The sequence below is a fragment of the Lygodium microphyllum genome, chromosome 22 (assembly GCF_053477565.2).
Source record: "Lygodium microphyllum isolate KBCC chromosome 22, Lygodium_microphyllum_v1.1.10, whole genome shotgun sequence".
NCBI classification, from domain to species: domain Eukaryota; kingdom Viridiplantae; phylum Streptophyta; class Polypodiopsida; order Schizaeales; family Lygodiaceae; genus Lygodium; species Lygodium microphyllum.
The window spans coordinates 45,630,224-45,702,312 of NC_141156.1; positions in this window are offsets into that span (position 1 = coordinate 45,630,224).

Genomic DNA, 72,089 nt, shown 5'->3' on the forward strand with positions numbered 1-72,089 from the left:
AAACATCATTAAATAAAAGTAGCCGAGACTCTATGCCATTAATACAAAAGATGTCATAATCACTAATATAAGAGACTAAAAATAGATAATAAAAATACAAATTTGTAATATTATTATATTTATATGCTTTTGTAAAATGATTTTTTAATTTTTTTAAAATAGAAGTTCCGTTACGGAGGTTTTGCTCTTATTGGTCTAGAGCACTCTCTCTCCACATCCTAAAAGGCATTTTCGAGACCTCAAAACTCCCTTGATGTTGTTGTGGTTTTGGATGCTAATCCAAGTTGTTTGTGATTGATAATTTCATGCTGTAAGGATAAATTGCCATGGGAACAAAAGGGATGTTTTCCCTAGTAAATGTTATTGGGCTGGTTACTTCAGCTGTGGATGATTTCCTAAAGGGATAATTAAGGAAGGATGGCTCTAGCTACCCGTGTGAATCGTCAAACCCCAACCAAAGGGGTTATGAATCCACACCGGGAATGTGGACCGAACCCACCATGAGAGGTCTCTCCGTGGAAATTACTTGGCGTAGGAGGACGCATGGGTGCCAAGGGGGGCTTTGGCCGTAAATCCCAATGCCTCTGGACCTTACACAAGTGTTCTATGTGACTCGAGATGGGATCTCGAGGCCTTGATACTAGTTACAAGGAAGAATCTTGGTAGGATAAACCTTCGGGTTTTTATTGCCGGGAGACGGAAGGATTTTTCTGCGGAGGCAGAAAGGGACACTTAATTATCTTGTATAGGTGGGAGACAAACATTAATATGAAGATAAGTTAAGGAAGTGTTTGATCTTGTTATCTTGTCTTCGTGCCTATGCCCTAAATCATGTAAAGGAACATGTGATTAACGGGTTAATTAAGGAAGCTTCTTTTATGTGTCAAACATAATGTGGTAGGTAATTAGATAACTAAACAATCCCCGAGGGAAGTGTGGTGGATGTGACCAATGGGTCTATCCTACGGAAGGGTGGTCTCGTTAGCTGAGAGCTTTCCTTAAAGGAAATGTTAACGAGAAATGTTAGGAAAAGTCAGATGATGACCTTAGACAATGTTGGTTAGAACCCTAAGTCATACCATTTTAGGGGACCGGAATGGGACTATGCCCTACGGGCAGAGAGGTCAAGTGATGCATCCCTCTCATTTCCCATTCTCTTTGAACTAAGTGCGGTATGAGACTGCTTTGGTCCAGTTGTATCCACGTAAAGTGGAGTGGCTGTCAAGATGCTAGGAGGCTGTTAGGTGAACCCAACTGCTGGGAACCCGAACTTCAGGTCGATCCTAGTGGGAACGGCCGGACACTTCCACTCGGGGCAGACACGGGAAGACCTAAATCACAAACCCTGTGACATTCCTTATGAGTGCCATGCGAAGCTTTCTAGACCCTCTTCCCGATGGGTTGCTAAGATGTGTCCTGCCATTTGAGGGGCGGGCACATTACACATATGATTTTGTATTTTTTAATTACGGTTTTGTGTTTGTTTGTTACTGTAGGAGGGCTACTTTCTAATGGTGACCCTCATATGCACTAATCATTGCATGGGTCACCACCAAGCAAGGGGCCCCCTCCCTCTAGCAGAGGGCACCCCCATCACTTGGTGGTTACCCTCCTTTTGCAAACTTTTTTGGAGGATCCCCCATTGCTTGGAGGAGGAACCCCCATTGCTTGGTACCTTTAAGGTATTTTTGGTGATTTTTGGTACCTTTTATATTTTAATATAAAATATTATTTGGCACTCCCCATCATTTGGCGGACCCCCCATCCCTAGGCGGAGGGCCCCCCATTACTTGATGGTGACCCTCATGAGAACTTTTTTACTCCCATCACTTAGTACCTTTACGATTTTTTTGGTGATGTTTGGTACTTTTTATTTTTGAATGTAAAATATTGTTTTGCTACTCCCCATTACTTGGTAGACCCTCAACCCCTTGCTGCCAGAGGGCCCCCCATCACTTCGTGGTGACCATCATGTAAACTTTACTGGAGGGCCCCCATTGCTTGGTAGTTTCTGATAATTTTGGTACTATTTGGTCCAATTTATTTTTTAATATCAAATATTATTTAGTGCTCCGTGGTACTATTTGGTACTATTTGTATACTTTTATTGCATAGATTATAGTGCATTTTGCACTCAAGTATTTGTGCATTTTGATACCTTTTGATATATATTTTGTGTATTTTGCTACATTGTGATTTACTTTTGGTGCTTTTTGATAATATTGGTATTGATCTATTGATGACATTTTCATGTTTTTCTTGCAAATGGAATGTGATTTGCACATGGCCAATGTCAAGAGGCTTGAACCTAGAGGGATTTTCTTAAAACACTAATTGCAGAGCTCAAGAAAGGTAGAAGGTTCACATTGTTTCCCAAACCCCAAGTTGTGCATGCAGGCAATACAATTCATGTTTTGGGGACTTGCACTGCTTATGGGGAGTCTTTAGATTCCACCTATGTGGTGGTACTTTTACTTTCATGTTGGCCTATAGGCACAAGTACCACCCCTATGTCTTGTTGCCACTCTCATGAGACAAATGTCACTTGTGTGAAAGTTGGATGCAATCATCAAATCCCAAAAGTGATCAAGAGTTGGGCTCACAAGGGATATATTCAGGAGAGTAAGTATCTATTTACTTCTTTCTCATATTCTATGTCTTATTCTTCTTTTTCTTTTTTTTTAATGGGTCATCTTGCTGAACTGTGTAGATTGCAGGGCTAATATGGCGTACATAGACAAACATGTTGCAGAGAAGGATCCAAAGGGTCTTGGATATGACTTTGGAAATTTCAAGGAGGAGGTCTAGGGCGATATGGAAATGCATGTAGAAATACCCATTAAGCTTGCTGTCCTATGAAGAGTAGAAGGGGAAGCTTGAATGAGAGGAGAAGTCCGGTACAGTTCCTATCTATGGTGGTGAGCATGCACAAATACCCATTGAGCTTGCTATTTGTTTGTGAAGAGTATAAGGGAGAGCTGGAAGGAGAGAAAGAGCTTGCTATGGTTCCTATCTCTCGGGACTTATCCACTTTTGAGTTTAGCTATTTTTTTAGTCTCCTACACATACCTAATTTGTCAACTTATTTTGTAGCCCTAAGAGCCTCATGGCTCAAAGAGGAGTCTGTCATGGAAAGTAAACTTCCAGATGATATTCCTACAACCAAGGGTAGATTGATAATCATTGATTTCAATGCGATGCTCTTGAAGGAATCAAAATAACCTTTTAAACATGACTAGCTATTGGAGGGGTCCAAACAAGTCTGGGTTCGTGAGGATTGTTATTGTATGGTGAGGCCTAGAGCCAAACAATTCCTACTATCATTGGGGGCCAAAGAAAGTATCATGGTTTGGAGGAGTTATAGCAAGCCAAAGATGATGTGGATTTTGTCTACATGCTTTTCCTACACATTGGTAAATGATAAAATTCTTATAGGTAAAGCTACTTGGAGGTCATCGATATTTTTGTGTCATTCTATAGTCTTCCTATTGATTAATTCTTATGTCTTATTTCCATATGAGCATATGTATTTTCTTAGGAAGATTGTGAAGTGTGGCAAAAGAGTTTTTACTAGATCCCTCATGTTGATGAGCAACATTGGAAGAAGACCGTGTTATTAAAGAGCTTGTAGAAAGTGTATAAAAACACCCTCGATTCAATGCCAGTAATAGCATACTCTTGGAGGACTATCACTACAAGTATCTAAAGAATGAATATGAAAATTGTATAGTTGTATGTTCCTACGTCTCTCATATTATCTGATGGATATTATTGAGCCTTGGCTTCAAGGGTGGATCAAAGATCCCTATCCATTGGCCTACAGTAGGAAATGTCCCATGTATGACATCGAAGATGACTTGTCTTTGGCAGCGACAAAATACTTCATTCAAAAGGAGGGCTATTCGTATAGGCCTAAAAGGCCAAATGTATGAGTTGTTCTAGTTGGTTTGAGGTCATTAGTGTGAGATATCTTCCTTGGTAAAAATTGGCCAAGGTGTTAGTTGCCAATGCCAACCAGGTCTTTAGTTTTTATACATCCTCTATGTTTCTAGAAGGTACACTATAGATAGCATGCTGATAGAACTCTTGTTGTAGCAAAATTGCTCGGTTGCATGCTATTGCATGGAGTTTCAGCAAGCTTTCCCCTATGAAGAGAGTGTGCTAAGCATGCAGTCAATCATTATAATACTTCCTCATAGATTCTATTGTCTTCTTTCCTCCATTCGATGAACTATAATATTCAAACTCGTCCCAATTGTATTGTAATTCCATGAAGGCTACTTCACCTATGCATCTGATGAGTTGATACCCTTACCTTTTCCTTATCTAGCTAAACCATAAGATCTATGATCTGAGCAAGGTTAATTTCATTTCTTTTTCTCGTGACCTCAACTTCTTGTTACTTATGTGGTGATGATTATGTGTGGTGATGCGATGTTGTGGTGCCATGGCAATATGTGGTGGTCTCTGGGATTTTATAAATGTCAATGTTGATTATGGCATTGTAATATGCACTACAATAACTATCAGAAAGCACAAGATAATCAAAGAACCAAAAAGCCTCATTCTCCGCATTGGCATTAGATTGTATAATTACATTGTGATTATATGGTGATATAACATTGTGGGTGTGCTAATAGGTGGCAATCTCTAGGCTTTTAAAAATATAAATGTTAACTATGGTATCTTGGGGTGTTATGTTGAGGAGGTGACCATTGTGTTGATATGGCCCATTATCGATGCTTCATGGTGACCTACGTGTGTTATAAACCCCACATGGATCAAAACCAAGTAAGAGGGCTCCATCACAGCATTGTAGTTTCCTTCTACCACTTGTTGTTGGTGACCCTCATGGGTGGCGAGGGTGAGAGCCACAAATGCCAAGTGTGATAAGATGTTGTGGGTGGCTATATGTGGTGATCTTCAAGATTTTAAAAATGTCAATGTTGACTATGGTATCTTAGGGAAGTATATTGAGAGGGTGACCATCATGTTGATATGGCCTATTATTGCTTAGTGGTGACCTTCATGTACTATTTAACCTTGCATGGGTCACACCAAGCAAGAGAGATCCATCATAGTAGTGGAGTTCCTTCCTACTGCTTGGTGGTGACCCTCATGGGTGGCAAGGGTGAGAACCACAAGTGTCAAGTGTGATACAATGTTGGGGGTGGTGACAGATGGTGATCTCTAGGCTTTTTCAAATGTCATTGTTGACTATGGTATCTTAGGAAATTATGTTGAGCAAGTCACCAGCATGTGTGGAAGGGTTTGAATGGGCCACCACCATATGAAGGAGGCACCTCCCAAGGGAGTTGTGGCTCGTTACGCTTGGTGGTGTGCGACATAGGGTGTGAACCCCACATGGGTTACCACCAAGTGAGAGAGCCCCATCCTAGTGGTGGAGTTCCTTCCTATCACTTGGTTGTGATCCTCGTGGGTGGCTAGTGTGAGAACCATGTAATGTCTGTGTGGTTATAACAATACTCCATCTTGGTATTAGTAGATAGTAGACCTATGTTATAGAACCCATCATAACTTTGGTTCTATATTTTGAAATCAAATGTCTATTCCAAGATTAAGCAGAGTGCTCAAGGAAAATAGAATGCAAGGTCCAAGTTTTAAAATAGAAGGTGATGGAAGGAGACAAAAAAACCCTATGTGTATTATATCAATGACATTGTTGCTACATGAGTTACAGTTTGCAAGTGCAGGGCTTGTTACAGTGACCATGAGAGCCCTTCCTCCCTACCTCAGAAAATAGCTCTAACAAGGTGGAATCACTTGAAGATTTTGTTGTTGCAGCAACCATCTCCAGATCAACATCTGCATGGCAACTCCTATAGTATCACTATCTAGGCTATCAACTACACCCTTGGCTATCCCTATGTCTATACTTTCTCCCTTAGCAATCTCTTCATAGAACTTTGTCCCCACAACCTCTTTCACCATCTTTCTTTGACTATCAAGAACTATGCCCTCCATGGCATCTTTTGCCTTCTTGTCAACTCCCCTCTTGCTCCTCTTTGGCCCATCAGTAGCCTCCTCCCTACTTTTGGTATCAATAGCATCCAGATTTCCCTTGATCCTAATATCATGTGGAATCACCTCATCAATTGAAGAGTCTTTCTCAGCCATACTATGCTCCACATTTGGCACATCATCCTTGATGTTCTTAGGTTCAGTAGTACCAACTCTCGGGTTTAGGTCCTGTGGGACATCTCTCACCTTCTTCGTACTATACAGTTTCTCAAACATGGGGTTTAGGTCCTGTGGCCCATCATATTTCCCATAATCTATAGGCTTTCCATCTTTGAAGACCTTAGCTATATGTTCCTCAGCCATAATCTATAGGCTTTCCATCTTCGACGATGATGTCAGTCATTTGTTCCTTGCAATCCCAAATGATGAGCACACCAAATTAACATTGTAATCCACATGTAAACTAACTATTATGGTAGTTGTGCCAACTCTCACTCTTCACACTGCACTACAGTGATTCATGCCTTTGTCACCACATGTACTTCAATGTTGCACTCTTCTTTCACACAAAACCCATTGCTATGCAGAACTACGCTGAGCCAAAGTGAATGGTATTGATATCAGCACTTGAGCATGAAGCTGCCCATGAAATGTGCCACTCCTAGTAACTCCCCGCACGTAGCACAAATGTCAAACACATGGATGGTCTTATGTTTGTCTATAGTATGTGGCTTGGGGAAGAGGCTGAATCTCTTTTCCTCCTTCACATCAGTGATCATTTGGTTGAAAATTTCCATATGGACTTGCCCTTCCTTCCAAGAGGCCTCTAGCTTGTTATACTATGACTGTCAAGCAAAAGAAATAAAGAGGATCAAACTTGTAAAAACAAAACATCACAAGAACCAAGCAGCAAGTACCAAAAATTTCAACCACTATACCATTACCAACCATTCTTGTAATGATATAGCCAATTTATCAAATGTACTAAAGAGCACCAAATATCCCCCAAAAGATACCAATAATAGCTATAAGAAACACAAAAGGAAACCTTTGTACAAAAAATAGCATGAGAAAGTACCAATAAACACCAAAGATATCAAAGAGTACAAGAAAATATTTAGTACCAAAGGAAACAACTGTACCAAATTCAATAGCTTGCTTCATCTACCATAGAGCTTAAGTACACCGAGTATAAAAATCACCAAAATATATCCAAAAAAGACCAAGATAGTACCAATTAGCTTTTTAATAAATAAAATATCTAGAGAATACTTATCAGCTCTAGAAACAGGTTCAAAAGTAACAAATATATCCAAAAATACAAAATTCTACAAAAAGATTAAGAGAAAATACCAAAAAGCACCAATTGCCCCAAAGGTTCAAACACTACCCAAAGGTTCCAAAAACCACTAAAAAGCATCAATTTCACCAAAGGTTCAAAAAGAATGTACCAAGTGCTTCAAGTACCAAAGAGCTTAAAATATACCAAAGAGTACAAGAACCACCAAAATATCCCAAAAAGAGCATGAGATAGTTCAAATAAGCGTTTTAATAATGAGAACAACCAAAGAGAGTACTAAGAAGCACCAAATAGTACTAAAAGGGTTTCAAGAGTACTAAGTGTATCCAAAACAACCAAGTGCTCCAAAACAGTTAAGAAGCAATAAATCACCAATTCCACCAAAGGTTCAATGATCCTAGAGTACTAAAAACCACCAAATGCACCCTACATTTTTATGTGTATCGAATAAAACCCCTAAACCTAATGCATCAACAAAGAGAATCAAATGTATCAAATAGGACCAAATGTACCAAAGAGTATAAAAAATACCAAAATAATCCAAAAAGAGCCAAAGTTTGTACCAATAAGATTTTTACTAATAAGGAGATCAACTAGAGAGAGTTTCAAGGAGTACCTGATGGTACTTAAAGGGTTTAAATAGTAGAAAATATATCCAAAATCACCAAGTGCTTCCAAAATATCAAGAGGAAATACTAAGGACAAACCAAGTCAAAGTACATTGAGTATACCTGCTCAAGCTTAACCTCTTGTCCCAACCATTTTATGTTCTCACTAACCTTGAGACATTGCAACATCCATTGGGTTGCTCCTAGGTCATCTTCCACCTCTTTTACCTCTACATCATTACACAAAATTTGCTATTACAATTCTTGGAGGCATGTTTCATATATTTAATGTTGTTATTTATGCACTTAACCACTACATTCGACCCCTTGTACCTGAGCAACACCTCCTTCTTTTTCTGGATCAAAGCCTTCAAATCCAATAACCTATTTAGTGTACTCTTGGTCTTGCCAGACATCCTCTCCAACAATGACTCCAAGTTAGGAATGTAATCACAGACCATTGGCCTTGCATACCCACACCCTAGCTCTATATGAATCTCACTCACAGGCTTTGCAAAGCGAGGCTTCTTTCTAGGAGAGACACTAGCTTGAGAGGTACCATTCACCCTTCTCCATGTCTTAATCTTCTTTTCCAACCCCCCTGCCCTACTCCTACACATCTGAATTACACTTTTCCCAAACCTGGCCCATGCATGTTTATGACATGCGAAGTCTTCCCTCCCATCATGGTATTACTCAAATGCATAGCATTGTGCAAACTTAGCTATGATCTCACCACAAGATGGAGGTGCTTGATATACCTTGTGGAAAAGCAACCTCCAATCTTCTACCAAGTGAGGGTGCACGTGGCTCATGTAGATCTTTGTACCTGTTTGGTGCTTGTGCTTGAAGATAGTCAACCATTGGTCTTCAGGGAGGGCGCCTTCACCTAAGTCATTTGGAAGCACCCCTTTCAAACTCATGCCATACTCCTCATGCAGCTCCTCTACTGTAAAGAAAAATTGGCACAGCTCTGGGTACTCTTCCATTTTATTTTCCCCTAAGAGATGTCAATCGATACGCAAAGTTAAAAATCCCATGGCCCTCTTTTGAAAGTAAGCTCGTATTTGTGATTTCAAGTCTTGTGACTCGTTAGACTCTAAAGGGAACTTTTTAAAGTTGCCCTTCCTAAGGTAGGGCTAGGAAAAAATTAATCCTTCCATGATGAAGGGCTTCATGGTGGCCAACTTGGCCTGCATTGCAAAGAGCCACAATTTGATTGCCATGCATATGTAGGGAAGAGTAGGAAAGGTTACAATTTTCAACATTGGTTGACTCTCCAATCTGCAACCTTTTCTCACCTATTGAATACAATTCTCACCCCCACCACATACAATGGTTGTGACCATGTGATATAAGGTCCCTTTACCATTGAGATGGGGATCTCTTGCTTGGTGCTGACCCATACAGCGTTCACTGCACAAAAGGGTCACCATGAAGTGATATGGTACTCTCTACCCTTGGGAGGGGCCTTTTTCGCTTTGTCATGACCCATTGTGGGTTAAAACCATGTGAGAGTCATGATTGAGAAACAAGCTCTTAGGAATCAAAATAGTGGGATCGAGCAACAATGTTGCTTTGATGCCACCATTTACCATATGTGCCAGTATGCTAGACTACATGAAGGCCTAGCGAAATGTGGAAAAACATAGATTAAATAAAGTGAATCCCAAACAAAGTAATACCATGGAAGCTCATCTCTAAGTTTCATCGAGGATTTGTCTTCGGCATTAAATTGAATTGACGTTTTCTCAAACAACTCCATGGAGTAGTTATCCTTGCTTACACCCATGGGGTTGGGGTTTGCATCTCCTTCTGCACACGTTGTGGTGTCTTGTTGATGCGATGAGAGGATTTTGTCTCCTCCTTGTGCTTCATCATTGGGGTGGTTTTAATGCCCCCCTTCCTTGATGGAGTCCTCATGGAAATAGGTAAATAGGAAAACTGAGTGCAAAGCACCAAGAAGAGAGTTTCAGTGGCATAATAAAGAGTCATGGGGGTTGCATTGAGAACTTAATGGCTAGAGGGGGCTCATGCTATATCTGGGGTAGTGAGCTTTAGCACATCTTCTATGCCTTGTCGAATGGATGATGTTGATATTCATTTTGGAATAGGACATTTCTTAGTAGTTCAAGCTTGATTCTACTAGACTAAACTCCATCCACATGCAATCATAGTGACATCATACATGTACATTGCAACTTAACATCATTTGGGCCGACGTTGTGCTCAAATTTCTATACAATTAAGAATTAATGGAAGCACCAACCAGGCACACACCAAATCATGCTTTCACCCACCAAAATGGCTAGTTTTTCCTTGGATTGCTTTTTTTTTTGCTAATGGTGTATTTTATAAATTGCACGAAACTTTCTCTCTCCTCAATTTCTTACAAGGCTAAAAATTGACCCCAAATCTCCCCTAATGGGAGATTTAGATTTAGACAATGCCTCCAACTTTGCAATTTCTTCTTGCATTGTTTCTACATGGTTGCATTTTAAATATGGAATCAAATGGCCAATGAGAGCTTGCTCTTGAGTTACTTGAGTGTTTATGAGTTCTTCGGTGATAAAGGCATGCTTGTTGAAGATAAATTCAAATTCCTCCTAAAAGAATAAGGAAGGCTTCTAATAGCCATTGTTGTAGCTTTGTCTAATAGACCTAAGCCAAGGTGTTCATAACTACTGGTGAATAAGATGAATTTTTTGTCAAGGTTGTATTATGCTATTGACCAAGATATCACCTATATCTATAGCCACGTCCACTGCAAGCTTAATGGGTGATAGTAGTGTGGTCTACCTGGCATATATCATTACTTGACCTTTGAAGAGAATTTGGTTTGCTTTTGGTTGATGTAGGGATTGGCTTTGGAGATGATGTGCTAGAGGTACTGGGTGGTGAGCAGTCTTGACAATTGGCTCCCATTAGAATGCCCTTGTTGGGGTTCATGGGGTAGAGGGTGTCAACACTTTCTACTTAGGCTTCAACTCCTTAGCATCTGACATAGACTCTTGAGTCGAGGGCACCTTCATGTCTTTGTTGGCGTTAATGGGGTAGAGGATGTCAACACTTTCAGCTTAGGCTTCCATTCCTTTGCATCTGACATAGATTGTTGAGTTGAGGGGCACCTTCATATTTGAAGTATTGCTTGGTATTGGGGTATTTTTCCTTAATTTTTCTTTAACACTTGACTGGTTTTTTATTGCTAAAAAGAGGGACATGTTTGAGTTAAAAAAAGGATTGGTTATGAAGGTTATGTAGATTTTGTATGCTTCTCACTTTCTTGGGTTATGTCAATTTGGTGGATCGCCTTCTAGTCTTTCGTTGGAAGAGTGGTTGAATGATTTGGTTAGTGAGTGTTTTAGGAGTTTTGGGGAGTCAAATCCAATTATTTCCCTCATAGTATCATTATGCTCGTAGTAAGGCTTTGGGGAACCATTGTGAATTTGCATGTATTTTCTTATCGCAATGCCAACTCTTTCATTTAGGCTTATGGTAAGGGGTGCAAGGCCTATTTGTCTTTGTGGTGGATGGAACTTTGTTAGGGTAAGATTTGGTTTTAGGAATCCATTTGTTTGAATTAGTAGATACTAGTTTTCTCACTGGTTTATTTTGATTCTTGTGAGCTATTTTTGGGTCATGAAGCCATTTTTCACTCTCGAGGGGTTCACTATATATGTATCCTCTATATAACGTGCGTTCATGGCCTATTTATAAATATCCTAATCTGTGAATTTTTCTTGAATAAAATATTACCATTTTCTATTCAATCTGTAAGCAACCCCTTTATATGACACCCTTCTGTATGTAAAAAATCTATAAAAATGGTGTTTTAAAAACCCCTTATTTTGAACTCACGTTATATATACATATATTTATGAGTGACCCCCCCAAGTTTTCACTCCCCTCACTAGAGTTATTGCAAAGTTTAGACATCAATGGTTCAATAAGCATTGTAGGAGCCTAAATGCCCTTGCTAAAAGATGTAATGATCTTGACATTTCCTAGGGCTAGGTGAATGCATTAGGTAGGTCATGTAGTCAAAATTGCAAAGAGTCTACTTTTGAAGGCTCATCCCAACAACATTTATTTAACCACTCCTTCAATGTTCGACAGAGCATAGAAGATGATTAGGAGGCTTTTAGTCTTGATGGAGACCACAACTTTGCACTTTCCTAGTAAGTGAGTAGGGTCTTCCCCCATATAGATTGATTTTAGCAATGGTTGGGATAAATTGGGGCTATCCTAATTTGGTCCCATCCTCCTAAGTGGGTATATTGTTATCAACACATTCATTTATGAGTGTGTTGAGAACATGGCTTTTCTTAGTGGTAATCCTCAACCTTAAAGAGGCTAGTGCTATGGGTTCCTCATCCTTAGTGTCAATCTCAATGATAGAGATGGCCCCAATATTTATAAGTGGTAATAACATAGGAGGCTTGTGTAGTCGATGTGGTGGTGAGTAGTATTTATTAATGTAGCTCCCGTTGAAGAAGCCTATGCCCTTTCCCTCCAAGGTTTCAAGCTCCACATTACTGGCTCTATTGATTTGACAGTTCCAAGTTGTCGGAACTTCATTTTCTACTTATGGCCCTTGATGGAATACAACAATACTAGGTGACCCTTTTTAAAGCTTCTATTCCTTGTCAAGGAACTCCTTATTCTCCTTATGGTTTGATGATGAACAAATGTTTGCCACATTAATCAGCTCATCAGGGAGTGTGGAAGTCACTAAGAGAGATATAGGGGAAACAGAGAGTAGACAACTCTTAGTGAGATTCATCATTGTTATTCATCATACAAAAAAACCAAATTACATCTAACTTAGGTCTAAGTGACTAGTAACTAACCACTAATTAACTCTAATTAAGTCAAATATTGACTTATTAAAGATACACACACGACAGACAGCTACACACACATGTTAGAATATCAAGCTCATAGTATGTATGACCGACATTAGCTGTGTCCAGCTGTATCAGCAAGTGTGGGTCATTAAATAAGTCGGTGGTCTTAGACCCAATGTGAATCGTCCTACGGACCATAGTACTATTGTACACACTTATGTTATGTTTGTAGTCTATGAAAAAATGAAATATGATGAACAACCTGAAGGTTAGGCAGCAGCTCCATTACGTTGTCTCTCCTCCTCTCTCTTCCAACATGGTATCAGAGCCATCATGGATGGGCTCTTGAAGGCATGAAGCTGTGAGAAAGACCTGCAACCTGAAAACTCAGGGTAGAGGTTGAAGAGAAGCAAGCTATCATTGTGCAGGCTGTCATTGTTTCTGCAGAGAGGTATGTAATGAATGTATCTTCAGTATACTTGAAGGAGAGTGTGTCAGGACCCGTCTGGAGCTTTGTAAAGGCTTGGTTGGTCATCGTTGAGTGGATCTACATTAAAGGCGTCATCAGTGTGAAGCAGGAGAAGCTCAGAACAGTCCACGCAAACTGCGCCAGTTTGTTGATCTGCATATGCTGGCTGAATAAGCACATTTGAATGAAATGGAGCACTTAAATGCTTGTTGAATCATCCTTGGAAGATGGTTTATTGTCCTGGAATGCTAACCCATGATGTAGAGCTCATTTATGAGCTGTGACAGTTGATTACAGATCTGAAAACAGTGAAGACTTGCTGTAAATGAAGGCTGTCCTGTTGCTACTGAAGACATAAATCACTACTTGAGTGATCCAGAGCTTGTATGCTTGCTTGGGAAGACATATTGATGATCTGACATGTCAATGCTTGGTCTAGAGCTGATGTATGAGATGGAATACTGAAGTACAGATCTGAATTTGAAGACAGGCTGCTGTAAACTGAAACAGGGCAGCAAACACTGATCACTCTCTGAAGATTTGAAGCCATTTGATGAGCATTTTGAGCTCTACTGAAGTGAGGGCTCATTCAGAAGCATATGTATTGAGTTTGATGCATTTGGATTGCATTTCACTGATAAAATATTCAGATCTAAAATTTTATGACAGGCTGAAAACTATCATCATCATGTACTCATTGCCTTGAAGAAATACATGCCTTTTGTTACCTACAGGGAGTTGTATGGTACGAGATACAATTGTTGAATGCTATGAGCATTGAAGGCTCTTAAAAACTAAAATTTGAATCAGAGAACAAATGCTTTGATTGTGTATTGGCTGCTCATAAATAGTCCATGTACTTTTTGACATTACTTCTTGAAGACAGAGAGTCTGCGAATGCTCGTATGGTCATGTATTGACCTGTACACACAGTAGCATATGTATGAAGTGGCTTGAGGATATCTTGGGCTAAAATACATCTTGGTTTGATAGTTTATTGGTTGTATACAATCTGTGAGCAGATTTATGTCACTTGTACAGAATATGCACTAGTTTGTGCCTGTATGACTATGTCTAGTTGCCTACATATACTAGCAGATGTCTGGGAAAGTTTGGAGCATGTATGACATGTTTTAAAGTGGTTTTTGATAGTGAATTCATTGCTGCTTACTAAAAAATTGCAGGTTTCAGGCTGTGTATTCTCTTTACTGCAATAAACTTGCATGACACAGAGATACAATACCTGCAAAGTCTATGTACTGACTGATGTACCTACGGGTTATACCACATGTTTGTGGATGTTTTTGAGGTTGTAAAGGGCTGAAATACCCTAGTTTTTTGTAGAGAATAGTTGCAGAAAACTGTCATAAACAGTCAGGACTGAGGTTGGTTAGAGTGACTTGTTGGCTTGCAAGAAGTCAGGCAGTGACTAAATAGTGTCCAGTACAACATGGCAAATGCAGAAACCACTAACAACATAACCCAGATAGTGGGGGAAAAGCTTGACAGTAACAATTATGCCATATGGAAGTTCCACATGGAGAACTTCTTAATAGGGAAAGGCTATTGGGAGTTGGTGACTGGAGCGGAAGCTGAACCTGAGCTCCCAGATTGACCTACGGCTGATCAAAGACGATTACATCGAGCATGGATAGAAAGAGCTCATAGAGTCTTGCACAGGCTCTCTTTATGTATCTCAGATGCCATGGTAATGCAGATAATGAACTGCAGCTCTCCTAAGGATGCATGGGACATTTTGGTCAAGTATTATGGCACAATCACAAGTGCCAGGAAGATCCAGATGAAGTAAAAGTTCAACAACATGGAGAGGAAGAGCAGATCTATATAGGATTATGTCACAGAGGTTAAGACCATTGCGAATCAGTTGGCATCTGTTGGTTCATAAGTTGAAGATGAAGACATGGTTGCTATGACCTTGAATGGCTTGGGGCCTGAGTATAAGTCTTTTGACACTTCTCTGTCTGTGCGGGCTGAAATGCCTGATTTGAATGAGCTGGTTGCATTGCTTATCCATGAAGAGGTTAAGCTTGGTTTGGTTGTAGGATCTAACAGTTCTAAAAACAAGGGAGCAGTTTTCTATTCCAATGAAGGCGGCCATGGAAACCGTGGTAGAGGCTATGGATTTGGCAAAGGAGGCTAGCAAAATGCATCCTATGGCAATAACAATCAGCAGATATCGAATGCAAGAGGTGGTGGAAACTCTAGAGGCAGGGGGAGATCTAGCCCTAGAGGTAGAGGCTCCTGGCAACAATAGCGTCTATCTGACAATCTGAACAAGGATAAGGATTGTCATTACTGCGGTAAGTATGGGCATATTGCCAAGGACTGCTGGAAGAAGCAGGGCAATCAGAAAGGCAAACAGCATGGACATTTTGCTACATCTAGTCAGGCAGATGATACTTCAGGAGATAGATTGTTTGGCATGCAGTATATAAAAGATAGAGTTGCTGAAAAATCCATTGATGATGCAGTTTGGTATATTGATTCAGGGGCATAAAACCACATGACTCCTAAGGGTGACTCGTTTACAGATATGGTGCCTGAAAGGCATGGCTATGTATGCACAGAGGATGACACCCAGCATAGCATTGAGCATAAAGGCAAAGTTCCTTTGGTAATTCATGATGGCAGGAAGAAGCACTTACATGATGTACTGCATGTCCCGTCAATTACTAAAAATCTATTGTCTGTGGGCCAGATGACCGAGAAACACTTGTAGGTTAGGTTTAATAAGCATGGGTGCTTTATTGAGGAGTTTGGTAATGGCCGCAAATTGATTGCTCGCGGTCACAGGAATGGCAGAATGTTTACTCTTGATGCTACCTTGCCAAAGCTGAATTCAGCCATGTTTGCCCATGGTTCTGGCACTATCAGAGACTTGGAAATTTGGCACAAGAGAGTGGGGCATGTAAATTTGCAAAGGCTGCAAATTATGTAGAAAAAACAGCTTGTTACAGGTTTACCCAAGTTCCAATATTCAGATATTGGTCATGTATGTGATGCTTGCTAGTTTGGTAAGCAGTCAAGGTTGCCATTTGTCAGGCATGTAAGGCATAGTACACGTCCATTGCAGTTAGTGCACTCTGATGTTTGGGGACCAGCCCATAATGCATCCATGGGAGGCTCGAAGTATTATGTTACATTCATTGATGATTACAGTCGCTATACTTGGGTTTACATTCTGAAGACAAAGGATGAGGTGTTTGTTGTTTTTGAGCAATTGAAAAAGCAGGTTGAAAAGGAATTTGATTGTTATATCTCTTGCTTAAGATGAGATAGCGGTGGGGAGTATGTGTCAAATGAGTTTGACAACTTTCTGGTTGAAAATGGCATACGTAGGCAGCTTACCTGCAGCTACACTCCTCAGCAAAATGGGGTAAGCTGAAAGGAAGAATAGGGTCTTGATGGAAGTTGCTCGTGCCATGATGAATGAGAAGAAGATGCCACTCTATTGTTGGGCTGAGGCTATTATGACAGCCATGTATATCTTGAATCGGACTCCCACTACAGGTATTCATGAGATGACACCATTTGAGAAGCTGTATGGCTATAAGCCGGATGTAAGTCACATGAAAGTTTTTGGCTGTCTTCTTATGTGCATATTCCAGATGAAAAAAGGAAGAAGCTGGATCCAAAATTGCATAAGTGTGTCTTCATTGGATATTCGCAGGAGAAGAAGGCATACAAATGTTATGATCCCTCTGCCAGGGAGACCTTAGTGAGCAGGGATGTTATTTTTTATGAGATGGGTTCTTGGTATGTATCACCAGCAATAGTGCCATCGAATATGCCTTCCACTCATGTATCTATAGTTGATATGCAGCAGGGCACTGCTATGACAGGACCTAGTAGTCAGACAGTATCTCCATGGACAGGGAGATTGAGGAGTTCACCGTCCACTGACACCAGTATGTCAGTGAGGGAGAGATATGATGTCACGGACAAAGGAAAAGAGAAAGTTACTGAGGATGTATCTTGTATGATGACACCTGGTAGGATGACTTTTGGATATGAGTCTACTGACACTTTAGAGAGTGAACTTGGTATTCCGATTGTCTATACGCCTGGTGCAAGGTAGAGCAGATACATTCCGCCTCATGAGAGAGGGGAATCGAGTAGTGCACCACAACTTAGAAGCTCACAGAGGGTTAGATACCCTATTGACAGGTTGACATATAGTGGCTACACTGTAAAGCATTATGCTTACATGACAAAAGTGATGGAGATCAAAGAACCAGGTACATATGCTGAAGTAGTGGAAAATGAGAACTGGTGTGCAGCTATGGATGAAGAAATGAATGCCTTGGCTGAAAATAAGACATGGGATCTTGTGCCGCTACCTGAAGGAAAAAAGACCATTGGCTACAAATGGGTCTACAAAATCAAATGCAAGCTAGATGGCAGTGTGGAAAGGTAGAAAGCCAGGGTGGTTGCTAAGGGGTATGCTCAATAGTATGGACTTGATTATGAGGAAACATTCAGCCCTGTTGCCAAGATGGAAACCATACACACTGTGATTGCCTTGGCTGCTGCTAGAGGCTGGAAATTACAGCAGATGGACGTTAAGAATGCATTTTTTAACGGTGACTTAGCAGAGGATGTCTATATGGTTCAGCCAAAAGGGTATGTTCACCTTGATTTTCAGCATTATGCATGCAAGCTGAAAAAGGCACTGTATGGGCTGAAGCAGGCTCCGAGAGCTTGGCATGCTAGGATCAGTAACTACTTGCAAAGGTTGGGTTTTACTGTTGGTAGGGCTGATCATAGTCTGTTTACAAAAAAGATAGACAAAGGCTTGGTAGTACTGGTCATATATATTGATGATTTGATAATCACTGGTAATGATGACTTGGGCATACAACATGTAATGAAGATGCTAAAATTTGAATTTGACATGAAAGATATAGGTGAATTGAAATACTTTTTGGGTATTGAGGTAATCAAGGCTGAAAATGGTTTATGGCTGATGTAGAAACATTATGCCATGGAAATGCTGAAGAAATATGGCATGGCTAAATGCAAACCATTGGATATACCCCTTGATCAGAATGTCAAGCTGGACATTAGCACTAGAGCTAAAATTCAGGATGTGACTATGTATAGGCAGATGGTTGGAAGTTTGATCTACTTGACCATCACTAGGCCGGATTTGAGTTATGCAGTTGGGCTCATAAGTCAGTTTATGCAGAAGCCTAGGAAGCCACATTTGGATGCTGTTAGGCGGATTATGAGATATGTTAAGTCCACTGTAGATTATGGGCTGTTCTATATGAGATATAAGCCTTTGAAACTAGTTGGATGCACAGATGTGGATTGGGCAGCATGCTCATATGATCGCAGATCTACGAGTGGTTATGCTTTTGGCCTTGGAAGTGGCATGATCAGCTGGAGCAGCAAGAAACAACCAACGATTGCATTGTCTAGCACTGAGGCAGAGTACGGGGGTGCTGCATTGGCAGCATGTGAGATTTCATGTGCTGCTCAAGCTTATGGCTGATTTGGATATTCAGGTGGATGCTCCAGTGATCTTATTATGTGACAATCTCAGTAGTGTACTCTTGGCAACGAATCCAGTTTACCATGCCAGGACAAAACACATAGAGGTACACTACCATTTTATCAGAGAGACGGTTCTTGCAGGGAGAGTAGATCTTATGCATGTGAAGACTGATGAACAGGTTGCAAATATCTTTACCAAGTCTTTGGGTAAAGATAAGTTCAGTAGTTTTAGACAGCTACTTGGAGTTCATAAGATGATTTGAGCTTGAGGGGGAGTGTTAGAATATCAAGCTCATAGTATGTATGACCGACATTAGCTGTGCCAAGCTATATCGGCAAGTGTGGGACATTAAATAAGTGGGTGGTCTTAGACCCAGTGTGAATGGTCCTACAGACCTTAGTACTATTGTACACACTTATGTTATGTTTGTAGTCTATGAAAAAATGAAATATGATGAACAACCTGAAGGTTTGGCAGCAGGTCCATTACGTTGTCTCTCCCCCTCTCTCTTCCAACAACACATAGTTGTCATGTCAGTAGATAGTAGGTAGACTGAGCTTGCATATCTCAAAACTCCCCCTGAAGCTCAAGTTACTTCTTGTATCCTAAGAAATGATCTAAAATGAGTGAACTTATCTTTACCAAGAGATTTGGTAAAGATGTCTGCTACTTAGTCTTTAGTCGTCACATGTATGAGGTCTATCCTGCCTCCAAGCACCATTTCCTTGATGAAATGGTAATGGACCTCTATGTGCTTTGACTTGGCATGATAGACTTGATTTCTTACTAGGAGCACACTGCTCATGTTATCACAATATAACTTGACTAGTTTATGCACACAAATCCCCAAGTCATCCATCAACTTAACTAACCAAAAGCAGCCTCACATGTAGCCAAAGTTACACCCCTATAATCTACTTCTATACTTGAGAGAGCCACCAAATGCAAATCCACTGGTTGATCTTCTATCATACATATAGCCGACCCAATTTGCATCATTATAACCTATAAGATCAATAGGCTTACCATGCTCGTAGAACAACCCATAAGACAATGTACCCTTCACATATCTCAAGATCTACCTCCTAGCATCTAGGTGAGGTTTCCTTGGCTACTACATAAATTGGCTGATCAGACCAACTACGTAACTTAAGTCCGCAACTCAAGTCCAATCTAGTGATAGTTAGATAGATTAGATTGCAAACCATCTATCTATACACAGTCACATTCTCTATCACATTTCCTATATCCATAGTCAGCTTTACATCTGCTCCAATGGTGAGTCCGTGGGTTTATAGTCCAACATGTGATACTTCTCTAACATATTGTGTGCATACTGTTTTTGAAGCATCTCAAATATCCGTAAGAAAAATTCCAGCTCACCCAAGTGGTAATATGAAATTCTTTCTATAACATGGCTTTTATGTCATCAATGCCATGTACATCATCACCTATGATCACCAAATCATCTACATAGAGCACCAAAATCACATATCTTGTCTCTATTTTCCTAGTAAATAGGTTGTGACCAACTTTGCTTAGTTGAAATCCAAGTGTCTATAAGTAGAAGTAATCCTAGCATTCCATACTTGTGGGGCTTGCTATAAATTTCCATCGAATTCTTTCTTCAATCTGCATATATATGATAGATAGTTAGGATGCACATAGCCCTATGGCTGATCCAAATAAACCTCTTCTACCAAACTGTCATTTAGGAAAGCATTTTTAACATCCATCTAATAAATATTCTAGCCTTTGGATGCAGCCAATGTAATAACACTTCGTGTAGTTGCTATCTTAGTAATTGAACTAAATATTTCCTTATAATCAAGCCCATATTTTTGGGCATATCCTTTTGCGACCAATCTGGCTTCATACCTCTCTAGTGAGCCATCAGACTTACATTTTACCCGATAGGCCCACTTGCATCTACTAATAGGCATTTTTCACTCAAGAAAGTCATCCAAATTTCATGTCCTATTTTTTAGCAAAGCCTCATATTTAGCATCCATATCCTTGCACCAGTTTTCATCCTTAACTACTTCTACAAAAGATGTAGGCTCTTTGTATTTCTGCACTTCTTTCATGTATGCATAATGATTCACTAAGTAACCATTATAGGTAAGCCTATCCATAGGCTTCTTTTCTCTTTGAAATCTCCTTAATGGAGATGAGCTAGATTCTGCTCTCTCATGATGCAGCATGTATCTCTGCTTAACTCTAGGTGTAACCATTATAGGTATGCCAAACTCGCTATCCAAACTCATAGAAGAGTCATATCTTGAAGTTAATGGACCTATTACATCATCAAAAAACTTGTCTTTTCCTTGATCACTCACCCTCACTGATATATCCATGTTTGTAGATGGAGACCCATGGCTCCATAACGTGCCTATCCAAGGATTTACATAGCCAGATGCATCTTGAGTAGGTCCATTAGTAGACATATTGTCTTGTTGTCCATTTTTAGCATACCTACCCTACAAAGTGTCATAATATATTGTAGCCTACTTAGCACCATACCAAGATATTAACTTATCAAACACAACATTACGGTTGAATAATATCTTTTGAGTAGTTGAAACAATGCAATTTTATGCCTTTCTTTCCTATGAGTATCCAAGGAAAACACACTTCATTGCTTTAGAGTCATGTTTCTTCCATTTTTCATCTAGAACATGAACATAGTCAATACTAATAAATACTTTCAGATGTCAGATGTCAAGCTTGTAGTAGCCATACGTTGTCATAAGGTGTCTTTTCATGTATTCTTGTTTTAGGTGTTCTATTCATAACATAGACAACCATAAGTGCTGCTTCAACCCAATAAGACAAAGGCATGCCCATCTCATTCAACATGGTCCTGGCTACCTCCATAATCACCATGTTCTTCCTTTCAGCCACTCCATTCTATTGAGGAGTGTAGTTACAAGTTAACTGCCTCTTGATCCCATGCTTTGATAAGTATCTGTCAAACTCCTTTGACACATACTCGTCACCACCATTTGACCATAAGCATGAGATATAACAGTTAAGCTATTTTTCAACATGAGATTTAAAACCCATAAAGATTTTCAAAACCTCATCCTTATGATTTAGGATGTGTATCCATGTGTATTTGATATAGTAACCCACAAGGTCACATAGTATCTAGATCCACCAAATGATGCATTATGCACAAGTCCCCAGACATCTAAGTGCAGAAGCTATAAAGGCCTACTGTTATTCCATGTATTATTGGCTAATGGAAACTTGGCTTGTTTCCCAAACTGACATGCTAAGCAAACATTTCCAAAATGAGCATACTTAAACTTTGGTGCCTATGTAATAAGATCCTTATGCTACATATTTTTTAGCTTTTGGAAATCTATGTGTCCAATCCACTTATGTCATACATCAATGTCTTGAATATGTGTCCCATCATGAGCAAACATAGGAGCATTCAATTCAGGGATATTTGTATCTAGTTAAACATCCTACCATGTCTTTGGCCTTTAGCAATCAATCTACATCTTCTACCATACTCATCTATGAGGCAACCATCTCTATTAAATCGTACATCAAGTTCTACTCAACCATCTGACCAACAAATAACATATTCTTGGTGATCAATGGAACATGCGCAATACATCATGCAACTGTTTTTTCGTGCCATCACACATAACCAGAGGAATAATCACTATGTGTACTATGTCATACTGAGAATCATCTCCAGTACATACATAGACATTGGCACTTGTTTTCAACTCATCAAACCACTCACCATGTGGTGTCATATGGTTTGAGGCACCAGAATTTATATACCAAACATCATCAGACTTTTCTTGTGGTTTACCCTTGTTGTGTACATAAGTCATAACAAATAGTCTCTCACCAGTCTCATGCTTTGTATGACTAGAAGATGCATAGTGACCATGTTGTCTACCCTTCTGATCAGCTTTCTTTTTCCAGTACTCTTTTGCAATGTGGCCATGCTTGCCACATTAATGCCAATCTTTATCCTTGTTTGCATTTTCACAAGTAGATTGAGTGTGCTAGGATCCTTTGCCCCTAGACTAAGATCTCCCCCTTGTACGGGAGTATCCACCATCTCTACTAGCAAATCCATGCTAACTCTACCCATGCTGAGATGCATGTACTAGGTTCCCCTACCATATCTAGAACCTTTACCTCATGATCACAGCCTCACTAATTAAAGTAAAAAGATACATCTCTCTTTTTAAAGCTACTCAAGCTTGTAGTCAAAACCAATTTCACTTCTTTAGATGGATAAGCAAGGATACCAATTCATTGAAGTTAGGTATTTCAGCCTTGATTGAAATTGACATATCAAAGGACTTGTATTCGGGCCCTAGACCATTTATAGTCATAGCCACCAAATTCTCATAATCTATCTCAGTCCCAATGGATGCTAGCTGACTTGCAATAGTCTTTATCTCAATCACATAGTCTTGAATGGACCATCCTTTCTTGTCCATCATGTTAAACTTATGCTTTAATTGTATTTTTTTGGCACTAGTGATAGTACCATAGTATCTCATCAGAATATCCCATGCATCCTTTGGTGAATTGCAATTCATTACTTGCATAACCATATTATTGGCAATACATAGGGATAGCCAATGTAGTACCCCTCGAGCTCTCTCAGTCTATGCTCAATGTTCCCCAAGATGATCAAGAGTTGCATTCTTGTTGGGGAGTTTGGCTCAGCCTTGGCTCAGTCTCTGCACCTATCGCACTTGCCAATGGGAAAGTTCTCCATCCCGAACTTCCAGATAGCATAGTTGTCAAAAAGAATCTTGACTTGTTAGCAATGATGTTTCCCACACAAGTACAACCTCACAATGATCTACTCTAGATTTAATGCTACCGGTTACCTATATAATTGAGCACAATCAGTGTTGAATACACTCTTGCAATGGTCAAAACGCTTTCCAAATGCCAAGCCTCAGTAGGGCTACTCAACCAAGGTTGTAATGCTACAAATCTAATGTTTGTGATGAAGAAATCAAGGCTATTGCTGATCCTAAAAAACCATATAGTTTTCTCTTACAAGAAGTGCCCTTACAAAATGATGTGTATTCTTGTGGATGGAGAGTAATTTCAAATGTTTGTAGGACAATAGATTCAAAGATTCTCAAGATAGATGGGGTTAATGTAAGTATCTTTCGCATTCTATTTTGAGCAACATTATTAGATTTTGAGCAACAACATTATTATCAAATTTTATAATCATTCCATTTCTTTGTTTTTACTCCCTACAAGTATGAACTATCACTCACCTTACAACTTATTACAATTTTCCTTGCAGTGCAAAGATTACCCCGATTCATACACATCGTGGATAAGAGAGAGATGTATCGAGTTAATTTTGGAAAGGGCAATCACGCCAGTCGACCCCGACTCTCCTCCACATAAATCCTTAACTAAGAGTAAGGCAAAAGGCAAGTCATCTGGAAAGACAAGTAAGGCAAGCTCCACAAAGACAGAAATGCCAACACTTTCTCATCCATCTTCTCATCTACCCCCTCAAGAGAAGAGGGCCCCTGTCCAAGTTAAATTCTTCAACCAACAAAAAAAAAAAAGCCACTGCAACTGCAAGATCTATCTTTTCAAAAAGTGATGAAGAAGTTACAATGATGAAAGAAGACAAATAGATACAAATAGCAAGATCTTTGTATATCTACACTTCAATTTTCTAACTCTTCATTCAATGAAAAGATTTTTGTCCAACGTAATGTTTTCAATTTTATGGCTCAAAGCTTACAATTGAAGGAGGCAAGCAACTCATACAAGAGAAAAAGTGTTCAGCTCTTTTTCCTACTACTTTACCGTTTACTTTGAACTTATATTCTTGGGATGTACAGTCTAGCATCTCCAAGGTATCCCTTACATCTTTAAGATTCCAATTGGAAGTGATATTTACCTCATTTTCTATAACTTGCACCTTAAGATTGAAGGGCATGCAATCTGTATCTGAATCCAAGGGAATCCACATGCCTAGTTTAAGTTTGTATCTCCTATAATCAAAACCCAAAGCAAGAGTTTGTCATGCTATATTATAACATAGAGACAAGGATTGGGGGTATACAATACACCTCGTGGTGTCGCCCTTATGGTCAACATCTCTAGATTTCCAAAGCTTCCCTATAATGTTATCTAGTTCTGCGCTTGCAAAATTTCTACTTAGCCAAGATACTTTTGTTCTCTGTAAGTTTGCTATTTTGAAGCAACCAACAAAGATATGTAAGGGGATAAACCATGACAGGCGTATTCTTCTTGAGATCCTGTCATGGACTTTTGAATATCTTAACGTATTTTGAATTTAAAATTATTCATGGTTGCCTTATCAGGAATCTCCCAAATAAGAGAGGAGAGACTTGGCAATGGCAAATCCTCGATATGTCCATATGTACCCTCTTTAGATGGAACCACATATTGTGCATAATATATAAAAATTCTTCTCTCACTGAAAGAACCGACGGTCTCATCAGCATATATTTTGTTTGCAAACGCCTTATGAATTGCATTCAAAGTTCCATTCGAACTCTCCACAGGTTGTCATTCAATACTTGTTGATGGAAATATATCTACAACAAAGAATTCAATATTAATACTTGCTTAATTTTTTAAAAAAATAAAATATGTTATCAACTTAAGACTTACAATGTGTTTGCTGGTAAACACGTTCATTAGGAGATAAGTGCATATCCTTGGCCATGTAAACATGTTGCATTTTAACTAACCACCCTTCATGCGTAATTTTGAAAGAAATGATATGCCCTTTCCAGTGATGTTTTATATCCTCTGTTTTTCTTCTTTTGACCTTGTGAGAGCCTTTGCAAGAGGGCAACATGGTCACCCAATCGTTTATGCAAAAGGTTTTGGGATCCCATTTTCTGTCTACTCCTTGGCCATAGATAGTGCAAGAGTTTACTAAATGAGACGGGCGCCTTTTGGATGCCATACTTAGATTGAAATTGCAGAGAAAAGCACTCACTCAGAAAGGCAAATGAGCAAAGAAAGAAGCTCACCGAGAAAGACGAATGAACAAAGAAGAAATAGTGAAAAGACTAATGAAAATATAGTCGGGGCGCCAAAAGCTCCTGACTTTTAAAAAAGTTAGTATTAACTTCACAACATCGTTATCATAATCGGTTTTGTCAGATTTTATCATTAAATAAGGACTTTGGGACCATCAAAACATGTCAGAGTTTGGAGATTTTGGCTAAAAGAGAGAAGAGAACCACGGAGTCGACTCTATTATCTCCAAAAAGGAGGAGACAAGAATACCATATTCTTGCACACGTGGCAAACTCTCTTTGGCCCTTTCCTTAATCCAGTGATTAACAAAATTGCATTTTTTGAAGTATTTTTGGCCCTAATGAATATCAAATTACGATTCTCGATTTATTTTAAAATATATATTTAATTAAATAAAAATTATTAGTTATTAATGTTAGTTAGTTTTTACCTTAGTTAGTCTTTAGTTTTTACCTTAGTTAGCAATCTTACTACCTTATTAATTGACTAACTAAATTTCGCACTAACCAACTAACTTTTATTGCTTGGAAATATTACATCCTCCTCCATTTGGAGAAATCGAGATGTCCTCATCTCGAGAGAAACCGAGGAAGACAAGCATTAATGGGGCTTAGGGCTTGTGGGTTAGGACCCACCATGCATCTGCTTTGCTACTCTTAATGTTTCACATAGTGTAAATTATATTATTCCAATTAACCATAGGTACAAGAGTAGGATTTATTCTCAATTGTGTTACATGTCAATTAAGCTCCTAGGACTTTTTTAGTCATCTTGATAAAGTGTAGTGGGTTCTAGGTCTTCTTCATCTGATTCCTCTATATATCCAGAGACTGCACCTGTGTAGCTTCGTTTTCTTGGAGGCTCAATGTCTTCTAGACTTAGATCAAGGTAGTCTACTTGGATGTGTCCTAGCTCATTACAATGGAAGCATTGACAGTAGGGACATCTCCTATGGATGTGCCCTATCTCTTTGCACGTATGGCATCTGTTACCCTGATCTCGAGAGTCATCTTTGCTACAATTGCCCGATTTAAGTTCTTGGACGATTGGACTTGCTCAGAGTAATGCATCTTGCAAATCTGTTGGACGCATTCAAGACACTGGTTCAGAGGAGTGTTCAGGCCATGGTAAAACTTGGATACGTTGTGCAATATCCATAGGTGGCGCATATTTTAGTAGGGTTACAAACTTTGAGTAGTAAACTTCGAGGGTTAATTCCAGCTACTTGAGCTTGAAGAATTCATTCATCTTCAAAGCGTGGTAGGTTGGCGGAAGGTATTGTCCGCGTACAGCATCTTCCAACTGAGCCCAAGTGACAACGGCTTTAGAAATACCTTAATCTTTGCACCATTGCTTCCACCATAACCGAGCCTGGCCTACTAACTTAAGTTTGGATATCATTGCTTGATTGGTAATAACAATTCTTGAAGCAGATAAATAATCATCCATTGACTCAATCCATATCTCCACCTCTGTTGCGACGTTTGTTGGGGGTAAAGGCGCCTCTATGCTTAGCTGCCCGTGTATTACTACACTAATAGTCACCGCCACTGCACACTGCAGGTGGCGGATGCCCGTCACTGTCACTTTATTCTTTATTCTTTTAGTGACAGTTTGAATAAAGGAAGGCCCGGTCATACATTGTGACTGTTGGAGTTCCCATTTCTAGTCTCTCCCTTTCTTGCTCTTGCTCTCCCGCCATAGCTCTCGAGTCCAACCTTCGATCCGTCTCTCCCTTTCAACTAGTATCAGAGCTTTGCTTTCAACTCTTGAGCTTGGTTCGTGGCATTCTCAGCATCCCATCGACTCCCTACTTGCATTGGGTCTCCTTTTCGGCAGCCATATCCGACTCCTTTGAGCTCCCGTTACTCCCTGGCTTCCCGAGCACCTTCCTGGCATTGTTGGGCACCTTCAGGACATTACATCAGAGGTATTTGATCATTTTCTTCAAGGTTTACTTCAGTTCTCAGGTCTCACAGGCTGTAAACAAGTTGTGGGCAGCCATAGCTCACGCCTCTTGGAGCTTCCTTCACTTGGATCTTACTTCTAGCCTATCAAGGCTTGCTGAGGCTTGGTGTAGGCCTTCTTTGGCCCTCATTTGTGCCCCCTTTGGGCCCCATTGTTGACACGTGGGACAGTAGACCCCCCCAGCCAGCTCACGTTTTTTTTGCACCTGTTTCAAAATCTGGCCCAAAAATCACTCTTTTTGTCATATCTCGAGCATTCAGAACCCAATTCAGGCAAGATTTCAGGTCTGAGACAGCATGTATTTGCATGGCTATGCTTGTTTGGGCATGACTACATAACCGGTTTGATGCCTATTGCATCCCGATTGATTGGGGGATTGAAGCTACATGTAATGCTATGATTTTGGCTTGATTTTGGGGCTAGAAATACACAGTTTATAACAGTAAATGCATGCTAAATACTCTTGGGCTGAAGCTATCTTTCATGCTTTGACATATGCCTATTGGTTCTGGATGTATGTCTTGGATTATGTTATGATGTATTGATCATTGAGGGACGACTTTGAGCTTGTCATTGAATCCGGATGCTTTTGGAAGCTTGAGCTTATTTCAGCCCACACTTATTGACAATGGTATATGCTTTGACAGTGATGCTTCTTGGGCTTATGCATACCATTGCTTACGGCTTGATGCTCATGTCACGGTTGATTACCCTATGTATACATTGAGCTTGAGTGCTCATTGAAGCTCCACCTTGGATGCATTTTGGATTATCTAGAGTAGTCTTGGATGTTACTTGGCTTGTTAGAGTTTGGATTGGAATGTACTTGATGCCTTACATGCTTATGGATGCTACATACGGATGCCCTACCGCCTACATGTTCAGGATGTACTATTGATGTATTGTCTTGGACTTATGCCATTGGCATTGTATCTTGCCTTGGATTGAGCTCTTGAGCTCGTACATATGGCTTTTGTGCCAGTGGGAGCATTCTTGAATGCTTATCAAACATTGAGCAGGTGGTACTTTTATGCATTGAGCCGTTACATGCTATTGAGCAATTACAGACACTTGAGACTTTGGGACTTCTTACCTTTTGGGATGATACATCATATGTCTTGGTTCACTGTATGCTTATGAGCTAAGTCTCAGTTTTGGATCAGTCTCTTTGTGAACTGACGCCTACTTGTGTCAAGTTTTGGTAGTGGCAGGAACACTTTGGGCCGTTGACTGGGGGTGTGCCTACTCACTGGCATATGTTTGTATGACATACTTGGGTGTTGGATTTGTTAGAATATCAAGCTCCCATTACTCTCCTATCCGTATGTATGACCGACATTAGCTGTGTCCAGCTGTATCAGCAAGTGTGGGACATTAAATAAGTCGGTGGTCTTAGACCCAGTGTGAATGGTCCTATGGACCTTAATACTATTGTACACACTTATGTTATGTTTGAAGTCTATGAAAAAATGAAATATGATGAACGACTTGAAGGTCAGGCAGTAGCTCCATTACGTTTTCTCTCCCCCTCTCTCTTATGACATGGTACCAGAGCCATCATGGATGGGCTCTTGAAGGCATGAAGCTGCGAGAAAGACCTGCAACCTGAAGACTCAGGGCAAAGGTTGAAGAGAAGCAAGCTATCGTTGTGCAGACTGTCATTGTTTCTGCAGAGAGGTATGTGTTGAATGCATCTTCAGTATATTTGAAGGAGAGTGTGTTAGGACCTGTCTGGAGCCTTGTAAAGGCTTGGTTGGTCATTGTTGAGTGGATCTACAGTAAAGATGTCATCAATGTGAAGCAGGAGAAGCTTAGAACAGTCCACGCAAACTGTGCCAATTTGCTAATCTGCATATGCTGGCTGAATAAGCACATTTGAATGAAATGGAGCACTTAAATGCTTGTTGAATCATCCCTGGAAGATGGTTTATTGTCCTCGAATGCTAACCCATGATGTAGAGCTCATTTGTGAGCTGTGACAGTTGATTATAGATCTGAAAATAGTGAAGACCTACTATAAATGAAGGCTGTCCTGTTGCTACTGAAGACATAAATCACTACTTGAGTGATCCAAAGCTTGTATGCTTGCTTGGGAAGACATATTAATGATCTGACATGTCAATGCTTGGTCTGGAGCTAATGTATGAGCTGGAATACTGAAGTACATATATGAAATTGATGACATGCTACTGTAAACTGAAACAGGGTAGCATACACTGATCACTCTCTGAAGATTTGAAGCCATTTGATGAGCATTTTGAGCTCTACTGAAGTGAGGGCTCATTCAGGAAGCATATGTACTAAGTTTGATGCAATTGGATTGCATTTCACTGATAAAATATTCAGATCTGAAATTTTATGACAGGCTGAGAACTGTCATAAAACTGTCATCATCATGTACTCATTGCCTTGAAGAAATACATGCCTTTTGTTACCTACAGGGAGTTGTATGGTACGAGATACGATTGTTGAATGCTATGAGCATTGAAGGCTCTTAAAAACTGAAATTTGAATCAGAGAACAAATGCTTTGATAGTGTATTGGCTGGTCATAAACAGTCCATGTACTTTTTGACATTACTTCTTGAAGACAGAGAGTTTGCGAATGCCCATATGGTCATGTATTGACCTGTACACACAGTAGCATATGTATGAAGTGGCTTGAGGATCTCTTGGGCTAAAATACATCTTGGTTTGACAGTTTATTGGTTGTATACAATCTGTGAGCAGATTTATGTCACTTGTACTTGCTGGATATGCACTATTTTGTGCCCATATGACTATGTCTAGTTGCCTACATATATTAGCAAATGTCTGGGAAAGTTTGGAGCATGTATGACATGTTTTAAAGTGATTTTTGACAGTAAATTCACTGCTAGTCTACTGAAAAATTGCAGGTTTCAGACTTCATATTCTCTTTACTACAATAAGCTTGCATGACACAGAGATACAATACCTGCAAAGTCTATGTACTGACTGATGTACCTACGGGTTATACCACATGTTTGTGGATGTTTTTGAGGTTGTAAAGGGCTGAAATACCCTAGTTTTTTGTAGAGAATAGTTGCAGAAAATTGTCATAAACAGTCAGGACTGAGGTTGGTCAGAGTGACTTGTTGGCTTGCAGGAAGTCAGGCAGTGACTAAATAGTGTCTGGTACAACATGGCAAATGCAGAAACCCAAATAGTGGGGGAAAAGCTTGATAGTAGCAATTATGCCATATGGAAGTTCCGCATGGAGAACTTCTTAATAGGGAAAGGCTATTGGGAGTTGGTGACTGGAGCGAAAGCTGAACCTGAGCTCCCAGATCGACCTACAGCTGATCATAGATGATTACACTGAGCTTGGACAAAAAGAGCTCGTACAGTCTTGCACTGGCTCTCTTTATGTATCTCAGATGCCATGGTAATGCAGATAATGAACTACAGCTCTCCTAAGGATGCATGGGACATTTTGGTCAAGTATTATGGCACAACCACAAGTGCCAGGAAGATACAATTGAAGCAAAAGTTCAACAACATGGAGAGGAAGAGCAGATCTATACAGGATTATGTCACAGAGGTTAAGAACATTGCGGATCAATTGGCATCTATTGGTTCACAGGTTGAAGATGAAGACATGTTTGCTGTGACCTTGAATGGCTTGGGGCCTGAGTGGGCCTGAGTATAAGTCTTTTGACACTTCTGTGCCTGTGCGGGCTGAAATGCCTGATTTCAATGAGCTAGTTGCATTGCTTATCCATGAAGAGGTTAAGCTTGGTTTGGCTGCAGGATCTAGCAGTTCTAAAAACAAGGATGCAGTTTTCTATTCCAATCAAGGCGGCCATGGAAACCGTGGTAGAGGATATGGATCTGGCAAAGGAGGCCAGCAAAATGCATCCTATGGCAATAACAATCAATATATATCGAATGCAAGAGGTGGTGGAAACTCTAGAGGCAGGGGGAGATCTAGCCCTAGAGGTAGAGGCTTCTGGCAACAGCAGCGTCCATCTAACAATCGGAACAAGGATAAGGATTGTCATTACTGCGGAAAGTATGGGCATATTACCAAGGACTGCTGGAAGAAGCAGGGCAATCAGAAAGGCAAACAACATGGGCATTTTACTACATCTAGTCAGGCAGATGATACTTCAGGAGATAGATTGTTTGCCATGCAGTATCTAAAAGATAGAGTTACTGAAAAATCCACTGATGATACAGTTTGGTATATTGATTCAGGGGCATCGAACCACATGACTCCTAACGGTGGCTGGTTTACAGATATGGTGCCTAAAAGGCATGGCTATGTATGCATAGGGGATGACACACAGCATAGCATTGAGCATAAAGGCAAAGTTCCTTTGGTAATTCATGATGGCAGGAAGAAGCACTTACATGATGTACTGCATGTCCCATCAATTACTAAAAATCTATTGTCTGTGGGCCAGATGACCGAGCAAAACTTGTAGGTTAGGTTTAATAAGCATGGGTGCTTTATTGAGGAGTTTGGTAATGGCTGCAAATTGATTGCTCGCGGTCACAGGAATGGCAGAATGTTTACTCTTGATGCTACCTTGCCAGAGCTGAATTCAACCATGTTTGCCCATGGTTCTAGCACTATCAGAGACTTGGAAATTTGGCACAAGAGAGTGGGGCATGTAAATTTACAAAGGCTGCAAATTATGCAGAAAAAACAGCTTGTTACAAGTTTACCCAAGTTCCAATATTCAGATATTGGTCATGTATGTGATGCTTGCCAGTTTGGTAAGCAGTCAAGGTTGCCATTTGTCAGGCATGTAAGGCAGAGTACACATCCATTGCAGTTAGTGCACTTTGATGTTTGGGGACCAGCCCATAATGCATCTATGGGAGGCTCTAGATATTATGTTACATTCATTGATGATTACAGTCGCTATAGTTGGGTTTACATTCTAAAGACAAAGGATGAGGTGTTTGCTGTTTTTTAGCAATTTAAAAAGTAGGTTGAAAAGGAATTGGACTGTCATATCTCTTGCTTGAGGTCAGATAGCGGTGGGGAGTATGTGTCAAATGAGTTTGACAACTTTCTGGCTTAAAATGGCATACCTAGGCAGCTTACCTGCAGCTACACTCCTCAGCAAAATGGGGTAGCTGAAAGGAAGAACAGGGTCTTCATGGAAGCTGCTCATGCCATGATGAATGAGAAGAAGATGCCACTCTATTATTGGGCTAAGGCTGTTATGACAGCCATGTATATCTTGAATCGGACTCCCACTGCAGGTATTCATGAGATGACATCGTTTGAGAAGCTGTATGGCTATAAGTCGGATGTAAGTCACATGAAAGTTTTTGGCTATCTTGCTTATGTGCATATTCCAGATGAAAAAAGGAAGAAGCTGGATCCCAAAGCACATAAGTGTGTGTTCATTGGATATTCGCAAGAGAAGAAGACATACAAATGTTATGATCCCTCTCCCAGGGAGACCTTGGTGAGCAGGGATGTTATTTTTGATGAGATGGATTCTTGGTATGTATCATTGGCAACAGTGCCATCGAATATGCCTTCCACTCATGTATCTACAGTTGGTATGTAGTAGAGCACTGCTATGATAGGACCTAGTAGTCAGACAGTATCTCCATGGACAGGGAGATTGAGGAGCTCACCGTCCATTGACACCAGTATGTCAGTGAGGGGGAGATGTGATGTCGCAGACAAAGGAAAAGAGAAAGTTACTGAGGATGTATCTTGTATGATGACACCTTGTAGGATGACTTCTGGATATGAGTCTACTAACACTTTAGACAGTGAACTTGGTATCCCGATTATCTATACGCCTCGCGCAAAAACAGGTACATTCCGCCTCATGAGAGAGGAGAATCGAGCAGTGCACCCTAGCTTAGATGCTCACAGAGGGTCAGATACCCTATTGACAGGTTGACATATAATGGCTACACTGCAAAGCATTATGCTTACATGACAAAAGTGATGGAGATCAAAGAACCAGGTACATATGCTGAAGTAGTGGAAAATGAGAACTGGTGTGCAGCTATGGATGAAGAAATGAATGCCTTGGCTAAAAATAAGACATGGGATCTTGTGCCGCTACCTGAAGGAAAAAAGACCATTGGCTGCAAATGGGTCTACAAAATCAAATGCAAGTCAGATGGCAGTGTGGAAAGGTACAAAGCTAGGCTGGTTGCTAAGGGGTATGCTCAACAGTATGGACTTGATTATGAGGAAACATTCAGCCCTATTGCCAAGATTGCAACCATACGCACTGTGATTGCCTTGGCTGTTGCTAGAGGCTAGAAATTACAGCAGATGGACGTTAAGAATGCATTTCTTAACGGTGACTTAGCAGAGGATGTCTATATGGTTCAACCAGCAGGGTATGTTCACCCTGATTTTCAGCATTATGTATGTAAGTTGAAAAAGGCACTGTATGGGCTAAAGCAAGCACCGAGAGCTTGGCATGCTAGGATCAGTAACTACTTGCAGAGGTTGGGTTTTACTGTTGGTAGGGCTGATCACAGTCTGTTTACGAAAAAGACAAACAAAGGCTTGGTAGTGCTGGTTATATATTTTGATGATTTGATAATCACTGGTAATGATGACTTGGGCATACAGCATGTAATGAAGATGCTAAAATTTGAATTTGACATGAAAGATCTAGGTGAATTGAAATACTTTTTGGGTATTGAGGTAATCAAGGCTGAAAATGGTTTATGGCTGATGTAGAAACATTATGCCATGGAAATGCTGAAGAAATCTGGAATGGTTGAATGCAAACCATTGGATACACCCCTTGATCAGAATGTCAAGTTGGACATTAATACTGGAGCTGAAATTCAAGATGTGACTATGTACAGGCAGATGGTTGGAACTCTGATCTACTTGACCATCACTAGGCCTAACTTGAGTTATGCAGTTGGGCTCATAAGTCAGTTTATGCAGAAGCCTAGGAAGCCACATTTGGATGCTGTTAGGTGGATTATGAGATATGTTAAGTCCACTGTAGATTATGGGCTATTCTATATGAGAGATAAGCCCTTGAAACTAGTTGGATACACAGATGCGGATTGGGCAGGATGCTCATATGATCACAGATCTACGAGTGGTTATGCTTTTGGCCTTGGAAGTGGCATGATCAGCTTGGAGCAGCAAGAAGCAATCAACGGTTGCATTGTCTAGTACTGAGGCAGAGTACAGGGGTGCTACATTGGCAGCATGTGAGATTTCATGGCTACTCAAGCTTATGGCTGATTTGGATATTCAGGTGGATGCTCCAGTGACCTTATTATGTGAAAATCTCAATAGTGTACTCCTGGCAACGAATCCAATTTACCATGCCAGGACAAAACACATAGAGGTACACTACCATTTTATCAAAGAGATGGTTCTTGCAGGGAGAGTAGATCTTATGCATGTGAAGACTGATGAACAGGTTGCAGATATCTTTATCAAGTCTTTGATTAAAGATAAGTTTAGTAGTTTTAGACAACTACTTGGAGTTCATAAGATGATTTGAGCTTGAGGGGGAGTGTTAGAATATCAAGCTCCCATTACTCTCCTGTCAGTATGTATGACCGACATTAGTTGTGTTCAGTTGTATCAGCAAGTGTGGGACATTAAATAAGTCGATGGTCTTAGACCCAGTGCGAATGGTCCTACGGACCTTAGTACTATTGTACACACTTATGTTATGTTTGAAGTCTATGAAAAAACGAAGAAGGTCAGGCAGTAGCTCCATTACGTTGTCTCTCCCCCTCTCTCTTACAATAGGATTCATGCTTATTGACCGTCATATGCTTATGCTATGCCCGCATGATGCAGGCTTTGGTCTTGGCAATATTTGATTGCCTTGGGATCCGGTTTTGGCACTGTTAGCTCTCTTTTATTGAAATTTGAAATTTATTACAGCAAGCATGTATGTATGGACTAACATGGACTTTTCATGCTGAAACACTCTGAAATGATGTACTTTCACTAGTACTTGGTAGGCAGCAGCTTTGGTTCCACTTTCCTCGTCATTTTCCCTCGATTTTGGTAATTTTTTGTCATTTTTTGTAGTAAACAACAAGCAGTTTTGAACTGTCTACAGTCTTCCAGCCTACATTATGGCGAGTTCCTTCACTGATCATACTATTTTCAATATCAGTAAGTTTGATGGTACGAATTACTCTTATTGGAAGAGCTAGATTTGGGAGGTGTTGGTGCAGAAATCGCAGATCAAACCTTTGAGGTTAAGCAGGCATCCGCCTGCAACTATGCCAGGTGAGGAATGGATTGAGCTTGATGAGTTATGCAAGTCCACTATTGTATTGTCACTCACAGAACATGTTCACTATAATGTATTTGAGGAAGAACAGAGTGCATGGCAGTTGTGGGAAAAGATAAAAAATCTCTATGACAAGAAAAGCCTAGCGAGTTAGATGTATTGGCTGAAGCAACTTATGGATCTGCGCATGAAGGAGAATGTGACTATGTCTGCTCACTTGAGCCAGTTCCATGCTATACTCAAGAACTTGACTTCGCACGACATCACTTTTGCAAAGGATGTCACTCCTCTTTTCTTGCTTGGTACTCTTAATGAGTCTTGGGATGTATTCCGCACTGCATTATGTGCCTCTACTGCTACCTTGAAATTATCTGATGTTGAGAGTGCTCTTTTGCAGGAAGAGGTTAACAGTAAGAATTTGGATGTCTCTCGTGTGTCTCATGCTATGACAGTTAGAGGTAGGAATGATGGATATGGAAAGCATGGTAGTGGACCTGCTTTGACACGCAGTCTCCTGTCAGCTGGACAGCTTGATGACACAGGTTATCATGTATGTTTTGGAGACTCTGCATGGAAGATCACTCGTGGTTGGCAGACTTGTGATTGTGAGAGGTGCCAAGACTAGCAGTCTCTATCCCTTGATTGTATCAGCTTCTTCCCTTGATCACGTCTTGTCTATGGGTTCTATCCCACATGTATCTCTTTGGCATGCCCGTTTGGGCCATATGTCTTTGAAGGGAATGAAAATGCTTGATGGTTTGCAGTACTTACCACCCCTTGATTATGCATGTTTTGATTCATGTGAGCATTGTCTTTATAGCAGGCAGACTAGGTCTATGCATAAGAAGTTTGGTAGGCCATGCATGAGTGAGCCCTTGGCATTGGTACATTCAGATGTCTGTGGGCCCATGCCTTGTCAGTCTATGGGTGGTGCAAAGTATTTTGTTACGTTCATAGATGATTTTTCCCGGAAAGTTTGGGCTTATCCCATTAACCTAAAATTCGATGTCTTGGCTATGTTTCAGAGATGGCTTGCATTGGTTGAGAACCAGTTTAGGTATAGGCTAAAATGCCTAAGGATAGATAATGGGGGTGAGTATGTCTCACGTGCTTTTGAGCAGTTATGTGATGAGAGGGGTATTAAGCGTCAGTTGACCGTCCCCTACACCCCCCCCGAAAATGGTTTGGCTGAACGGATGATTAGAACCATCCAAGAGCGTGTACGCAATATGCTTAGCCATGCAGGCCTGCCACCCACAGAGCTTTTGGGCTGAGGCAGTTAGTACAGCTGTGCATGTCATAAGCAAATCACCCTCTAATGGTTTGGATTTCCAGGTTGCAGAGGAGGTATGGACTAGAAAACCTCCCTCTTGTGCGCATCTTCGTGTCTTTGGATGTGAGGCATTTTTCCATGTGCCCAGGGACAAGAAAAGTAAGCTAGATCCTAAGAGTGTCAAATGCATTTTCCTTGGTTATGGGGATGCAGGCGAGATGGGTTACCGTCTCTGCAATCCGCAGGCGCGGAAAGTCATCCGCAGTCATGATGTAGTCTTCCATGAAGACAAGATACATAGGCAGCGTGAGAGAGTTGTTGAGATCTGCAGGGTCATATTTCAGGAGGAGCCAAGAGCTCCTGCACAGCCAGTTGAACAGTCTACAGCTGTAGCAGATGCTCATGGTCAGGGTGTTGGACAGGAAGATGGGCAGGCATCAGAGCCTGCCGTGAGATAGTCTACTAGAGACAAACGTTTCAGCCCTCGATGCATTATGCCTTGGTTACACATGCAGGAGAGCTTTTCACCTATGATGAGACTATGCGCAGGGGTGACAGACACTCCTGGGAGAGGGCTATGCATTTTGAGATAGACTTTCTACATAAGAATGACACTTGGGATTTGGTTTCCTTGCCTACAGGCAAGAAGGCTTTGCCATGCAAGTGGATGCACAAGCTAAAAAGTACCCCTGGACACCCCAAGCCGGCATACAAGGCTAGATTGGTAGCAAAGGGTTTTAAGCAGGAGCATGGTATGGACTTTGACGAGGTATTTTCTCCTGTGGTTAAGATGACCACCCTGCGCTTAGTCTTGGCTTTGGTTGCTCAGCTTGACTTGGATTTATACCAGATGGATGTCAAGACGGCTTTCTTACATTGGGACTTGCATGATGAGATTTGTATGGAGCAACCTAAAGGCTTTCCAGAACCTAGCACGGAGCACCTAGTGTGCAAATTGAAGAAAAGTCTTTATGGCTTGAAACAAGCACCTAGAGAGTGGTATCATAAGTTTGATGCCTTCTTCATCAAATTCGGGTGCCTTAACTTGCGTGAGAAGGAATTTCTTCTCTTGCATGTCAGCATTCGTGGGTGCAAAAGGTGCCTAACAATCAAGCCATACCACTTGGGTTATGCTCTTTCGGATGTATCTAAGAACCATACATCAATCAATCATGTAGCATTATAAAGTTTTGCTCTGATACCAACTATAATGTGCCCGCCTATCAACTGTCCAAGCACATTTTAGCGGTCCATCAAGAAATGAATCTAAGCGTCATTGTGGCCCGGCACTCCCATGGAATGTTCTGAGGTTTGTTGCCTAGGGTTTTCCGAGTCCACCTCGCAACAAAACATTCGCAGCCGATCCCACTAGGATCAACTTGAAATCTGGGTTCCTAGTTGTCAAGGTCTCCTAATAGCATTCTAGCATCGGGTTTTGGGCATCCTACTTTATGCAAAGATACCCAATCTAAAGTAGATCCATATCGCACTTGGTTCAAAGAGAATGAGAAATGAGAGGGATACACTGCTCAACCTCTGTGCCCATAGGGCATAGTCCCATTTCGGTCCCCTAAAATGGCATGAATCGGGTTCTAACTTGACAATACCTAAACTCAACTAGCGATAAATCCTTTTGAGAAGCCTCCCAATTCTCAAGGACCACCCTACCGTAGGACAGACCCACCAGGGATTCCATCCACCCGCCTTCCTTGATAGCTTTAGTTTTCTAATTAGGTCCTACAACATTTATGTGCGACATTTAAAATCAACTTCATTAATTAAACCTTTTAGGAAACATGGTTTGTTCACGTAATTTACAGCACAAACACGAAAAAAAACAAGCAATCCTTTTGACAAACAAGTTCCTTAACTTATCTTTAAGTTAATCTTTGTCTCTTGCCCATAAAGGAGAATTATGCATCCCTTCTGTCCAACAGAAGTACCTGGTCCAAATTGCATGGCACCAAAATTTCCATCCTTTATCTAGAATAGGATCTTCCAACATCCCAGACGTTGGGCTCATGGTAGTCTACAACTCCGTTCTGGACTCGGCAAGGGGTGTCTAGAGCTCCACTGACCCCAAGCGACCTAGGAGTGAGACACACTTTTCGTGGTTGGCCTTTTCACCACTCAATCATCAGCCTGTGAATTGAGCAGTGCCCTCTCAGGGTAATTCCATGGTGTGATCTTGGAGATAATCCATGCGTGCAAAATATTCTTAATTAATCCAATTAAGAATCAAGCATAATCAAGGCAATCAATCCTAATATCATTTTCTAGGAAAACATTCCTTTATTCCCCATGGCTACTTGTCATTACTGACCCTTGCCATGCTTTTACCATCAAACACAAGCACTTGGAATATTTATCCAAATCACAATGCCATAATCAGTTGATTGAAAAAAAACATTTAGGGTGTTGTTCAATCAACCAACAAAACTAATTGTATTTTTCCCAAACAAAACAATAATAGACACGATAATAATTCCATCACATATTCGCTCTTCCCCTCGGGATCAAAGAGTGATTTTATGCAAAATTCACTTAATACTTGTATGCACAATTATAATGTCATTCTTTTTATGATTATGCTATTCATAACCCCTAACCGATTGCTCTATCAATGAATAAGCCATATGCAACTAAGTGCAATTAACTTTCCTTAATACATGCACTTTGAAAATTCCATCTTTCAAATATATGAGAAGAGTCTTATCCCTTCCCATGACCTATTCTCGTCCATCATAGTATGGAGCCTAATGTATCTCATGCGGGAATTAAAAAAACATCTATCAATTTGAAAATACATTACTTACAATCGGTACCGCAATTGGATTGACAGTGATGCCTTCGCCCAAAGCTTCGTTTTGCTGGTAGTAGGATTGACATATGCACGCGACATTCTTCGCTTGGAGGCCATCGTTCGCAAGTAAACTCAAGAGATTAAGAAGGCACAATAGAGTTAAGATGTGAGAGGGTAAGAGAAGATGGCTAAGTCAAGGATTGAGATAGAGGGAATTGTGCAGCCTCTCGGGGTAACTCCTCTCTCTCTCTCTCACTCACTCTCTCTCTCTCTCACAATCTCTTGGAGGGGTATCCTTCTCTCTATCTCTCTCTCGCAGCCTTTGGGAGTCTCCTTATGCTCCCTTGTGCCTTCCCATGCCTCATATTTATAATGAATTAGAGAGGAGGGGATAAGGCTGAGAACAAGAGTGGAGGGGCTCTTGGAAGACTCAGTGATCTGATCCTCAGATCATAAATCTGATGGTTACATTGGCTCCAAAAGGGGGGGTAAAACCCCAAGACACTTGATTAGAACGTTTTCACTTTACTCCTTCTTCTTTTCTATGTTCAAAGTGATGTCTACTACCTGTAGACTGCGATCACGGCGCGCACGATTTCGCCTCTCCAAAACTAACTAAAACATCACTTGTCTTTTCTTTTAAATGACTTTCAGTTCTATCTTTTTAGGATAATATCTAATATATACTAGTTTTTTAAACCCAAAAATCTAATATTTTTGGACCATCCAAACTATACACATTAATATTAGTGATTAATATGGCTTATAAGTCTAATTCATGTTGTAACTTCCGTGAAGGGTGGCTATGGTCCTTGTCAATCCGAGAAAAATATAAGATTACGAATCTCATTTTATTTTAAAATATATTTTTAATTAAATAAAATTTATACATTATTAATGTTAGGTAGTTTTTACCTTGGTTAGTCTTTAGTTAGTAGTCTTATTAACTTATTAATTGACTAACTAAATTTCGAACTAACCAGCTAACTTTTATTGCATGGAAATATTACAAAATATGGTGCAAGAGAAGGAGAAAAGTTGTGTGTTTCACTAGGAGCAAAGTATAATTATGCATATAAGGAGATCTGTTAAACCCTTCTCACACAAAATTCATAAAGCCTTGTGCTAAAAATGGAAAACTATATCATCTAAAAATGTTGCTATCATATGCAATTAGGAGCTTAGAAAGTTTTGGGTAGCAGGGTATGGAGTGGACAATGAGATCTCTTCTTTTGAGACATGGTTAGCATGGTGGAACACAAGAGCATTTCATTCGGGGGCAAGATTTGTTGCCCAAAATGATATTGGTGTTTTTGTGCCACAAACAAACCTTGTTGAGGCCAAGCATGCTAGCATGAGGGCTACATTTGGATACAAAGAGCATCTAGCCTTGTGTGAAGCATCGGTTTTGTATATGTCCTTGGCATTGTTGTAGAGCATAAGATATAATGCATACTTGAAAGGAAATAGGTCTCCGAGGGTGCAAGACATGGCAAGTAAATCTTATGCTCAACATGCTTCTTCTACCTCTAGCAAGTGGTTGATGGAATTGGCACATGCCTCAATGGAGGAAATAGGGGTGGGCTCTCTTGAGATGTAGCTGACAAGCATGGGATTGCATTGCATTCTAGGAAAGCATTCGAGAAAGTGCATCCCTTGATAATTCTAGGTGAGGATAGAGAGTTTGTTATAGTTATAGAGATCAAGCATAATACTCATCAACGTGCTTCCACATAAACAAGTAGCAGGCTTACCCTCAAGGAGGAAAAGGTCCCAAGAATAGTGTGGGCAATTCACATAATTGAACTGAAAAGGAAAATGACATGTTTTGGTAGACTACCTGGACAAACTAGGCAATGTGGCCAGTATATATGCAATAATGATATGAATGATGGTTATGGTATGCCTACATAGTTCTTTTGGGGTAGACAAAATTACCCAATGGTATAGTTGTCGTTGGCAAAGTCAAAGATGTTAGAATATCAAGCTCTTTCATATGTGTTTGACCGACATGAGCTGGACATATCTAGTCTAGCTATATTAGTCAGGTATATTAAATAAGTCAGTACTCTAGTCTTTATGGTTGGTGTGAATGATCCTTCTGGAATTGTAAATACTTGACCTATGTCTTTTCAGTAAATGAGTTGAATGAGAGAGGAAGCATGTTGCTTCACTCTATAGGTTGCTCTCTATCTGCATCCATGAAATCTAACATGGTATCAGAGCCATGAATGGGCTCACTAGTGGAATGCACTGAAGAAGAAGACTTGAAGATTGACTTGAAGGGCTGGAAAAGGAAGAGGACTGATAGTCATTTCCATCAATGGTCACACAGAGGTATGCATTGTTAAGCATTGGATTCTCATTACTTGAAGGAGGAGCTGTAGCTTGCTGAGGAGTCTCCCAAGGATTGGTTGAGCACTAGTGAGTGCTTCATCATTAAAATAATCAGCAAATCATGTAGCAACAGAGGTAAGTCCAGCCATCATGATTGCGCTTGTTTTCTAGGCTGAACTCCATGGCTGGGATTTAATATATGGACTACTCACCAAGGCTCCATTGAGCATTAACAAGTGTGTGGCTTGTTTGGAGACTCACCAAGGCTCCATTGAGCATCAACAAGTGGGCATTCATCATAATTACCATGAAATTTGATCTGAATATACTCTGAACTGTCTGTGTGGATTGTGCCTGTGAATAGGCTACTCTCATTGGCAGAGATTCAAGGTGAATAGCACTTGTCAAGTGGCATAGAGCATGGATGCATACCAAGGAAGGTTCTTGAAGGGTATACTTTGCTATTGCCCCTGTCGGAGCTCATGTGTGAGCTGTAATAGAGTTGTACAAATCTAAATACATAGGGCTAAACTGTTATTGGAGTTACAAGGACATTATACACTTGTGATGTCTGCATTTTGGATGCTCTTTGGCATGTACATTGAGCTTGAATGTAGCACTTGATGCTTGGTAGAAGACATGTCATATTTCTTGGGTGTTTTGACATAAACTTGGAGCTTGGAATGGCCTGATCTGAGAGCTTGTGAGAGGCTAAAAACTGAAAAAAAATTACAGACATAAAGCACTAATTGGTTACTCTTGTTCTTGGAAGAACTAGTTGATTTGGTTAGTCCCACAGGTACTTGAAGACTTGGTCTGTGAGACTGTTAAATGCTTGAGCATTGGAAACGGAAGTGATGCAAATGTTTTATGGTTTTTTGGGACTGAAATCAATCCTTGTTGCCAGTGCATTGGTTGTTTGAAATCTGGGAATATATTTACGACATTCATATATGTTGGTTATATACTGTTTTGTGTTTCTATGCCTATATACGGCTTGACACATGTACTAGCAACTATCTATGAAAGTTTGGGACATGTATGACATGTATACCACTCAATTTTGGGCTTGAAACCACTACTGGTCACTCACAGAATTATAGTTTTCAGACTGCATGTATGTACCCTGGTAGTGAGGTTGCAGGAGTTCAAACCGAAGTAAATACATAGCATTTGTACTGACTGTTTTACCTACAGGTTAAGCCACTTGTTTGCGGGCTGTTTTGGGTTGTCAGTGGGCTGAAATACCCTGGTTTTTTACTGCAATTAATTGCAAAAAACTATCATAAACAGTTCCGGGCTGAAGTTGAGAACTGTTAAGAAGATCTTGGTTTGCAGGTAGTCAGGCAAGGTCTACAACATGGTAAATGCTAATAGAACTGATAATGTAACCCAGATTCTGGGAGAAAAGCTTGATAGCAACAATTATGCAATATGGAAGTTCTGCATGGAGAACTTTCTGATAGGCAAAGGATACTGGGACTTAGTGATAGGTGTTGAGGCTGAACCTGAAGTTCCAGAAAGGAATCCTACAGTTGATCAAAGACTAGCGCATCGAGCTTGGACGGAAAGAGCTTGTAGGGTTTTACATTGGCTGTCATTATGTATCTCAGATGCTATGGTGATGCAAATCATGAACTGTAAATCCCTAGCAGATGCATGGAATATATTGGTCAAATACTATGGCACAACCACAAGTGCCAGGAAGATACAATTGAAGCAAAAATTCAATAACATGGAGAGGAAGAGCAGATCCATACAGGATTATGTCACAGAGGTTAAGACCATAGCAGATCAGCTAGCATCTGTTGGTTCCCAGGTTGAAGATGAAGATATGGTTGCAGTGACTTTGAATGGCTTGGGTCCTGAATACAAGTCTTTTGACACTTTAGTGTCTGTGTGGGCTGAAATGCCTGACTTTAATGAGCTGGTTGCATTATTGATTCATGAAGAGGTGAAGCTTGGCTTAGCTATAGGGTCAAGTAGTTCAAAGAATAAGGATGCAATTTTTTACTCGAATCAGCGTGGCCGCGGCAGCCGTGGTAGGGGCTATGGATCTGGCAGTGGAGGCCAGCAGAATGCATCCTATGGTAATAACAATTAGTCGTCATCAAATGCAAGAGGTGGTGGAAACTTTCGAGGCAAGGGGAGATCTAACTCCCATGGTAGAGGAACATGGTAGCAGCAGCATCAATCAGACAATCCAAATAAGGATAAGGATTGTCACTACTGCGAAAAGTATGGGCATATTGCGAAGGACTGCTGGAAGAAGCAAGGAAACCAGAAGGGCAAGCAGCATGGACACTATGCTACGTCCAATCAGGCAGATGACTCTGGTGATAGACTGTTTGCCATGCAATATGTCAAAGATAAGGCTGCTAAAAAATCATCTGATGATGCAGTGTGGTACATTGACTTAGGGGCATCAAATCACATGACCCCTCACAGTGACTAGTTCAATGATATGGTTGCTGAAAAGCATGGCTATGTATGCACAGGTGATGACATGCAGCATAGCATTGAGCATAAAGGCAAAGTGCCTCTTGTGGTTCATGATGGCAGGAAGAAAAATTTGCATGATGTCTTGCATGTCCCTTCAATTACGAAGAACTTATTGTCTGTCGGTCAGATGACGGAGCAGAACTTGCAAGTTAGATTCAATAAATATGGCTACTTTATTGAAGAGTTTGGCAATGGATGCAAGTTGGTAGCTCGTGGTCACAGGAATGGCCAAATGTTTACTCTTGATGCTTCTTTGCCAGAGCTGAATTCAGCTATGTTTGCCCATGGTTCTGGCACTGTTAGGGATTTGGAAATATGGCACAAGAGAGTGGGGCATGTCAATTTGCAAAGACTGCAAATTATGCAGAAGAAACCGCTGGTTAAAGGTTTACCCAAGTTCCAATATTCAGATATTGGTCATGTATGCGATGCTTGCCAGTTTGGTAAGCAGTCTAGACTGCCATTTGTTAGGCATGTAAGGCAGAGTACACGTCCATTACACTTAGTGCACTCTGATGTTTGGGGGCCAGCTCATAATGCATCTATGGGAGGTTCCAGATATTATGTATCTTTCATTGATGACTACAGTCGCTATATCTGGCTTTACATATTGAAAACAAAAGATGAGGTCTTTGCTGTTTTTCAGAAATTTAAAGCACAGGTTGAGAAGGAGTTTCAATGCTACATCTCTTGCTTGAGATCTGACAGTGGTGGGGAGTATGTATCAAATGAATTTGATGATTTCTTGGCTGAAAATGGCATTCGTAGACAGCTAACCTACAGTTACACTCCACAGCAGAACGGAGTAGTTGAAAGAAAGAATAGGGTTCTAATGGAAGCTGCTAGGGCCACGATGAATGAAAAGCATATGCCACTTTACCATTGGGCAAAGGCTGTTATGATAGCCGTATACATTCTGAACAGGACTCCCACTGTAGGTATTCATGAGATGACACTGTTTGAGAAGCTGTATGGCTATAAGCTGGATGTAAGTCACATGAAAATCTTTGGCTGTCTTTCTTATGTGCATATTCCAGATGAGAAAAGGAAGAAGCTGGATCCCAAAGCATATAAGTGTGTTTTCGTTGGATATTCGTAGGACAAGAAGGCATACAAATGCTATGATCCCTCTACCAGGGAGACTTTGGTGAGCAGGGATGTTATCTTTGATGAGATGGGCTCTTGGTATGTATCACCAATTGCAGTGCCATCAGATATGCCTTCCACTCATGTCTCTACAATTGATTTACAACAGAGCACTGCTATGACTGGACCTAGTAGTCAGACAGTATCCCCATGGACAGGGAGATTGAGGAGCTCACCGTCCACTGACACCAGTATGTCAGTGAGGGGGAGACATGATGTCTTGGACAACAAAGGAAAAGAGAAAGTTATTGAGGATGCATCTAGTATGATGACACCTAGTAGAATGACTTCTGGCTATGAGTCTACTGATACTTTAGACATCGAACTTGGTATTCCGACTGTCTATATGCCTAGCACAAGGCAGAGCAGATATATTTCACCTCATGAGAGAGGGGAATCTAGTAGTGCACCACAACTTAGACGCTCGTAGAGGGTCAGATACCCTGTTGACAAGTTGACATACAGTGGCTACTCCGCAAAGCATTATGCTTACATGACAAAAGTGATGGAGGTCAAAGAACCAGGTACATATGCTGAAGCAGTGAAAGATGAGAACTGGTGTGTAGCCATGGATGAAGAAATGAATGCCTTGGCTGAAAATAAGACATGGGATTTAGTGCCACTGCCTGAAGGGAAAAAGACCATTGGTTGCAAATGGGTCTACAAAATCAAATGCAAGTCAGATGGCAGTGTGGAGAGATACAAAGCCAGGCTGGTCGCAAAGGGGTATGCCCAATAGTATGGACTTGATTATGAGGAAACATTCAGCCCTGTTGCCAAGATCGCAACCATTCGCACTGTGATTGCCTTGGTTGCTGCTAAAGGCTAGAAATTGCAGCAGATGGACGTTAAGAATGCATTTCTTAACGGTGACCTAGCAGAGGATGTTTATATGGTTCAGTCGGAAGGGTATGTTGACCCTGATTTTTAGCATTATGTATGCAGGCTTAAAACGGCATTGTACGGGCTGAAGCAAGCTCTGAGAGCTTGGCATGCTAGGATCAGTAACTACTTGTAGAGATTGGGTTTTGCTATTGGCATAGTTGATCATAGCCTATTTACAAAGAAGACTGACAGTGGCTTGGTAGTGCTGGTCATATACGTTGATGATTTGATAATCACTGATGATGATGACTTGGGCATACAGCATGTAATGAAGATGTTGAAATCTGAATTTGACATGAAAGACCTAGGAGAACTGAAGTATTTCTTGGGCATTGAGGTAGTTCCAGCTGACAATGGGTTATGGCTGATGCAGAAGCACTATGCCATGGAGATGCTGAAGAAGTATGGCATGGCTAAATGCAAACCGTTGGATACACCTCTTGATCAGAATGTCAAGCTAGACATGAACACTGGGGCTGAAGTAGAGGATGTGACTATGTACAGGCAGATGGTTGGCAACTTGATTTACTTGACCATCACTAGGCCTGACTTAAGCTATGATGTAGGGCTCATAAGCCAGTTTATGCAGAAGCCTAGAAATCCGCACTTGGATGCAATTAGATGCATTATGAGATATGTTAAGTCCACTGTAGAGTATGGGCTATTCTATGTCAGAGATAAGCCCTTGATATTGACTGGATACACGGATGCAGATTGGGCAGGTTGCTCATATGACCGTAGATCTACGAGTGGATATGCATTTGGATTTGGTAGCGGCATGATTAGCTGGAGTAGCAAGAAACAACCTATGGTTGTTTTGTCGAGTACTGAGGCAGAGTACAGGGGTGCTGCATTGGCAGCATGCGAGATTTCATGGCTGCTCAAGCTTATGGCTGATTTGGATATACAGGTAGATGCTCCAGTGAAGTTACCATGTGATCATCTGAGTAGTATACTCCTGGCTATGAATCCAGTCTATCATGCGAGGACGAAACACATAGAGGTACACTACCATTTCATCAAAGAGATGGTTCTTGCAGGACGAGTTGATCTTATGCATGTAAAGACATATGAACAGGTTGCGGATATCTTTACCAAGTCATTGGGTAAAGATAAATTATGTGGTTTTAGGCAGATGCTTGGAGTACAGATGTTGTCTTGAGCTTGAGGGGGTGTTAGAATATCAAGCTTTTTCATATGTGTTTGACCGGACACAGCTAGTCTAGCTATATTAGTCAGGTATATTAAATAAGTTGGTACTCTAGTCTTTATGGTTGGAACATCGTATTAGGGAATATGGGAATTTTCCATAAGTTTGGGACACGTGGTCAAATCTTTGGATTTGTCATAACTTGAACACTATAACTCCAAATCGAGCGCTCTATAGCTCAATAGATTCCATTTTTCAAGCGCTTTCCAATGATAGGTCACATCATATAGTTTTGAGAAACTTATGGGCATGTTATCTGGGTGCCACTTTTTTAGTATTCAAAAAAAGGGAATTGGGAGATTTCCAAACTCACTAATATTGTGTTTTGGTGTAAATGGTCCTTCTGGACTTGTAAATACTTGACCTATGTCTTTTCAATAAATGAGTTGAATGAGAGAGGAAGCATGTTGCTTCACTCTGTAGGTTGCTCTCTATCTGCATCCATGAAAGCTAACAAAAGAATGGGTGAAAGCAATACAAGATGAGTTGCACAAAGAATGGGCCAATGAGGTGATCAGCCTCCCTAGTCCATCTCACATTGCAAACACATCAATTCCAGAAAGGCCACAACAATCAGATGAGGTCATGATTGAGCCACCAATTGGTCCACAACCTATGGAATAGGAGGTTTCTCCCATTCTTGATGCAAGTCGATTGCAATACATTTATGAGAACATTGAACCTTCCATAATTACAGCACTAGCATCAACCCAAGTCACCATTCCATAGATACTCTATCCTTGAAGCAGATGAAATGGCCCACTTTACCTTTTGCTACTCAAATCAAAAGATAGATGTGCTCCATTGCCCTTATCATAAAAGGTATGGAAGAGAATATGATGTTGAGAAGCGTGGCAGACATAACTTTCCCAAAATTCCCAATATCAATGCTCTCCAAGCATGAGAGTAACATCTATTACTTCTAGTTGCATGATCTACTACCCTCATTTGACAGTTTCCTTAAACTATGCTCCAATTGCCTAGATCTTGTCTTCATACTCACTTGCAATTATCTCTGCCTCGTAGTCAAGCTCTTCTAGTAGCCACCACTGACTCCCTATGAGGATGGCCTGCCACCCTTATTCTTCAACATCAACACAAGGATTAACCGATTTCTATGACAAGACTTCTTCTTCAAGCTCCCATCTTATTGTGTAGCCTTACTCGAAGATATTGTGGACAATAGATTTGCCTGGTGTACATACCCTTTTTATCCAAAATCACCCATTTATCTTTGAACCCTTCTTAAGTCATATCTTTTGAGCAAAGGGTGTCTTTCACTTACCTTTGCTACCACTCCCTATTAAGTGAATCACTTGTACATTCACATAAAGAAATGAGATGAAAAAAAGAAAGAAAAGAAAAGAAAAGAAAAGAGATCAAAACTTCCATGATTAGTTAGGTGCACTCACATTTCATTGCACCTAAGGGTCCCCAAGTTGGATGCATCTAGTGGCTTTAATCGATTGGCTTTGTATCTAACCCCTTAGCCCTTCCTCCCAATACACAATCTTAGGGCTCATTAAGGGCAATTCATCTTAGGCTTGCTCAAATGCCCTATCACCTTGAGTTTTGCACCACACAATAACAGTTTACCAAATGGGTCCTCAAGTGTGGGACAACACTTCAGGCTCGCTTGAGTTTACTTGCTCAAGTTCGCTTGCTTGAGTTCGTCGACCTATCTCCCAGTTGCACTTGCACATGCACAAATTAGTGCACACATATGTTAAACACACCCCTTAGGGAGCGCACACATTGGCTTGCATCTTGCAACAACAGGCCATTTGAAGTCCTAAAGAACCATCCACAATTCTGCCTCTACATCCTCCCCATTTCATGATTTCTTCTTTAGTGGAGCTATCCTTGATCTTTTAGTCTACCCTCATTTTCCATCAGTGAGCCTCAATTTTTGGACATCATCTACACCGTCAAGCTGGAGCATCTTAGTCTTCAATACCAGTTCTTCATCACATCCTTCTTCATCATGCACATTCATTTTAGTAGCAAAATTTCTCTCTGTTAAGACCACTACTCCATCATCCATGATCGTGGCTACGAGTCGAGTGCCTCTAATGTCCTTGGTGAAGTTAAGGACATGATGAAGCACTACATTGATATCATCTCTGAACAGTATCGACAAATAGCTATGGATGCCAATTTCCTTAAGAAGCAATAGAATTTGACAGGGAGTCGCCGCCCTGAAGAGGGTAGCCCCTCAAGATTCAACTGTAAGTGGTGTGGTGGCCAACATTTCCCTAGGAATTGCCCGAATGTCAAATGTGATATTTGCAGAAAGTCTGGCCATTTAGCTGCTACCTATTGGAGTAAGATCAGTTCTCTCCAACAAGGAAGTAAACAACCTAGTCCAGTTAATCATCGCACACAAGGGAATAATCTCCAGCAAGATGAGGGACCAAGACAAATACTACAACGAGGAAAGGCTATTGTAGAGGAGTTGCCTCATGGCAGTGGAGTCAGCCTTATTGAGGCTGTACGTGTCAATGATGCTGACACTTCTAATCTACGAGCCATAACAAGAGGGCAAAAGATTAAAGAGGGGGATAAAGGAACTGTAAAACCTATCGAGGGAAACCCTAAGCAATATGCTAGGGAAAAGCGAGTCTTGAATCCGAATATGGAAGGTGGACCTCTAAGGCCTATTGACGGTAAAGCAGATCCCAACAAGGATAGAGAGGTGCCAAGAAAGAAGACAAAAGTCAAAAAAGAGGCACTAAAGCCAGCGGTCCAATGACCAAAGGAAATAATGGTTTGGCACGAGAGGAGAACTTTGGCTAACTACCATGACTTTGACCTAGCAAATTCTCTTTGTGAAGTCAAGCCAGATGTGAATCTCCTGCAATTGATTAAACTTTCTCTAGGAGTACGCAAGGAATTCAAGAAAATCCTACGTATCGAGTACATAGTAGAACCTTTGGGCATAGCTAGAGTGGGTGAAGATTGGTTTGATCATGCTGAAAAGTATTGCCCTAGGGTTCCAACATATGTGGATGGAATATTAGTGGAGCATGCTATCGTGGACACTGGATCCTCCGTCAATATCATAAGTTTAGACTTGATGGAGCAGCTAGGCCTCGAAATTCAAAAAGATGGCTCCACGCTTCTTAGGATGGCAGATGATAGTCTCTGACAACCGAAAGGTTGCATCACCAAAGTCCACATTATTGTTGCAAGCGTGGAATGCTATATGGACTTTAGGGTGATAAGGTTTGCAGGTCGTCCTAGCTATCGAGTTTTGCTAGAAGGCCCTGGATTTTATGAACAAACTATCAAGTCGATATACCCGCTAGTCGAGTGATTTTAGGTCGAGATGCCCATTGTGTAATAGTGGATGCTTACCCTGAGTCTCCTCAGAGTGAGAGAGCTCCTTTATCCTCCACTGAACTAGAAACAGTAGATGTCCCATCTAATAGTTAGATGTCATCAAGTGATGGATCTAAGGAAGGGTCCACTACAGAGGATATTTATTAGATAACCTTGAATGAGCTGATAGAGCCTCATAATCAAATAAAAACGCGGATGTTATTGAGTTGGACCTTGGTACGCCTAATGATTCATGGCCAATCAAATTTGGTTCTATGCTTAGTTCGAAAGAGAGAGAGGACTATGTGTCCCTGATTCAGGAGTTCCGCTACATCTTTGACGAACTTCGGGGTATTCTTCCCAGTCTAGCTGTGCATACTATTCCTATAAAGGAAGGATGGATTGTTCGAGGAACTACAGAAGTTGCGAAAAGTGGGTTTGATCTTCCATGTTTGGCATACTAAATGGTGCTCACCAGTTGTGATCATAAAGAAGAAGAATAATCAGATCCAGCTTTGCATAGATTTTAGAGAGTTGAATAAGAAAACTATTAAAGATTACTACACGTTGCCATTTATTGACCAAATTTTGGATCAACTAGCATGTAGGGAAATCTATTCGTTTATGGACTGCTTTGCAGGGTATAACCAAATGGTGATTGCTGAGAACGACAAGCTAAAAACGATGTTTATTACTATCTTTGCTACCTTTGCATACCATGTGATGGCATTTGGGTTATGTAATGCACCAGATTTGTGGCAGAGAACAGCCGACAAGACCTTTGGTGACATTTCCCCCGAAGAATTGAAGGTATTCATTGATGATCTAGGGGCAGCCACTGTAAAGGATAGACAATTAATTATCTTACAGAAGTGTTCTGAGCATTGCAGACAATTCTGCATAGCTCTCAACCCAGGAAAGTGCATCTTCGAAGTCCCTTATGGGCTCTTGTTAGGCCATGTGGTTAGTTCCGTAGGGATTGTGACTGATCCTGAAAAGATCAAGGTCATAGTCGCCATGAGTCCACCGCGTACTTCAAAGGAACTGCATAGCTTTCTGTCATCGGTAGGGTATTATCGGAGGTTTATCAATGCCTGGGCAGAAAGAACATTGCCACTGACGAACCTATTGTCCTTTAATTGTCAGTTTTCATGGAGTAATGGTTGTAAAGTATCTTTTGACAATGTAAAGCAGGAGCTTTCCAAAGCACCTGTTTTAAAAGCACCTAAAAGGGGTGAAATGTTCTATATATTTTCAACAACAACTATGTATAGTATTAGGTGCTATTTGCCCCCAAATTTGGGAGAAAAAGTGGTACCATCCAATAGCTTTTGCTAGTCAGAAGTTGGGCATATCAAAAATTAACTACACCTATATGGAGAAGTTATGCCTTGCGATGGTATTTGCGACCAAGAAGTTCAGGCACTACATTCTTTATGAGAGGGTGGTTTTTTATATGAAGGCGAAAGGACTTTGATTGTTATTGAGTAAGTTACAGCCACCTGATCGTTTAGCAAAGTGATTAATCACTTTGCAGGAGTTTGATTACGAGATTAAGAGAGCAAGCTGCCGAAGCTTCAGGGCATTGTCAGTGTCTTGTGGATTTCAGAGAGCCAAAAGAGGTCATGGTTGGAGGAAGTGACATGGAAACATTTTTCTATTCCCTCCTGGTATGCTGCTATAACGCACTATCTTTCTACGGGAGAGACTAGAGCTACTCTATCAAAACCCGAGAAGAGGAAGATTAAACAACAGGCATTGAAATTTTCCTTGATTTCAAGGACATTATATTAGGTATTGATGATATCTATTGCCAATGTGTGATGTTTGATGAGGTTCCCTTTATTTTGAATGAGTGCCATGACTTCGCTTGTGGAGGGCACTTTGTTGGGCGGTTGACGGCACATAAGGCTTTACGAGCTGGTTATTGGTGGCCGTCCATCTTCCAAGATTCATTTGACTATGTTAAGAGATGTGATATATGTCAAAGACATGACAATCGAGAGCATAGGAAGCGTCCACTTATGCCTATTATGGCTATCCTTCATTCGAGGAGTGGGGCATTGATTTTGTGGGACTTAGAAAATATACATTATAGTAGCAATTGATTGCTTTACAAAGTGGTCAGAAGCACGGGCGATGAGGCAGGACAATGCAAAAGAGACTGCTAGTTTCTTACTTGAGCAAATCATCTGCCGTTTTGGTCCCCCAAAGGAAATAATATCGGACCGTGGAACTCATTTTTTGAATAAGGTAATTAGAAGCCCGACTGAAGCATGGAGCATTAAGCATAACAAGATGAACCCCTATAATCCGCAAGCCAATGGACAGGTTGAAAGTACCAATAAGCAACTTGTGGGTATCCTATCCTAGATAGTCTCTAAAAAAGAAACGGGACTGGGATACAAAATTATATGTGGCAGTTTGGGCGTATAATGCGACGTTTAAATGAGCCGCTGGCCACACCCCATTCAAATTGGTTTATGGGGAGGAGTGTGTCTTGCCCTTAGAAATTGAGTTGCCAACCATAAGATTTGCAATCAATCATTATTTGGGTGATGAAGATGCCTTATTTGAGCGGTTTATGACTATAGCCCACTTGGACGAGCTCAAATTGCAGAGTTTGTTGCACAGGAGATAGCTAAACATCAGATGAAGAGGTTGCATGATCTAAATGCAAAGAAGTATACCTTTAAAAAAGGGCAATTAGTTCTATATTACGATGCACGTAGGGAGCTATTTCCAGGAAAGCTGAAACCTAGATGGGATGGCCCTTACAAGATAGTTCGGATAGGTAAAAATAAGTCCACGATTTTATTAGCTGATCTACAAGGAGTGGAATTTAAGAATAAGGTTAATCTTAATAAGATTAAACCTTATTACTTCTAAATATGCTAACACGCTAAATGCATTGTAGGTCCATGCTAGCGTTGATTTGAGACCTACAGGAGCGCTTAAACTGGTTGAGGGGCGGTTAATCCCTTATTTGGAGCACCCATATCTAGAGCAAAGATATCATCAGGGGAGGCTTATCTAGTGCAAGCAAGGGATACAAAGTGGTTGAGCAAGAAGATGGTACCTTTGTGTGGGAGATTAAAGTTTTCTGCCATCACTATTTACAAATCTTGACAAGCATCCCTGTTGAGTTTAATGAAGAAGGTGGGATGGAGATGTTAGTTCATCCTCTAAATATGTTGAATTTTGATTATCATACTTATGAATAGAGGAGTTCCTGATGGCTGACTGTGTAAACCCATGGTGGACGTACACGTTATACTTTGATGGAGCGTCGAGGGGACCTAATAGAAAAGGGAGTGTTGGAGTAGTTATCCGAGATCCCCGACGTAGAGTTACAATGAAATTAGCTACTTATCTTGGGGTGGGATTCACTAACAACATGGCGGAGTATAAAGCCCTGATTATGGGATTGAATATTGCCAAGAAAGGTGGCATTAGGTGGTTGTTAGTAAAAGGGGATTCCGAGCTCATCTTAAATCAACTTAATAGGACATATACAGTCCGAAATCCTATCCTTCATATGTATCATCAAACTGCTATAACTCTACTTGAGGAATTTGAGGGCATATCTCTTCAGCTCATTCCACGTTATTGGAATCAGTTTGCGGATTCATTAGCCGATTTTGCTTATGAGGAGGACCTCTTTTTCAACTATGGTCCTAGTTTGGATGTTGTTATTGATAATGAGATGGGACCTGGTTGCTTGTGGGGAATGTTATCAGACCACGTGTTATATGGTAGGCAATGGTTGATATGGGTAATGAGAAGAGTAGCCGAGATCCATCTACCACTATTATCTTGGACCCATAGGTTGATTCGACTGCATGTTATGCGTACGCCTCTTGCTGTATATGTAGGCAGTATGGGTCATAACTTGATGCATTTATTTTAGGGCTAAGTGCCATGTCTTTCCCCTTGGAGTGGAGCGTATGTTTGTATATCTGCCTTCTTCTAAGGAGGGATCTATATGAGCAAGTTTGCTTGATTTCCTTAGGCCAAGAGGGCCAATTGTTTTTAGGTTTTAATGATCTATTTCCTTAGGCCAAGAGGGCCAGTTGTTTTTAGGTTTTAATGATCTATTTCCTTAGGCCAAGAGGGCTAGTTGTTTTCAGGTTTTAATGATCTATTTCGTTAGGCCAAGAGGGCCAGCTAGTTTGCAGTGGAATGTGTTATTTCTTTAGGCCAAGAGGGCCATTTGTCTATTTGGTGCGGGTACAGTTAATGGGTTTTTGTTGTAGTGATTGCATCATACATGTTGACGAAGTCGCTGGAGGGAGCCTTTGCTGGGAAGGTTCTTCTTGTGGCCATTCCAGGTGGTTTCATCCCCTTTCTGAGTCTTTTCCCTTAAGCAATTAATGATATATGTGTGTGTAAGGGTTACTTTCTTTTGTTTATTGGGGACCGGCACTCGGGGCATGAAGTCCCAAGATTAGGCTCTGTATGTCTGGGGGAGGTCTGAGTAGTCATTGCCTAAGGCATTGTTAGGCATTGTAAGGCCTATTTTAGATGGGAATTCTAGTGACCCTGTTCTATTGACCTGCTAGGCGGCCGTTCTAGGAGTTCTTGTTAATTGTGAGGTAGTTAGAGAAGCCTACTAAAATAATGATGGAAAGAGACAAAACCCTAAATATCTGAAAGACAATATATAAATATACGGTGGTGTGTAAAAACGGGTTCTAACCCCTATAAAAATAATAATGGAAAGAAATAAAAATCCTTGAGCTATTGTTTATCGCCTTGCGAAGGCATGGTAGGTTCCTGGGGATAAGATAAGACCCAGGGCCAATGCCTTGTCTTCCTAGGGGTGGCTTCTAGCAAAAACATAAGAATAAAAGAACGTTGGAACGAAAATAAAAGTGAGCGTTAGAAAAGAATTAAGTGTCACCTTGCGCGGGCTTGGTAGGTTCTTGGGTACCGAGACAGGACCTAAGGCTGATGCCTTGTTCTCCTTGGGTCACTACGCTCAGCTCCCTCCTTTTTACATGCCTGAGTGTGGAAAATAAGAGGCTAAAGACCCAATGTGCTAAAAGATAATATTTGTTGATCGCACTATAGGAGTTCTCACCTAGTAGGAGCTCCTCATGGAGTTGTCCTTAGTTAGGTAAGTAGTTCAGACCACCACTTAGGATGACCTCTTTGATGGTTCTTGTTAGCTTGGTTGTGTTGTAGCAATTGGTTAGTGGCTAGCTTTAGGTTTTCTGTCAGATTACGCTAGGCCTACTCCTCGTGGATTTCATGCCTTGGTTTTGACAGGGGGTAGGGTGAGAGCTGTGTTGTGTTTTTGTTGTGTATCTATTTTGTATCAGCTTGATGCTCTTTGTGGTTGTGTTTATGCGCAAATTTGTTTGTGGGATTCGACGAGCTGAGTCACCCTATCTCGTGGTCGCCAATGAAAGATGATTTTTTATGTCAAGAAGTGCTTAAAAAAGCCAAAAATTTTGAATTTCAAGGGAAAAATAGACTTCATCGAAGGCGGCGGTGGCAATCAGTACGATTTTAAGCAGCAATGCCCGGAAAAGGCTTAAAAGACCCACTTGATAATAGTTAATGAGTTTTCATAAATGTTTGGCATGTTATATGGGACCGTGGGAGGTGCCTGGCAGTGGAGGACTTCAAGATGGACGCCCAGGATTTTTTGGACTGCAATTTGGACACTAGACGAGGAAAAGGGAGTGCCCGGGCGGCCAAGGCCAAGGTTAAGTGTGAATGGAACTTGAGAAGTCTAAAGGACATGACCCTTGGGGGCTCCCTTTAGGGAGCCCACAAACAAAAATTATTTTTTTTTGGGGGGGGCACCGTTTTTTTCGCGTGAGCAGGTAGAAGGCGCCATCTTCTTCCCAATGATTGAGATGGGTTATGGGGGCTGTAAACAACCCCCCAACTGATTACATACATGAGATACCCTTGATCTTCGCTCTCCATCGCTCTAGACTGCTCCTCAAATGGCTACCTAGTTGTGGAGATCAGATTTCAGTCTTTCTCTCTCCTCCCTCTCTCTCCTGCAAGGGGCAGTTCCTGCGTGTGAAGAAGAATGAAGCCCGGTTGGTGAATGCTCGTCTGGCGTGGTACCAAATTCCTTCCAAACTGAAGGGGGACTGAAGATGGTAGTGTGGAGGGAGAGAAAATACACAGTAATGACATTTTTATAAAGGAAATGGCTTTTTTTTTTGTATTTGATGAGGTTAACAATGTTCATATGGGCTGAAAATTGATGGACATGTTGTTTTTTGCTAGTTTTAGTATTTCATAATTAAAAAATCAGAAAATATACACTTAAAGTGTGGGAAATAAATGGAAAAAACCTAAAAAGCATGGTTTTTAGAGTAAAAATGGAGTTTTTGGCCTTAAAATGGGAAAAGCATGAAACACAACACCAATAAAATCTACATGTTTTTTGTTTAAAGACTCAAGAGCCACAGCTTTGAAATAATGCTATTTTTCTTCCATTTTTATTGATAATAAATAAGGAAAAATAAGAAAAAATAGAGAAAATGCTTTTTAAAAGGGGAAAAAATAGAGAACGGACGAGAAAAATTGTGGAAAATTATGGATGTGTTTGTGAGTGTATAATGAGGATAAAGCATGAGGGTTTGCCTTAGATTATCCCCATCTATATGTTTTTGTGAGTATTTACTGCTTATTTTGTGCGAAATACACATGAAATCACCCCTTTACCTATGCAACGAGGCAAAACCTTAAACGGTAGGGGAGGAGGGAAGTTTTTGTGTTAAAACATAATATAAAATTTGATATATTTGCTGCATTATTCATATAGGATGACATTAAGTTAAATAAAGGGAAGTACAGCACGAGTGTAAGGCTCAGTGTCTTCTCTCATCATAGCAATTATGTGTAAGTGTATGGAAACATGAAAAGAATGGATTTGCACAATGTATGAGGCTATTTTCCAATTGGTTGAGCACTTAATCATATATACATTTGCATCAAGCATCGTTAAATGGTATCGTTACAATCTCCTAGATGCATAGCACTTGGTTTCTCTAGGGCTTGACCCACGTAGAGAGAGTGAGCAACCCAGCTGTAGTTCTAGACGGTGGGTAAAAGGGGATGGATAAATGAGGATAAGTGCATTCCTGGAACGTTAAATATATTGGCACTAAGAAGGGAGTTTTTTTCGAATGTTTCTATATGTGGAAGCAACGCATCGAGGGACCAATCCCCAAGATGTAGGAGAGCTGTAGTAGGGCCACGGCAATCAGCCGGTGGGTGCCCTTATGTCTATGATATGTGGCATTTATTATCGATATATGTATAATCTCCCTCTGAGGAGACGGGGAAAGGAAACATCCAGTGGATTACATACTATAAACTCATAGTGATTAGTGTTTAGGATAGTGTATCCCTCGAGAGACTCTCCTGGCCTGCGAGGCCGTGAGGTGGGGTTGTCTGTTGAGGGCATGAGGTCCAATTAGTGCCTTAGCCAGTGCTTGCCCATTTTAGGTCCCATCATGTAGCCTTACTCGAAGATATTGTGGACAATATATTTTCCTGGTGTACATACCCTTTTTATCCAAAATCACCCATTTATCTTTGAACCCTTCTTAAGTCATATCTTTTAAGCAAAGGGTGTCTTTCACTTACCTTTGCTACCACTCCCTATTAAGTGAATCACTTGTATATTCACATAAAGAAAGGAGATTAAAAAAACAAAGAAAATAAAAGAAAAGAAGAGAGAGCAAAACTTCCATGATTAGTTAGGTGCACTCACATTTCATTGCACCTAAGGGTCCCCAAGTTGGTTACATCTAGTGGCTTTAATCGATTGGCTTTGTATCTAACCCCTTAGCCCTTCCTCCCAATACACAATCTTAGGGCTCATTAAGGGCATGACATCTTGGGCTTGCTCAAATGCCCTATCACCTTGAGTTTTGCACCACACAATAACACTTTACCAACCGGGTTCTCAAGTGTGCGACAACACTTTAGGCTCGCTTGAGTTTACTTGTTCAAGTTCTCTTACTTGAGTTCGTCGACCCATCTCCCAATTGCACTTGCACATGCACAAATCAGTGCACACATACGTTAGACACACCCCTTAGGGAGCGCACGCATTGGCTTGCATCTTGCAACGGGCCATTTGAAGTCCTGAAGAACCATCCACAATTCTGCCTCTACATCCTCCCCATTTCATGATTTCTTCTTTAGTGGAGCTATCCTTGATCCTTCAATATACCCTCATTTTCCATCAATGAGCCTCAATTTTTGGACATCATCTACACCATCAAGCTGGAGCATCTTAGTCTTCAATACCAGTTCATCATCACATCCTTCTTCATCATGCACATTCATCTTCAGTAGCAAAAGTTCTTCATTAGCAATATTCATATTTCTCTGTTAAGACCACTACTCCATCATCTACTACTCCCAACATTTTGCATCTTCGATGCAAGCTACTGCATGCAATCTACAACGTGAGTACCACAGGATTGGCACTTGTCTTGAGGAGAAATAATGTTAATGGTATTTTGAGAATAAAAATTGGAAGTGCAAGTGTAGATACTCTTTTTTGATGGATTAGTATCTTTGAAACTTCATTGTATTACTTTTCGGCACTTGTATTATTACTGTACTCATGGATATCATCATATCATTGTGGATGTATTACTTTGTGACGAACCTGCCTCACTCTCGTGCAAATTCTATCTATCACTCTCGCAGTTGTATTTGTCGCACTCGCAAGTGTTGCATGGATTTCCCAGGCTCACTTCTGTGTAGATTGTATGTATCACTCGTAGTTTTATTTGTCACACCCTCAATTGTTGCATGGGATGTGCACATGTATTTGTGATTAGATTAGCATATGCTTGGTATATTTAAGCTAAGGTTTAAGCACTCAATGAGAATTCATTGGTCTACAGCCCACCAAGTGGATAGGATATCCAAAAAAGGGTACAAACCCTAATTCACAATTGTGGAAACCCTAAACCCAAAAGGGACACAAACCCTAATCCTAACCCTAATCTTGTATCTATATAAGGGTGGGAGATCTTAGATATATTCACCCTTTTTGACACATCCATGATGCTAAGTAAGCTCTGTCAGTGTGTAACTACTCAAGATTTCTATTCAATCTTTCCATTGTATCATCTTGCTTCCATTGTGTTGAGAGAGACTGAGAGAGAAAGTGAGAGGTGTATTAAGCAAGGGACTGAGGGAAGGTGAAGTGCTTCATCATCATCTTTCTTTGCTTGTCTTCTCTACTAGCTCTTTCACTCACTGGTGTGCTCGGTGGTGGATGCGAAGGAGCGGTGACATTGGATTGTGTTGATCATGGTTGTGGAACCATGTTCAAGTGTTTGAGTCATCACATGCAAGAAGGTAAGTTAGGTGAGTTCATTACAACTTGAGCTAGTCTTATGTACTTGCTTTCTTGGGTTAGAGAGGAGGATGCTTGATTAGCTAGAGCAGAGTGTTGATAGACAAGGTGAGAGATAGTTGTCAATGTGAGTTGCAACTTATGAAACAATAGAAGTTTGTCTAGTGTCTCAATTGTTGGTGCATTTGGCCCAATGCTAGAGGATGGAACCTCAGTCAAAGAAGACACTATTAAGAAAATTTCCCAACAAAACTTGAAGCACAATCCCTAATAGTGGACACTGTAAGCCATTTTTCAAAAGACACAAAGTCATTGTGGATGGGTGAATACCTCTTTCTTAGAACATGAATGACTTTTGAAATCAACTCTGATAGATGTTAAGACTTCAAGCTCAACTCTACTATCTTTAGGTTGTGTGTACCCGACACTTAGCTTGTCCAACTGTACTACATGCAGACATTAAATAAGTCGATTTGTACTTGGTGTGAATGGTCTTACAGACCTTAGTGTGTTGTATTCACTTTGGTTAGATGAGTTAGTGATATATAATGAGTAAAAGTGAAGAGAGCTCTGTGCTCCTCTTTGTTGAAAAAATTCTCTGTCTCTCTACTTCTAACATGGTATATCAAAGCAAGGTTTTGGCTAAGAACAAGCATAACTGGGAGCTAAATATGGGCTATAATAAATGGCAATCTCAAGTAAGAGGTATGTAGATTATATATCTTCTCATTAGAGCCTATGAGGCATTCAAGGGAGTCCATAGTGTCGAATGTTGATTAGTTAAGAGCAAACACGTGTGCTTTTGATATTCCTGATCAGTGTGGATGGTAGCGTAGATCAGCGTGGACATCAGTGTGGACAATAGAGATTGTGCATGTTTTCTTGGTTGATTGTGTGACTCAAAGATTGTGTTTTTTCTCCTGGTTGACAATGTGGACATCATCTGAGCTATTGTGACACTTGATTACTGGAGCCCCAAGAGGAACACCAAGGAAAAGGGAATTCTCTTGCAAGAAAATCTATCTTGTAACATCAACAAGCTTGTTTATCATATTTCATATGATCACAATGAAGAAAAGAACACCATGCACAACAAATCTTCAGGCAGCATCATGTAGATCTCCCACGGTTTTGATAGAATCAACCATATTCTTCAATATCTTCATAAAATCCATCAATAGAACAAAGAAAGCAAAGAATACACCATCTTTGAATGGAAATACATCACATAGTATTCATCTTCAATATCTTCATAGTCTTCTCTCTCAATCTCTCATATACAATCACTCTGTTTCAGTAGAATTGGCTATCTCTGGCTCTCTCTCTCTCTCTCTCTCTCAATCAATAATACATCATATCCTCACTACAATCTCTCAAAATCACTCTCAATAATCCCTCTTAGGTCGTGGATACCCCTCCCAAGAGGTATGTCTGATATGAAGAGTCACCAGAGCCACTACAGTGTCCTTTCATAGCTCACTACTGTCACTTCACTCTAGTCTTCACTTGAGTCTTCAGCAGCTACTTCTTCCAGCTCTTTTGCACTTGTATTCACATCTTTCCAAGGCTAGAAAACTTTCCCAAGCTACACTCTCATCCATCAGAACACATACAGAAGCATGCAGAACAGTCACAGAACAGTACCAGAACAGCTATAGTACAGAACAAAACAGAACAGAGACAGAAGCTCTACAGAAGACCTACAGAAGGTTACAGAAGGTCATCAAAACCACATAACTCACTTTCAAACCATTCCAAACTCTCACAAACCATTCAATAAGCTTTCACAAGATCTCAATCTTCATCAATCAATACTCCATCCCTCTTTACAGAAGATAATCAGAACAAAACAGACCAAAACAGAGAAAAATAGAACAAAACAGAAGGTATACAGAACCAATCAGAACCTACCAGAACATCACATAACCACTAACAAACATCATGAACTTCCAAAACACCATCATTATCATCCAAAACACTCTCAAACCACTTCCAAACCAATCAATCATCTCATCAAATCAACCATTCAGTTCTCAAAAACAACAAAAATCAGCCAAAAAACAAGTCATTTCAACACTCAACATATCCCCACACTTAATAAGGAAGCGTCCTCGCGACCCAGGAAAAAGGGAATACAAGTGCATTAACAAGCTCAACTTTGATCATCAATATCTCTTCAAAAAGAATCCATCCACCACGACCCCAACTTATAACCTGTAGCTGAGATAAAAATACAAAGAAAGGAAAACCCTTTATTCATTAACACTTCTTATCAAACTAAAAAAAAATCACAACAAATTTGTAAAGGATATAAGAGTTTGCTTCTTCATCATCATCAGCATCAACTTCAACTCTGCATCCATGACCCCATCACCACAATTCTCCAAAATGTAGCTCGCACACGAAATCCAATCCAATAGGAAACCACCACGTTCGGTTTACATAAATGAACTCACAACACAAACACTAATACAAAACACAACCATCTGAATGACTCCTCCAAAAAGAGAGATTTTCATTAAAAAGCATCCACCATACATTAGAAAGGTATCAATGAAGATGATCCCTCTTGAAAGATTGATGTTGTCGGAAACGATCCATAGACAAGGATTCATCTACAAAGTTTTTGGGAGGATTTTGAAAAAATTGAAGACAGCACATCCTTTCCAACAGGACCAAGTATCTGCTAGGCAAACAAAGGGCACGAAAATACAATATATCCAGTTGCTGGGAATCAATATTCACATTGACATTCATGCACAACTTTGGAATAGGCTTGGAATCATTATGAGAGTGCCTATGCATATATGCCAGGTACCAAGCAAAGTGAGCAGTTAATCTCACTGAGGGATCTGCAGACTGTGAATACTGCTGAGCAAAATGAACATAGTTCTGATAAGCTTGACTAGAAGCTGTCCATTCTCCTGGAATTACTGGCCAATTGATCTGAGGTCCTGTAAGGCAATCATCCGAACTCCATCCCCTTCTTCTGGAAATCTGATTATCAAACCCGTCACAGTCACTAACCAATTGAGGTGGTTGAGATATAGAAGTGTTAGGAGAGGGTAATGGTATAACGAAGAGTGGATGAAGGGAGGGATAGGAAAAATCATAAAAGGAAGAAAAGGTTAAAGAAGGAGTGGCAGAAATTTGGAGAGAATCACTAAGGAAGGGTGTTAACTGATAAATAGGAAATGTGGAGGGTACATTAATGGAGGGAGAAGGACAGGGCGGAGAAGGGGAAAATACCCTATCCTCAATAAAGGAGCAGTATGTAAAAATGGGAATTTGAGGGAAAGATGAAGGTTGGAAAAGAAGGGGTAAAATAGTGGTGGAATTAGATTGACAAAGGGAAAGATATATAGCATAGCGGTGAGCCATTTGTTGGTAATAGAGGAGGGTAGGAACAGAAGGTCCTAAGAGAGATCGTCTATGATAGGCATCAAAGAAGGTAGAATCAAATGGATTATGTTTTGAAAGATATGCGAAGAGATCCATCCTTAGTTGATTAGTACTCTGGGCAGAGATAGGAGCTGTGTTTTGTCTTTGATTCAGGACCACAGAATCAATCATGGAATGCCACGAATTATCATGACAATCAGCCACTTTGGAGGAATAACTCTGGAACATGGCAGCTATGCGTAACTCCAAATGGTTGACATACAAAATAGCTTGTAAGACCACATCCCCCACATACCATGCCATATCCACCTCATCTGGAATTAACAAGTCTCCTCATAGATACATGTAGGACATCAACATGGTATCTGGAGTGACAGAATCTTCAAATACCATTTTTACTACCTCTGTCAACAACTCAGCAGACCAAGCCCCACTCCATCCATCCTCTGGAAAAGGTAAATCCATCGTGGAAAGCTTCATATAGAAAACCAACTTCTGTAAGTGGTAGTGGATAAAGAAAGAATGGTCTGGTAAAACATATTCCTGAAACTGCTCAAAGGTAGACCATAACAAGTCCATTCTGGATTGCAATCTTTCCACTTTATCTTGGAATAGAGGGCACAAAGTAGCCTGTCGCTGAAGAGCAGCCAAGTCCTGCTGTGAAAGAGAAGGAATCAAGGGAACATTAGGGCTTGGAGGAAAAGAGCGGGACTTTGCCAGTTGATCTTGCAACTGCTGGAGTTGGGAGGCTTGGGATGCCACTGTGTCATTAGCAAGTTGTAAAGCTGAAAGTTTGTCATCTAAGATAGCTTGGAACTCCTTCGCTTCTCGGGACATCCTCTCCTTCTCCACTGAAAGGCTAGTAACCTGGGATTGAGCCTCTAGTAATTGGATCTTCAAAGAAGAGATCTCATCGCTTTGGGTGGCAACCAGTTGGGTTTGGTGTTCCATTTGCTTGAACAAATCTGCTAGGGTATCCTTAACAGAAGCTAACTCGGATGTGGCCTTATGCAACTGGTCCTTAGACTGCATGAGTTCTTCATAAAAAGACGCATACAACTGTTGAACACAGGCTGTCACTGACAACTCAATGGAGCTCTGAATATCTTTACAGAGGAAAGGAATTGCATCTCCTGAGACTAGACTGTTCAGGGAGGGAACTGATATGTCCAATGATCCTTCTCGATGTGCTCGGAACAGGTTAGTACAAGTGAGATACCCAGGGAGATCACTACCAGAGGTAGCAGGAATGGGCACTGAAGGAAGTACGGAAGGAGCTTTATCTGCTACCCTCTTCAAGCGTTTGCGCTGTATGACCAGGGGAGGCGGAGAATCATCATCCTCTATGTCAATGGGTTCGTACTCATCTGAAGGTGGAGGAGGAGGTACTGGATCTGATGGAGGAGGTGGAGGCACAGTCTTCTATAAACCTGAATAGGTCAAGAAGGCAGACAAATATGATCCATATGTGACATTGGTAACATTACCCCTGGTGACTTTAACGAAATACTGATCCATTTTAGTGAGGAGGTAAGTGCTCCAATCAATAGCAACTCCTTTTAACACCATCCTGGAAGCTGTGAAAATTTCTTTGGACAAGTATTGGGATGGCATTTTGGCAGGCATAAACCTGTCCTGGAGAAACTGACAGATCGTCTTCCATACGGGATCAGTGATCATAGAAAATGAAACTCCTGAAGAGTTGATCACCTTCTTAACATCCAGTATTTCCCTTGTCTGCTTTTGCAACAGCTTCAAAATCTCTTCATTAGAGAAAAGCTGACGAGTGGTAACAAAAGGTTCATCTTTGGAGGGTAGAGACAGAGCCTTCCCTAAGCCGCGAGGTGTCAAAGTCATAGAAATTCCCTGGACTAGGCCTGTCTTCTTGCTGTAAGAGGCCAGAAACTCATCACATAACGACAGATCCTCTGGAAGCAGGGGAAAAGAAGTAGCCACAAAAGCAGCAAGTCCCGCCTTCGTGAGAGGCTCCAAAGTAAGTAGGGAAGAGTAATCCCTACTAACTAATGGGACGTACTGGATAGGGGGAGGAGCATGAGAAGGCGCCATTCAGATGGGTACACATACACCACAAACACAGACAATCAAGGAGAATGCCTGCAAAGCAACAGACAAAAACCAAGGATAAGAGAATACCCAAACAAAAAAACGTGACTCGACCAACTAACCCCAAGCAAACCACATCCTAGAAAAAATTCGACATGACCTTGAGACATATGCGACCGAAAGCTTCATGCGATGCATCAGACAAACACCCAGAACCCCGTATCAGGCAAGAAAAGAAAAAACTGCATACCGTACCCGTAACCGTATCAAAGATAGAAAACCAAAACAATACCATATCTGACACATATCAAGACTACATCGGTGATAAACCAGGACTGGACCAAGAAAATAACTCTAATGACTGCGCATACCCATCCCACGAAACGGTTCATTAAAAAGAGGAATTAAGTGCAGTGAGGGGGGATTAATTTAATGAAGGGTTAATTTTAATAAATTATTAAGAATGGGTGAATTTTTATTAGGTGATAAATCTTAGCAAGAAAACGACAGTTCCTTATTAGAAATTAAATTACCAATTATTAGGTGAAGCGGTGCATTAATTCGATTCCCGGACTTCGATACCCAGACTGGGTCTCTAAATGCAAATTCATTTATTACAAATTAAGGTGATGTGGAGTGTTTTTTTGCCAGCGCGTGCTCATGTGACGGCTGGTTCATTTTAATAAAAAATTAAAGTGCCTCTGTAGTGCACGTAGTGCGTGCTAAGTGAACGGCAGGTTTATTTTAAGTAAAAAGTATGTGTGTGTATAGCGCGAATGCGCGTGAAAACTGTGGATGAATAAAGAGTTCATTTTAAGAATTAATGTGTGATTAAGGGGGAAATGAAAATAAATAAAGCACATAAAATAAATACCTGGAAGGGGTGTGTATGTAATGCAGAAATGCGCACGGAAGAGTCTCCCAAAAGAAGTGAATCCAGTAAAGGAAAAGTAAAGACCACTGACGAAACAACAAAGACAACACCTTAGTGGATGGGTTAATTTGGGTTTTGTTGGTTGTTTTTTTTTTTAATTTAATTTTTGTAAGTTGTGATTAGTTATGGTTGGTTTGTGTGTGAGGTTATTAGGTGCTGTGGATGTGTTTTGTTGTTTGTTTGTTTGTGTAGTTTGTGGTTTGTTTGTTTTTTGGTTTTTTTTAAATAAGAATAAAAAGAATAATAGGGAAATCAAAATATATAACACATGAATATGGAGGAAATATCCACAATGGAGTGTATGCAAATAAAATAGAGAGTGTTAAGGGAAATTTCCGTTTGTTGGTTAGTTAGTTTGTTTGTTTTTTTGTTTTGTTTTGTTTTTTTTTTAACGATAGGGGTACCATGTATGGTAATATTTTAAAATGAAAAATAAATGGAAAATTATTAAGGGGGGTGAGGGGAATTTTTTAGAATTTTTTAGAATTTTTTTAGAATGTTGTACTATTTTTAAATGAATTTTCTACATTTGTTGGTAATTTGGGGGATAAATGAGGAAATATTTAATTTTCAAAAATTGTGGGAGTGGTAATTTCCAGCGAACAAATTCCCAAAAATTGGCAAAAAGCGAAGGGAATTTGTAGAAATTTTTCTGAATTTTTAGGAGGTGGAAATTAATTTATAAATTAATTAAATCATGTTAATCTGATAAGTAAGTTAAAAGTAAGTCTGTTAAGTCTGGTTAGTCTGGGTAAGTCATGTTAGTCTGACTAAGTCAAGTCAGGTTAGTCAGATGGAATTAGGTTAGTCTAGGGGAAGTTAGATAAGTCAGATAAAGCAAGTTAGTAGAAACTAACCTAAAAGGGGGTAAGTTAACCTAAGTTAGGGTAGGGTTAGGGTTAGGGTTAGGGTAGTGGTAACTAAGGTTAGTAACAACTAACTAGGGTTAGGGTTAGGGTTAACTAGGGGGAGCTAGAACTAACCTAACTAAGGTTAAGGTAACTAACCTAACTAAGGTTAATGAGGGGGGGTTAGGGTTAGTTAGTGAGCCTAACTAGGGTTAATTAGGGTGAACCTAACTAGGGTGAATTAAGTGGGGGTTAGGTTAAGTTAGTTAACCTAACTAGGGTTAAGTAAACTAATGTTAGGTTAGTTGGTTGGGTTAGTTAAACTAATGGGAGGTTAGTTAAACTAATCTAAGGTTAGGTACACTAACCTCTAAGGGCAGTTAGGGAGGAGGAGGAGGGGGAAGAGGAGGAGGGTGGCGGGGGCGGCGTCAACGGAAATGGCGGCGGCAGCGTCACACCAGGCGGCGACGGCGTCGGGCAAGGCGGCTCTGAAGGGTTCTACGGGGCGGCCGCTGCAGGGCGGCGGCGGCTTCGAGAGTGGCGGCGACGGTGTCACACCAGGCGGCGATCATGGCAGCTGCGTCGAGGCGGCGGCGTGACCACACCAGGCGGCGATCGTGGCAACGGCGGCGATCGCTGCTCGGTGTCTGGAAGACGGCAACGACGGAAGACTGGAGGAGAAAGGGGAAGGGAAGGAGGCAGGCGGAAGGAAGGGTGGAGGAATAGGAGACGTGGGGGAGAAGGAGGCACGGAGGAGCAGAGAAGGAGGGGGAGAAGAGGACGTGGGGGAGAAGGATGGTTGGGGAGGAGGGTGAAGGGAGAGGGGGAGGGGGGTGTCGAGGAGAGAGAAAGAAGGAAAAGAAGAAGAGAGAGAGAAAGGGAGAGAGAGAAGAAGGGTAGTTGGGAGGGAAGGGATCCGTTGGGGGAAGGGGTAGGTTAATTTTTTAATAAATTGTTAATTTGTTTGTTAATAAATAAAGGAATTTCAAAAAAAAGGAGAGGTGAGACACCCCTGTCCCGCGCTCATGCGCGGCGTGGGGGTAAAAAAATTTGCAGTGACGAGAGTGAAAAGGCATCCGGATACGGGGACGGAGCACGCGGACACGACCGGGGCACGTTAAAATGCGTAAAATTGAAAAAAAGGCGTGTTCACGTGCGGGACGGAGCGCGTAAATACTCATAAAAATAAAGAAAAATTAATAACTCCCAATTCGAACGTCAAAACGAAATAGCGTAAAAACAAAAAGTGGGCAGGACGACAGGGGGAAAACAAGGAAAATATGCGATGGAGGTTCCAGGAGGGGTAAAGGGCGGTCACGTGAAAGAAAAACAGAAAAAACAGACCACAAAACGCAATTAAAAATTAATATCGAAAGATCCGTGCATCGGAACGAGGTGCAAGAAAAAGGAAAACAGTGCAAAAAGATGGGCTCAACAATCCTATCACATCAAAATAGAGTTTCGACTGAGATAAGACGCGTTCACATGGGAAAAACCCAAAAAACAAACCCGAAAATGGGATCGGAAATTAATATCGGACGAACCTTTCGCCGGAATGACAGGCAGTAAGAAGGAAAAATGTCTGTAGGAAGGGGTTGCACAGGGTTGTCATGTTAAACCGCAGTTCCGGTGGAAATAAGAGGGGTGCACATGTGAAAAACTCCAAAAATACGCGCGAAACTCATTTAAAAATTAATAAGTAAAAATCTGGAAGGCGAAAGAGGGAGGAGGAAAAATGAAAAAGGTAGGGGAAGGCACAGGGACACGGCTGTCAGATCAAATTGGAATTCCGATGCGAATAGGGCAGGTTCACATGGAAAAATGTAAAAAATACGCACGAAAAAGTCGTAAAAATCCGGAAAATTAATATTGGACAAACCGTGTATCGGAATGACACGGAATAAAAAGGAAAAATGTCAGTGGAAAAGTGGTTGTCAGGGCTATGATGTCAGAGCATGGTTCCGAAGCAAGAAAAGCGCGTTCACATGGAAAACCGACTAAGTAGCACAAAATGCTTCAAAAATTAATAACGCGAAAACCGTACACCGAAATAGGGGTAGGTAAAAAGGAAAAATGGTCAGTTTAAAGAGAGGAACAGGGCTATAAGGTTGGATTGGGACTTTGGTGAACGTAGGATGCATTCACATAGTAGGACCTCAAAATTAGGGAATGAAGGAAAACTGCAAGGGAACAGCCCCAAGGGTGGGTGGAAAAGGAACGGTCGGGTAGGAAGGGACCCCATCAGGGTAACAGCAAATCATGGCATACATGCATGAGCAGGGTAAGGCATATGCAGAGGATATGCAATGTAGACGTGCAGGGATGCGTCCCCACACTTAAGACCTTAACCGAGCAACAGGGACCTAGGACCACACCATAGACCATCCACTAACGTCCCCACACTTAAAACATGACCGTCACTAAGAAACCAAAGTGGGAGGGTTAGAAAAACTTGGCCCATTTTGTCAAGAAGCAAGGGTGAGTGTCGATGGCACGTCCAGGGTTGTTGTCGACTGCAGGAGGTACCAAGGCATCTTTACAGCGCATGTCCTTCATGGCAGGGACCACGCAGCAGTACCCAGGGAGGTAGCTGATGGAAGGAATCGCAGGAAATGCGTTGTCGATGATGAGGGATATTGCACTCAACTCACAGTCACTCAATTGGAATGAAAGAACAGTCACTCGCCCCATGACTAATATCACTCGAGGAAGAATGATTGAAACCCATATCGCATACCCGGTTGAGGAATCAACAAGGGGGGGAATGGTGCAGAAGGAGTATGCCAGGGTGCACATTTGATGGTGCATTAGTGCGTCCAACCCGTCTGGCATAAGTGCAAGGAGGAAGGCAAGGGAGCCTTACAGTGCAGTGTACAGAACAGGGTGGCGTGTCTTGTGATGACGTCAAAGACCCATCCCGTGGGTGCATAGGGAAACGGGAACATACTTGACTCCAAGTGTCGTAACGTCCCTCAATCTCACCTCTTGATATTTGATTGAAGAAACTCTAGTCACACTCAGCCCACCCTCTGTCTCACTCTCGGTTGATAGATATAGGAGGGCAGCCTTTTCCTGAAACCCATTGATGTAATCCTCACAATCGCTTGTGCAAAGATTGTATGCCTTGTGCACATTTGATGGTGCAACTGTGCATCCCGCCTTGTGCCGGCATACGGTGCGAGAAGGAAGGCCAGGGAGCCTTATGATGCAGTGCACAGAAACAAATTGTGCTTTGTGCATTGAGAGGCCCATCCCGTGCATGCAACACTTCATTCACACTTCTCACCTCTCATTTGATTTGAAGGGAAAAGACTGGTCTCTCGCCCCACCCTCTGTCTCACGCTCTGTTGCTAATTATAGAGGGAAACCATACTCACTTCCCCATCCAGTTAGGATGAAAGCTCACGTCACTCTATTGTTTGTCGATGAAGATCGTGTCATCAGTTGTTGAAGAGGCGTACCCAGGGAGGTAGCCATCAAATCGAACGTTGTATTAGATAGGACATGTCGTCTGCGAGAGGAAAGGTAGACACGTTGCAGAGAGACCCAGGACACAGTGTACCAAGGGAGGCAGCTTCGGAATTGGATCCTAGAGATATCAATTGATGAATCCACTTTCTGGACTGGTGGGTGTTACCACCTTTTCCACAGCCAGCTTCCCGTCCAAGGGTGTTTATCACCTTTTCTTAGAACAAGGCCTGCTATGACAGGGAATTGCTTCCTTTTCTCTCATAACAGATTTGTTTTTCTTATTATTTCTTTCTTTTTCTTTTCTTTTCTTTTCCCCTATTCTCGAGGGTGTTTCCACCTTTTCTCGAAGAATAGGTCGGCATGACAGGGACCTAAGTCCTTTTCTTCCATGACCGATATGTATATTTTTCTTTTTCTTTTTTCGAATTGAGCAAGGGAATGGTAGAACTACCATTTGTTAGAACCAACCTCGCCACTGTCGCTGGAGGAAAATAGAGGATAAAAGATTAAGGCTGGAAGGGGGATTTGAGGGGACAGAGGGTTGCGTCCATTTCATCAGGAGT